General features: G+C 37.1%; 1 protein-coding gene across 4 annotated transcripts; it reads left to right on the top strand.

Annotated features, from left to right (window-relative positions):
* The first annotated feature begins 24,106 nt into the window (after positions 1–24,106).
* On the top strand, positions 24,107–62,731 carry RAP1B (RAP1B, member of RAS oncogene family). Of its 4 annotated transcripts, none has more exons than XM_028531662.2 (8): positions 24,107–24,286; positions 52,575–52,657; positions 53,985–54,053; positions 55,262–55,318; positions 56,010–56,150; positions 57,840–57,983; positions 58,647–58,763; positions 61,417–62,731. In XM_028531662.2, the coding sequence occupies exons 2-7, from the start codon at positions 52,601–52,603 to the stop codon at positions 58,731–58,733; spliced, it is 555 nt and encodes a 184-aa protein (XP_028387463.1). In that variant the 5' UTR covers positions 24,107–24,286; positions 52,575–52,600; the 3' UTR covers positions 58,734–58,763; positions 61,417–62,731. The 4 variants fall into 4 exon arrangements, with proteins under 4 accessions (XP_028387463.1, XP_035874598.1, XP_028387464.1 ...); XM_028531663.2 differs by having other exon boundaries at positions 24,129–24,295; XM_036018704.1 differs by lacking the exon at positions 24,107–24,286 and adding an exon at positions 44,683–44,693.
* The last annotated feature ends 9,358 nt before the right edge of the window (positions 62,732–72,089 follow it).

Genomic DNA, 72,089 nt, shown 5'->3' with positions numbered 1-72,089 from the left:
TGGGTTACTAGGTGGAAGACCTAAGGTCTTCTCAACTCCAATACCCACACCATCCTCCACTTAAAGTTGGACAAGGTTGTTAGGAAGAGCCCTCACTATCTGGGAGCAAATCTCTCTTCCAACTCCAGGGTCAGCTGAGCAAGAACAGGAACAATAAGCTAGCACATTAGAGCTGACAGCATTGCTGATGGTAGCAGGAAAATGGGATTGGAACAATAACAATAAAAATGGTGACTTGAGTGACAAAAGCAACAGCAAGGTGGCTAGGACTGGAACAGTAGCTGTGGGAAAACTACAGTTGTCAGCAGGCCTAGGTAACACAGCTCAGAGAAGGCTCAGAGTACAAAGCTGTAGTGAATGCCAACCCCGGCCCTCCCCATGCCCCAGTTAGATACACACACTGACCTGAATAAAGAATGAACATAAGTGCCAATTAGGCCCAAGTAGCAAGGTGCTGGGGAGATGTCACTGGGTGACAGAGCCAGCTACACAGCACCCAGACAGAGGCAGAATATATCCTCATACTTTTGAAGAAATATGCTCACCCACTGCCCAAAGGTCACCCTGGGCCTGTCCCTGCAAAGATCTTTGTACGAATCATCCCTGAGTGAGCAATTTGTTCCTTCTCACCCCTCACCCCTCCAGGAATGACATATGTCAGAGACTTCAGATTTAAATACCAGTAGGAAGAGATGTGAGGGAAAGAGAGTCTCCAGGAAGATTTTGTAGTGTACATGACATTTGTCTCTAGAATCTCACCTTTTTCTCCATGCATTTGAGCCTCCCTTTCTCTGGGAATATTTTCTCTTTATTTCTGCTATTTGGCTGACCAAAGTTCCCCTCCAGGACCCCCAATAAAGGTTTCTTCTCCCCTAAAACTCCCACGACTCAAAAATGTACTTCTCTATATATCTCTTCCCTCACTTCCCCACTCCCCTTAGAAGTCCCTTTCCCTTCATTAAGCACAGTATTAGAAATGCAATCCGATTAAACTCACCTATTTCAGGTGTACATGAAAGGTATTCATGTACCCTCTAGAGAGATGCCTGACAGAAACCAAGTGAGCACTGTGGAGAAAATATCTTTGAGCCAAGAGCCTTTCCTGCAAGCACATCTTTGAGACTCCAGACAGGTCTCATCCTCTCCTATTGGGAGTAAGAGAAGAAGGAATTGGAAAACCTAGAGTTTCTCTAAGGACTGCAGGAGTAATTATGCAGCCAAGTCTTCTCAGTTGGCTGAGGTGGGAGCATTCCGTGACCCAGGTGTTCTTTGAGTGCAATGACTACAAAGTGTTAAGAATCAGAGCACAGTGATAATAGAAAGCAGATGATAGTTTTGCTAAAAGCAGTGATTCCATCACTGTGCTCTGGATGTTGACTTCAGCATTATCTACTAAGGGTTGGATTCTGGTAGCTAAAACTTCCAGATCCAACCTAGCAGCTGATGCAGAAAAAGAAGGGAAATACTGGTTGGTTCTTCCATCTATAGGAAAGGAAGTGAGCTTTTGTCCCTCCTCCCAAGGAAAGAGGAATTCAGGGGAAATTCTTGTCCCACCTCCTTCCCAAACCACTTCTCAGCCTCCAACCCCTTTCTAGAAAAACGCAGCTTCCAAGGCCCTTGAGTAACAGATTCAAGACCCTTTAAAGAAACCCCTTAAAGAGTTTTCTGCTCTTCTTCATTTTATTTTTCCCTTTTGTGGCTTGGTTGTACAAAATAATTACAATGACCCTTAGTATGTGCTACTTACTATTTATGCCTTGTTATCATGATGCATAATAATAATTATGGCTATCATTAAATATATGTCTAACTTCATTACAGGTGTTATTTGATTGGAATTCTAAACTCTGTTCACACTCATTTCATAATTTATTGCTCAAGTGGTGTAATCATTCACTCGCAACTTTAAAAAAATTAGGGGAACCATTAATTAACAGGCCAGGTTCTAATCCCAACTCTAATCATAATTAGCTGTGTGATTTTGGTCAATTTCCTTTGTCTCTTTGGGCCTCAACTTCCTCAAACATAAAATGAAGTAATTGAACTAAAAAGCTCTCTAATTTACCATTCATCTCTAAAATTCTTCAATGTTGTGATTATACTAATATTGAACATTCTTTAATATTATTAAAGAGACTTACACAACCTCAAAAATCATTCTAAAAACTACCTATGTAATGATAGCCTGCCATTCACTGGGCCTCGTATCTGTCCTAGGTGCTATTTCAGGCATTGCACAAACAAGGTCTCATTTAATCTTCTTAACAAATATACTAATGCTCTCTGATTTTAGAGATAAGAAAATAAGCTCAGGTTCTCAAAGTCAGCAGAGCTGGGATTCAAATAACTGAACTCTGACTCCAAGGGCTGTGTTCTTCAAGTCACATTGTGATATCTCTAAAATAATTTTTGCATAATGTAAATAGGGTAAGAGCGGTTCGAATCTGTCTCAGACTGGAAATACACATTGAGACTTGTGTGTATGTGTTTGTGTGTGTGCATTTTTCCTCATCCCCCTTCTTCTTTCTTTTCCTCATTCTTATTCAGCTAAAATTTCCAATAAATTAACTTTTTTATAAAAAGGTTATTTATTTATATTTTTTTATTTTAATTTTTTTTTTAGAGAGAGGGGAAGGGAGGGAGAAAGAGACAGAAAGAACATTGATCAGTTGCTTCTCACACATTCCCAACTGGGGACTTGGCCTGCAACCCAGGCATATGCCTGACGGGAAATTGAACCTGCAACCTTCTAGTTTGTAGGCCAGAGATCAATCTACTAAGCCACACTAGCTAGGGATAAATTAACTTTTTTATTATCTGTCTCTTTCTCATAAAATAAAAACTTGAGCATCTACAAATATTCCTGTTACTGGAATTGATTGCTTGTTAAATATATGATATATTTAAATTTATTGATTTATCTTAAAAGTCAACAATTATACAGAAAATGTCCTATAAAATTTATATGCAGAGAAAGAAGTCAGTGCAGTGTGATGCATAAGCTTTGGAATTAGAGAGATGAAGCTTAAATACCTGCTCTGCTGGTCAAAAGCACTATGAGTTGGGATGAGTTACTAACTTCACTGGTTATGAGTTTACTCATCTATTAAAAAGATGCAATAATGCCTACCTCATAAAGTAATAATAAGGATTTAAGGTGTCATTAAACTCAGGTCCAGCTGCTTGCCTCTACAAAAGTCAATACTTCAGAGGCAGGTGCTGATGTAAAGGAAAGTGGTTTATTTGAAGGTGCCAGCCATCTAGAAGATGAGGGGCTCACATCTCAAAGTCCCATCTCTACCATCTCAATGAAGGCAGAGGTTTTTATAAGAAGGCAAGGGGAACAGAACAAAGAGATCAAGGAAGGAAGTTGACAAGTTCTCTACGTGTAGATGAGCACAGTCCATTCTGAAAAGGCAAGTGATGGTCTGGTGTGCATCACTGTGGAGAGCAGGACCAATAAAATGGCACTGGTCTGGTCAAGACAGCATAAAGTATATAAAACAAAGTAGAGTCACTCATGTCAACCAAGATGGCTCCCAGGCAGCCATGACACTTTGATTCAAGATGGAAACTACCTAAGTCAAGGTGGACACATCTGGCAAGGAGACGCACCTAAGATATCTGCTGTTCTGGTCACGTGTGGGAGCATCCAGATTTCAATATATCTTCAGGGCCTAGACTCAAAGTAAGTTGCCTGAAATAGAAGAGGAACTTGATAAAGGTATATTTCTTTCACTCCTATAAATATTTAAAGAGCTTTGTAATAAGAAACTGGCCAACACATTATTTGAAAAAATGAACTTAATTTCTAGACTTAAAAGTCCTAGATTTTGTAGAGAATAGTGTATTGGAATGTTGGAAAATATAGAATGACCTACTTTAAGCAAAGAAGCTTTAAATAAGGTCTGTTTTAAATATCACACCCTAGAGTACTCACCACAAAAATTGCCAGCCATTTATCAAGTGAGCTAGCAGTGTGTATGTAAGAAAGAGAGAGTTTGAGAGAGAGAGAAAGGGTATCTCACCCACTGATTTGTTCTTTTGACATTTGGTAAATAGACTTTTGTTACTGCTTTTGTCTTTGATACCAAATAATTTAGTCTGAACTTGACCCTTGAGCTTGAACACAGTATGAATTAAGGTCATATTTTAGTAAATAATATTTAGGCATCTAAGACCCTTATTAAATTTCTAATTTTGTAACTTGATTTTTATCAAGTGATACAATCCCACAAAGGAAAGAAAAGAAGGGAGGGAGAAAGGGAGGGAAGGAGGAAGAGGGCAGAGAAGAAAGGAAGAAGAAAACAAAAGAGCTTAAAACTAAGGCAAAAGAATACAGCCACAAACATCCAAGTTCCAACAGGAGAATATTTCAAAAATAAATTAAACAGATAAATACATAAAGATGTTCATCATATACTTTAAAGATAAAAATAAATGAAATACTTTACTGAGACAAAAACACACAGTTCATATATTCATCCTGTATACTAAAATTCAGGTATATATTCTGCAGGTCTGATGATGAGAGAACAAGTCTAGTCCTGCAAATGAGAACAGGAAGTGATTTCATTTGCAACAAAATGCATCACTTAGTAGGAACTGGGAACAGAGTCTGCAGGCTTATGGATGTGGACAATTAGACAAGCAATGTAATGTGACGTCATATGTAGAAAGTCAGAGGTGTCCCTTCTAGTTAGAAATCACCAGTTCTGGGCTCTGTTTCAGCCCTACTATTTAAGTTCCAATGTGGTTTATAGTAAATTATTTAAAATCTTTTAATGCATCAGAAATGATGATACAACCACAATTAAGCTATATAGTCCATTTGAAACTCAATTTAGAAAAGCAGTTTAAATGAAATAGTGCCATGATTTTCCATTTCATTTGACTAAGTTTGTTTTCAAAGTACTTAAGGTAAGTTGAGGTTGAATATGTATCTTTCAGATATGGTGGCTGGATCCATATTTAAGATGAATAAGAAGAGATGTAGATAGAGAATTCTTGCAAACGGATTCTTCTCTTGGGGTTATTCTTCATATTCTAGGAAAAAACTGTGAGAAAATATGAAGACCACTGGACAGGGTTGGGGGTGTTGATCAAGAACAAAATTATTGGACCTGGCTGGGTAGCTCAGTTGGTTAGAGCGGCATCCAGATACACCAAGGTTGCAGTTTGATCCCAGGTCAGGGCACATACAAGGAGCAACAAATGAAATGCATCAATAAGTGGGACAAGGAATTGATGTTTTTCTCTCTCTCTCTCTTCCTCTCTCTCTCTAAAATCAATAATTTTTTTAATTTAAAAGAATAAAATTAAAGCTCTAAAAAATTGCCTACATCCTTAACTTTGTTTTCTTTTTTAAAATTTATTTTTAGATTTTTTAAAGATTGTATTTATTTTTAGGGAGGGGGAAGGGAGGGAAAAAGAGGGGAAGAGAAACATTTTAATTAAATTCACATCGATGTGCAAGAGATACATTGATTGGTTGCCTCTGACCTATAACCCAGGCATGTGCCCTGACTGAGAATCAAACCAGTGACCTTTTGGTTGGCAGGCTGGCACTCAGTCCACTGAGCCACACCAGCCAGGGCTCAATTTTATTTTCTTGACTGAACTTAGATATTAAAAAATAAAAATACCGATTACTGTAGAACTCAGCAGCCAGAAGGAGAAAGCAACCAAACTGATCGCAATTTTTTTTTTTCATTTAAATCAGTTTGTTGATTGGATTAGAATCCTACTGCTAAAAGGAGAAGATTAGTTTATTTTTAGATAGTTGCTATAAAGTTCTCCTGTGCTTCTTTCAGATTGCAGTCAAAAGAAGAGTAAATGCTTTTTAAAGTAACAAAAGGTTAAAGCTTCTTTCACACTGGCAGCTTTGTTCTAATGAACAGAGAGTTTGATTTGAAGACACCAGGTGTGTTCTCTTCCTTGTTGTACACCCCCAATGAGTTCCCAAGCCCTTTGCTTCTCTCAGAGGAAGTGTTACCTTTCCCAGTGTTAATGTGTTGTGGTCAAACTCTTTACAATTTTAAAACATATACCGCAACCTCACGTGTATTAATTTCAAACTATTTACCAACTCAATATTTTTTCTTTCATGAATAATGCATAAGAGAATAAAACAAATGGTACCAGCTTCTTTTTTCTCCACCACCAAAAACAAAAATGAAAATGAAAAAACCCTATACCAGCCCTTACGGAACACCTTTCCAACGAGAATAAGTCAAATGACTGGGATGTTGCCAGTGGTCTATCCCCCAACATTTCAATTCCTCCATTTCTCTTAAGACCCATCTCTTTGTCTGCCTTGAGTTGTTACTGTTCTACTTGTCTGTGTTCTCCTTTGTTAAGTCTTAAATTCCTTGAGAGCACTGTCTATGCTTACTCCAGCTTTCATTACTGCCCAGGGCCAACCTCAGTGTTCTGCAGACAGTGTACACTCAATACATTTTGCTATCATTTTTCTTTTTACAAAGGAGATTATCCTAATTTATAGATAAGAACACTGAAAAATAACAAGACTTGCCCAAGGTCACACAGCTAGTAAAGGAGAAAGTGACAATTTGCAAGGTTGCTTCATGGTTTTAGTCATTCTATTAAATGGGTCAATAACCCTGGCTGGTATAGCTCAGTGGATTGAGCACCAGACTGTGAACCAAAGGGCCACCTGTTAGATTCCCAGTAAGGACACATGGCTGAGTTGTGGGCCAGGTCCCCAGGAGGAGCGTGTGAGAGGCAACCACACACTGATGTTTCTCTCCTTCTCTCTCTCCCTTCCCCTCTCTCTAAAAATAAATAAAAATAAAGTCTTTAAAAATCCTCATCATCAATTTACTTTATCAGTGAAGTTCCCAGATTTGGCTGCACTTGCATGACTTCAGGTCATTCATTGTAAAGCCACAAACCTCTGAGGTCACAAAAAGCTTTATTTCCAGTTTCACAGGGATGTTGGACTTTATTTATTCAGATTTGCCTCAAAACACGATGTTATCAATTGTCACAGGGTGGATGTGGCTGGGGTGCTCTAACCAGCATTTGGTGAAAGACTTCCCAAAAAGACCAGGTAATGCAGGAAGTAGCAAGTGACTCACTGTTAGTGGCCTTCGTTCTGAGTCATTCCCCACCAAACTCCTCAAGCTGATGCTAAGAAAAACACTAAGCCAGAACATCATGACCCCAGGGAATTTTAAAATAAGCCACTTTGACTTTTCTCTCATTCCCACCCTGTTCTCTGTGCTGCCTCCCTGGCCTGCCTGCTCCTCAGGCTGCCAGGCCTGCTCACTACCATCCTTGTCTTCCTCTTACTCAGACTGTCTCTGCTGAATTCTTTAGGACCAGGTATTAAATTCCTAAGAGAGAAGCTCTTACTCTTGGTCAAGGCAATCACTTCCCAGCCAAGAAACATGTTTCATTTAACTATAGCCTTTTAAAAGTTAATGCCTGTTTTCATTCTCTAATTCAATGGTGACAAGTAGGTTTCATCTCCTGTATTAATTGCAAAAGACTGATAGTGGGGCAGAGGATACTGAGCTGATAGGGATGCTGAGGTCATACCTGGGCTCAGTGGTGAAGAGAGCTTAATAGATAGTTGGTGGTCTGGGCTTGTCTGCCATGTAGTCATCATCCCTGACCTCACAGGAAGTGCTTTCAATGGTAGGAATCTACAGAGAGGCAGGAGGAGAGGAACTGTCATAGCTGTCCGGTATGACTGATGTACGTAAGTAGATCAGACTGTGGCATTCTGCAAATTATGGGTCAGTTTAAGCCAGAAATGCTATCCAGCAGATATAATGTTCTAACGAGGTTTTAACTCACTTACATTGTCTAAAGCACTGGAGGATTTGTGTTCGTTTCATTCATTTATTTTTGTTTCAAGTATTTTTACTGTCTCACTAGAAAGTAAAGTTCGGAACTCTACCTCTTGGTCCTAGTTATAAACTGGCTACTTCTCACTGTCATTTTTTTCTCTGTTGAGTCCCCACTGGACATACGATTTTTAATTTCCCTTTCTAAAGTCAATGTTATCTGATGTCATTGCCCAGCTACCACATACCACTGAACTGAAAATACTGCAAGAGTTGAAATCAGGCAAACTGGATTTACTATGTATTCACAGAAATGTAAAATATTTGAGAAACTAATGAATTTCTCTTCTCTACCTTACAGATCTGATGTGCTTCCAAACAAGTATAGTGGGCACGTTTTCACAAAAAGACTCATAACTTGCATGTTTCTTCTGTGTAATTTGCAGAGGTTGTAGAGGCACCTCTGACAATGGCAGAGCCATAGCTACCACTGCCGAAGTTCTTACGGCCACCTGTAAAAGCTTTGTGCTTGTCATTAAAAAGGAGGCTGTTTTCAAAGTCTGTCCCTTTTGGGAGCTTGCCAAAATGACCATTGCCAATGGATCCAAACCATAACCAGCAGCTGAGAGCCCCTTGCCTCCATTATCGGAGATACCACGTAGTCACCGGGTCACCTGCAATGCCACCAGTGTGGCCTCTAGAAGAGCTCAGAAAACCCTGGAAAGTAGAAAAATGGGTCTTCAGTACTGGCCTTTTGCTATCATCCATAAAAGACTCTAAGCCCTGTGAGGGTGGTGACCACAACTTTCTTGCTCATCTTTGCATCCTCAATATCTAGCAGAGTATATGGTAAATATCTGGTACTCAAGATATCACTGTTGTCCTGGCTGGGTAGCTCAGTTGGTTAGAGTGTCATCCTGATATACCAAGGTTGTAGGTTTGATCCCTGGTCAGGGCACATACAAGAATCAACCAATGAATGCATAAATAAGTAAAGCAACAAATTTCTCTCTCCCCCCACTCTCTAAGTCAATCAATAATTTTTTTAAAAAATGTTAAAGAAATCACCGTTGAATTTGTAGATGATGAATGGATGGGCAGGTGAACAAATGAATTCCCTCCAAGTGCTATATGTTAACATGTAGGCATGTAATGAATAAGAAACGCACAGATAGCTGCAATCAGGCAAAACATTAGATAGTTTGACACAGAAAGTAACTATCAAGCATGTGGTTTTTTGTTTGATTGTTGTTAAAGGAGAAGGCTTTTTGATGTAGCACTTAACCTGAAAGTTGTTTTCTTCCTGTGAAGTTAGGGCAGTATAACACATTGAAGAGAAAGAAGAGAAATTCCTGTGTATCAGCAGGCAGCTATAGAAATCAGCATAGAACTTTCTTTGGAGAATGATTTCTTGTACACCAGTAATGCATGAATCTATACAATAGCAAATAGGCATGGAAATAGCTAGAGCTATATAAATACAGTTCATAAAGACTCCTACTCAGAACCTCAGTGCAGAGTACGCTTATACTCCATTGTCTATACGTAATTTATCAACCCTGAAAATAGAAAGTCTCTACTCTAGGGTGGATCAGTGGGGGAGATAGGGCAGGACTGGGTGTAAAACATTATGAAACAAAAGAGGTTCAGCAAATAGTGTTGGACTGAGAGAAATTTACTCTTAATTATTTTTAGCTATAGTCTTATACTGGTAACTCAGGTGAAATGCATATAGGACAGAAACAGCTCATTGTAGTATAATTTACATACCACAGAATTTACCTGTTAACAAGTATACATTTTAATTTCATAGTAAACTCCTGCAGGTGTACATCCATCACTACAATGTAGTTTGGAACATTTCTATCACTCCCAAGATGTTGTTATTCCCATTTGCAGTCAATCCCCATTCCCATGTCTAGCCCAGACAATTACTGTTCTGTGTTTCTGTTTCTGTAGATTTGTATTTTCAGAAATTTAATATAAATAGGATCATGCCAGGTATAGTCTTTTGTGTCTGTCTTCCTACACATTGCATGATGTTTTTGAGGTTCACTTATGTTGGGCATTTATTAATAATTTGTTTCTTTTTATTTCTGAATGGTATTCCCTTGTGTAATACCCATTTTATTTAACCCATCAATGGCATTTAGACTGTGTCCATTTTTTTAGCTATTGTAAACAAGTCTATGAGCATTTTTATACAAGTCTTTTTGTGAACATCTATTATTTATTTCTCTTCGGTATATACCTAGGAATGGAATTTCTGGGTTATGTGCTAAATTCATGTTTTACTTTTTAAGACATTGCCAAACTATTTGCACAAGTGGATGCACCATTTTACACTCTCACCAGTACTGTGTGTGTTCCAGTTTCCCCACATCTCCGATACTTGACGGAGTCAGTCTTTTGGAGCACAGTAATTTTAGTGAGTTTATAGTGAAATCTCCTTGTGACTTTTAACTTGCATTTCCCAAACCAAGGATGGGTGAGCATCTTTTCTGTGTTTATTAGCCATTCAGATGGCTTTTTGGTAAGCTGTCTTTATATCTTTTGTCCATTTTTAAATTAGGCAGTTTGTCATCTTAATGAATTGTAAGTGATCTTTTTTCCTGCACACAAGTCCTTTGTCAGATACACGATTTATAAATATTTTCCCTAGTCTGTGGTTTGTCTGTTCATTCTCTTAAAGGCACATTTTGAAGAGCAAAAGTTTTTAATTTTGATAAAGTCCAATTTATCATTTATTTTTCTTTTATGAACTGTGCTTCTCTTATTGCATCAATATTTTTTCCTTTTTCAGCTTGATTTTTATTTTCTTTATATTTTACTTTTGCTTCTTTTCTTTATATTTTGTATACATCTATTTTTAAAGTTGTACCCATACTTGTCTAAATTAAACTTAATAGGTATTTCATAACAAAGTATTTATATGATTATGCTCCTCTTTCATAAAATTACATGTTAAAAGAGCCCCACTGGGAATTTTTAAACTGAGGTTAACCCATTTGACAATTTCAATACATATTTTGATGCCTCAAAGGCCAGGTAATAATAGTGCTTTATCAAGGGCTTACTTTGTGCCAGGTACTATTTTAAGCTCTTCGCTGGTATGAACTCATTCAGTCCTAATGCTGTCACGTAGTAAGTACTAGTATTATCACCACTCTGAGGTGAGCAAATAGACACACAGAATATTTCAGTAAGTTGCCCAGAAATTGGCAGAGCTGGGATTCGAGCTCAGGCAATTCAGCTCCTAACCCTGCACTCACTGCCTCTAAACAACTTCCCCTACAGAATATGATTCCCCAGATAAGATCTGCTTCTGTGGGGGTATATGATGGGTGACTAACACAGTGTCACCCCAGCCCCTCTTCTCTGCAAACTACCTGATCTGTCCATGAGGAGGGTTCTGTTTCAGCTGTGTGAACTTCCCATTGCACACATCCCTTCCCCTCCCCACACACAGCCATTGCTGATTAAGCCAACTGTGAACAATAACCTAAGCTGAGCATATCATATTGTCACTCTTGCTTGAGACTTAAGAAATACTGGAATTGGGAGCCAAGTTAAGTCACTGGATTGCTAGATGCTGGGACTTCTACCAACTCCCACTGCAGTCCCAGGACTTTCCTTGGCTTCTCCTTTGCTAAGGCCCAGTTGTCCTGTAATCCCATAGTTCCCTGAGATACCTCTGTATTCTTCTAATATGACCCCAGGTTGGTGTCTGTTATTTTTGGAGTGTATAATACTCCAAACCATCACTACTAAAGGCAGCCATGGCAAGGCTCACTCTGCCTGTCCAGGGTCAGCAGGCTGCCCCATCACAACATGGGTTTCAGAACCCCTCCGCAGACCTGCAGTCCTTACCTCACTGAGCACTGGTGACACTTGCTTGTCAGCTAAGTCTTCACTGAGATGATCTTTCTAGGCTTTCTGGGAGACATAGCTTATCTGATAAACTAAACTGTGCTAATGAGAGAGAGAGAGTTGGAAGAGACCTCAGTCCCTCCTTCCTACTCCCAGCTAGCAGGTGTATACTGTGACAAGAGATTTCTGAAGACAATGACACAATTGTTTTCTAAACCAAGTGGCTTTAACAGCAGCTATTTTAGCTCAGAAAAGAGAGGAATATTTCTGGGCAATAGGGGCTTTCTTGTACCCCTCCACTGGCTTCCTCTGAGCAGCACCTTCTTTCTTTTTAGCCAAAGGTGAGCTGGTAAGCAAAGCGCCATCACTAAGTTCCACCAGTGACAGCCACAGTTCCAGAGAGTGACTTCGGAACCTGCAGCAGCTCCAAAAATGACACTAACAAGTGACAAGAAGTTCTGCTTGGGGCATGTGATTTGAGAGAGTGTAGGCATTGGAGCCAAACCAACCTGTCTTCAAATTCCAGGTCACTGCACACACGGGCAACTTCTGGGCCTATTTTCTCAACTTTAAAATACAGTTGAAGGGTTCAGGATTCATTTGTAAAAAGCCTGGTGCACTGTGTCCTGTAATTATTCAGGCTTACCCCTTCCAAAAGCAGCAACTCCACAGCTCCTTCTATTGTTTCTCTCTCTCACACACACACAAGCACAATTCACAAAAGAATCATAATTCTTAGTGTAAAACTGAGACATTTCATAAGCAGGTTTGTGTAATTATTCAAGTCAGCCAATACATACTCAGTGCCAACTTCCTAAAAAAAACCTAATCTAGGCTAAAGGAAATTTCCCTGTAGTTGCAACCTGGCAAGTATCTGTTGGATTATTCAGCAAATGTTACCAAACATTTGAAAAGCTATCTAAAGTTTCAGAATATTCAAAAATCAGTATTCTTTTACTTGCTACTTATTTTCCAACAGTTACAAGAAAGTGGCTAAAAATTTCACTTTCCAAACATAAAGGGATTTTTAAAAAATTTTTCAATACTTTTGTCTCTCTCTCTCTCTGTATGTGTGTGTGTGTGTGTGTGTGTGTATCCCAAACTTCACAAACTCACCAGAACTTAATGCCATTCACTAGTATTTCTAAATCAGCTACCTTTGTAGCTGATGTGGATACTGAAATCATCTAAAACCACATAATAAATAGATTTAAATATGGAGTGAATGCCTAAAAACCCACAGAAAAATCTACCAATTTAACTTTTAAAAGAGCATCCAGATGTAAATAAATGATAATAAAAGCATAGTGGCTAAGATTTGAGTGCTGACTACATACAAGGCAATATGCAAAGGATTTTAAATGGATTTTTAAATTTAATTATCACAAGTCTATAAGGTACATACTATTTTTATTCTAATTTTTAGGTGAATAAACTCAAATTTAGGATGTGGAAATAATGTGGGTTCTCATAGCTAATAAGTTATGGAGTCAGAATTTGAACTTGGGCTTTCTGACCCAGAACTCAAGTTCTTAATGAACATTATTTTATGTTTTTATTGTATTTTTTCCTTCAACAATTACTCCCATTATGCTTCCCTCCCCACCTCAACCACCACACTGTTGTCCATTGTAATAAAATATACAAAACCTAAAATGTACCAATTTAACCATCTTTAAGTGTACAGTTTTGTGGCATTAAGTACATTTACTTGCTTTATAACCATTCCCATCATCTATCTCTAGAACACTTTCACCTTCCCAAAAGTGAATTTCTGTACCCATTAAACACTAAATCCCCTACTACCCCCAGTCCCTCACAACCACCATTCTCCTTTCTGTCTCCATGAATTTGACTTCTCTAGGTACCTCATATAAGTGAAATGATACAATATTTTTCCTTTCTGTGGCTGCCTCATTTCACTTAGCATAATGACTTCAAGATTCATCCATGTTGTAGCATATATCAGAAAGTCCTTCTTTTCTAAGGTTTATAGTATGTTGTATGTATATACCACATTTTGTTTATCCATTTATTCATAGATGAAGACTTGGGTTGCTTCCACCTTTTGGCTCTTGTGAATACTGGGGCCATGAGCATGAATGTAAAGAATATCTGTTCTAGTCCCTGCTTTCAATTCTTTTGGAAACATACCCATTAACCAAGATATTTTCAATTCATTTCTTCTCTTTGCTATTGGCCAGTTATTCTTTTTGTTTTGTTTGCTTTTTATAAGTGTCTCCATGTGCCCTGGCTGGTAGGGTTCAGTGGACTGAGCACTGGCCTACAAACCAAAGGGTCGCCAGTTCGATTCCCAGTCAGGGCATATGACTGAGTTGCGGGCCAGATCCTGGGGGATGGGGTGTGGCACATGAGAGGCAACCACACATTGCTGTTTCTCTCTCTCACTTTCTCCCTCCCTTACCCTCTCTCTAAAAATAAATAAATATTTTTTAAATGTCTCCATATATGAAGCAATTACAAATGTATAATATCTAGGGAGATTCTAGTGTCCTCTTAAGCCAGTAGCATGGAGAACAGCAGGAGAAGGCTGGGTTGGCTCATAGCTGGGATAAACATAAGCACCTGTAGGCCGCCTGGTGAAGCAGATAGAATTTTCCAGGCCAAATATATTTTAAATATAATTCCTCCCCCTTGGCTAACATGACATTTTAACATGCTTTTTTAGGCATTAAGGACATGACAAGTCACTGAAAAATTTAGATAGAAACAGTGTGAAGGGGAAAGGGATCCTAGTAAAAAAAAAAAAAAAACAGTTGTGGTTCTGAGGTCTACTGCAGAGCAGGAAGGAAATGTATAAGCACATTAGTGGTGTTAAAGGCATCTTTAAAAAAGCAAAAAGATGTAACTTAAAAAGAAAAAAATAGAATCAGCTACAGCAGGGTACTAAGAGATAAATGCCCTTAGGAGGCTGCTTCTGCCACTGTTAAACTTTTATCAAACTTTTACCAGTTTTAATCAGAATCACAATAAGTAATTCTTTTCTCAAATATATCTACTTGAAGCCAAAATAACTTACTGCCCCCGACATACATCTGGGGAGGACTCTTTTCTTTCTTTTTTGTCTGAATCAAGCATATACCAGAAATGTCCTTTGGTAGTTTTTCCCCTATTTAGACAATCCTTCATTACTTCATCACCATTACTACAGCAGCATGTCAGGGTAGACAGACCATGCACCTTTGGAAAAGAGGCATCTGGGCTTCCATCCTGGCCCTGCCTCAGACTGACATTATAGTCTCATATTTTTTACTTAAGACTCCCTTAATCTGTTTCCTAATCTGAAAACTGAAATAAAAATACCCAACTCCAAAAATTTTAAAAAATATCATAAGTGATAAGATCCTACTGCATAACATATGCTTAACAACTGCACTTGCCCTGGCCTAGCTGCTCAGTTGGTTGGAGCATTGTCCCATACAACAAAAGGTTGCCCCAGGTCAGGGTGCATACCTAGATCTCAGGTTCGAATTCTGATTAGATGCATACAGGAGGAAACTGATCGATGTTTGTCTCTCACATCAGTGTTTTTTCTCTCTCTCTCTCCCCCTTTCTCTCTCCCTAAAATCGATAAACATATCCTCAGGTGAGGATTGAGAAAATAGTAACTTCCCTTCTTATCTGAATCTTGGGATGAATTAATAGTTTTCAATCCATCTTCCATATTTTCTTCACATAATGTAAATATCTGAAAGAAAGGTCCTTACTTTCCTAGCCTTGTATTTATACAGACATGCAATGTAAAAACTACAGGATTCTTGCAGCAGAATGCTTATGAAGGCATCGACCAAAAGTGATGTCATTTATACAGAGGCTGAAAGATAAGGAAAGGCACACTGCCAAAGAAAATATACAAATAATCATTCACTCAGCAAAAGGAGGAACTGTTCAAAATTGAAAGAGATTTAAGAGACATAATAGTTAAATATGATTTTGGACTTATTTGAACAATAAATTGAACAAACCAACAGTAAAAAGCCATCTTTGATACAGAAATTTAAAATATGAACTGGGTATTATATTTTGTTAAGTAATCATTTTAAACTTTCTTAGGTATGATAATAGCATTGTGGTTACATTTTTTAAAATGTTCTTATCTGTGGGAGATGTATACTAAAGTAATTATAGGATTTTCCTTAAACTACTCCAACTGGGAGCAGGGGAGTAGAGGGAAGGAAAGACAGATGAAATAAGAGAGGCAAAAGTTAGGAGACATGTTGCAACTGAATTATGGATACATGGGAGCTCATTAAATTCTCCTACATACATTTAAAATTTCCCACCAAAAAAAGTTCTTTCAAAAACAAATTAAGAACAGCATTTAAAGAATGGATGGGAGGAGGGACAAAAGTACAGGTACATAAACCAACCAGACAAAGGAATGAAGAAGTGGTCATATTTTAGTGAATTTGGAAGTAGAATCAATAGGATTTGGTAAAGAATTTGATATGTGGAATAAGGTAAAGGAAAGTGTTAGGTTTCCGTTTTAAAGAGCTGGTACTGTTCATTGAGATGAGAGTTCCTGGAGGAAGAGAAGGTTTGGGGGAGGTCAAACAAGGAAAGTTTTCCAGGAGGCAACTGGCTCTAAACATCTGGAGCTCAGCAAAGAAGTCTAAACTGCAGATAGAGATCTGTGACCCACTGGCATTTAAATGGCACATAAAGGCAAGGGGAGGACTAGAATTGCCCAGAAGAAAGTATACTACAAAGAAAGGGCCCCAACCAAGCCCTGAGGCACTCCATCCCTTAAGGGGTGGCAGGAAGAAGAGATAGCCTCAAGGAGAGTAGGGATAAACAGCCAGAGAGAAAAGAAGAAAACCATAAGAATAAGGTGCTGTGAAACTGAGAGAACAGTTTTATAAATACTGATTAGTAGTAGTTGAAATAATACTTTCTAGTATCAATGAATTAAAATAGGCTTTTTTTAGCATCCCTAGTAATCAAGCCATGTTTTAAGATACCCATGCTATAAACTTTATAGCATTGTTTCCATTGCATAAATATTTTCAAGATACAAGCTTTAGAACACAACCAAACTTTAATTGAAGGCTGCCACAAGCAAAGCAAAAGGAAAGTTTAACAAACATTTGTTTAATGTTTACTATGTTTGCACAAAGTTTTATTGAGCCAGAGGATGTAAAAGAAGCAATATTTATCGAAAACCTTTTAGATGACGACAGCTAACATTTGTAGAGTGCTTACTTTGTGGTGGACACTCTTCTATCCCAATATTTGCATCGTTAACTCTTCTAATCCTCACAATAATCCCATAATGTAGGTTCAATTATTGTACTCATTTTACAAATGAGGAAACAGGGGCCAGAAGTAAATTCCCTAAGATGAATGGAGCCTGTATTTGAACACTTGCAATTTGATTCCAGGGCCAATCCACTTAATAGCTACTCTGATTACTTCCATTTTTATACCTGGTCTCTTATTAAAAAAAAAATTAAAGCCCTATACTATAGATATTGTTATGTTCACTTATTTTAAGTATTAGTAAAAAGAAACTTGGAAAGGTTAAAAAAAACTGCCAAAGGTCACAAATCCACTATAGTCAGCTTGGAGAATATAACTAGTATTAGCAAGACCCTCTAAACTACCTTTACTTCTAATATTCCAGGCAGTATGACAGGTACAAAGAAATATAAGATATGGTTTTTGTTCTCAAGGATCTCAGGATGGAGGGAAGATAAAAATAGTTTACGTAAGACAAGTCTGGTAAGTGCCAAATGTGTAGTACAAACAGTTATTATTAGGGAAATTTTGAGATGCGAGAAACCACTGGGTCTTGAACAATTACTAAGATTTAAATAAATACAAAAGAGACAGGAGAGGTTTTATGGCTACCAGATAGCATTTATAAAGGAATAACAGGGCAGCATGGTACCAAAAGAAGGCAAACAGATTAAAGTACACATTTCAATTCTGCCCACATTTATTGATTTATATATATACATTTATTTATTTATTTATTTATTTATGTATTTATGCATTGCCTTTGTCACTTAGCCTTTCTAAGTTTTAGTGTTCTCCTTGAAACCTACCTCTTGAAAGCTGGTCATTATGATTGAGGTATGTGATTCACACACAGGACTTGGCACAGGTAACTGGAACTACAAGCTAAATACTATCACAATGATAAAGTCTGAGGGGATGCCAAACCTGGAGTAACTCTGGCCTAGTTGTAGTGGCTGCTGATTTAGGGACAGGCCAGATTCCAAAACTATGTTTACGGGGTTTTTGAAGATTCTTCTTAATTTAAATTTCCTTTGACAATTTCATGACAAGGGGTATTTTCATCAGGCTGCTTCTTCCAGAGTTTTTCTGCTTTAACATTCATTTAAGTGATGGCTCTGGGAACATCATTTTCATTTGTATGGTTTTTCTCAGCTACAGCTTAAGAAAGGGGGAATTTTAAGTATAATCTGTTCCTTACATCACAGACATTAGCAATGACAAAATTATAGAACGGCAAGATTTATTTAATGTGATGTAGGCAGGTTTGGTGGTCAAGCCTGCAACTGCTGAAACAGAATTTGACATATATTTTGAGACAAACAAGCAGTTATTACACAGAGTAGAAAACATACCACATTGCCTCATTTTTCTTATATGTAAGTACTTGGTTTCCCCAAGACAGAAATCTTAAAGGAATACAAACTACCCTAGGAGAGTATGAGTTCTGAATTGTTTTCCTATAACAACGATGGTCTAATATGCTCTTACCTAGTCTCTCAAATGATTTAGTGCTAGAATTTATAAAATAACTATATAAAGTTTGAACACAGTCTCTGACCAAGAAAACAGAATGAATCTAACTGGGGATTTAAGCTATGGCTTTTCCTTTTTTTGCATCAACAAGCAGCCTTCTTATCCTTCTCAACTCCCAATTCCAGCTCTGCATGCTGCTGCAAATGAATAGAACTATATTTATATACTATATACTATTTACATACACATGTACATATATTTATCACAATGATAAATGCAGATAATGTATATGCACACATGCATGCACACATATGCACATACACAACAGAAAACCAGTAAGAAAGTGCCTTGAAATGATCAATTTTCAGTATTGTTTTGTGAATGAAATAACATATTTAAGGTTAATGACTATCAATGCTACTAATCACCATGCTCAACTGAAAGCTAAACAGCATGATTTTTGTTAATGCTAACAATCATTCATTGTTAATTAGAAAAATTGTAAATTTGGGGGTTTTAAATCTAATTTTGGATGTGCAATAAGACCTTTACCTACCTGGACTTTTGAAATGATACTAACAAGGTACAGATGTTATTCAAAGTAAAACTCTTAAGGAGGCAAATAACAGTAAAAATCAGAAATACTGTATCAGGTTAAATACTGTACCAGATATGGGTGAACATACTATTAATTTACTTCCTTTATTTTCTAAAGAGAAAAAAATAATGTTGAGCTTCTTCTAGCCCCAGGGGCTAATACATAGCTATTTTCTATATTTTATGTTAAAACAGTTCTGTATGGCAGAGGTTATTATCCCTGTGTTATAGATGAGAAAACTAAGTCTCAACATGGTTAAGGAATTTGATCAAGAGCACTCAGCTAGTAAGTGGTGGAGCTGAACACTGACTCTAGTACTCTCCACAATTTTACAATACCTCAGGAATAGAAAATTCAACAAGCACATTTTGAAGGCCTGTTATGTGAAAAGCACCATGCCGAACATAAAAAATGTACATTTTAACTTTAGAGGTTTCATCTTCTAGTAGATGCAGGCCCAGCTACATAATTTGAGGGATTCAGTGAAAAATGAAAAAGCAGGCCTCTTTTCAAAAATCATTAAAAATTTCAAGATGGTGGTATTAAAGCTAACTGATTATGGGGCCTTTGTAAGCACAGGGCCTTGTCACAAGCCCATGAAGCTAGCCCTGAGCACAGGAGGGCAAACAAGGGCATTGGCCAAAGCCAGCCCACTGCCTCTTTTTGTTCAGCTATAAGATAAGAATATTTTTCACATTTCTAAATAGTTAATAAAAAGAAAAAGAATATTTGTGATGTGAAAATTATACAATATTCACATTTCAGTGTCTATAAATAAAGTTTTATTAAAATAACAGCTATACTCAATTTTTTAAATGTGTCCTATGGCTGTTTTCGCACAAGAAAGGCAGAGTTGAATATTTGCAACAAAGACCATCTTACAGGCCCACAAAGTCTTAAATACTTAGTATCTGGTTCTTCACAGAAAAAGTTTGCAAATCTCTGTTCTAGCAAGAAGGCAGAAAACAAGTCATAAAAGAAAGCACTAGAGTGGTATGCAGATTGAAAAGAGAAGAAACTTCATTAGATTGGAAATATCAAAAAAGATGCTCCTTCTTAGAGCAAGTAAGGTGACTTTGCATAATGGGCAGAGGGGGTGAGAAGAGGCATTAGAGGCAGAGGAATCACCCCTGCATACCAGGGAGCAGGGAAAGCACTACATTTGGGCAGGATGAAAAGTCCACTCTGATTGCAAGATAGTTTCAAGTGAAAGGGAAACAAGTAAGACACAAGAATTTTAACTTTACTTTGGTAGGCTCTTTGAGGAAGAATGTTTCTTGCTCAGAAAGTTTTAAGATAACTCAACTGGCAACAGTGTGTAGAATTGAACCTAGCAGGAACAGACCAGAGATGGCAAAGCAAGGTAGGAAGGTGTGGCTTAAGTCTAATTGGTGAGAAGTAGTGCCATCCTAAACAAGTGTGGTCGTAGTAGAAATGAATTACTATCTAACAGAAGGCCCAACTGACTGATGGTTTGAAAAAAAGGCAGACAACAGCATCAAGCTTGAAGACTAGGTAATTTTAAAAATGGTGATACAATTAACAAAAGAAAGGAGAGGAAACTTGTTTCGTCACAAAGATGATGAATTCAGTTTTAACACATGACCAGTTCAAGTTGCAAGTGGAACATTCTGGTGAAGATTTCAAGAAGATAGGAACAACAGGCTCATCCCCAAAGTGACTAAATGCTAAGTGATGCAGATTCTGGCATTCTCTACAAAGAGATTATAGTTTAATACAAGTGTAATGATTTCCAGTACAACAGAAAGAAACAAATATATTTTAAATTAAACTATTCTACACATTTTCTCAAATTCTAAATAATTTTAGTTCCAATCTTCTAAAACTGACTTTCTGAAAGGAAAAGAAAAACAACAACAAAAAAACTGTTGTCCAAAGGTCATAGAGTTCAAAAAGAAAAGAAAGATAAAACAGTGTACCCAGGTAACATCTGCTTCCATGACCTAAGAGTTTCAAGCTTTCAGACTTCTCAAAGTTTCATGCAAAATTAAAGTCAGTAAGGCTGAATTTATTTGCAATTCATTCATTCAGAATTTATAATAATTCCAACTGGCTGCTCTGTAATTTGCCTTTGAAAGTTCCACTAAAAAACAGTTTTCTAAAGAAACAGAAATTATTGAAATATGTAACATGTTCAATTAACCTAAATTTTAGAACACCTTGAAAGAGCTTACATACAGAAAACTTAGGATAATTATAATTCATTCTTTACTATTCCTTTAACTTAGGTTAGTTTCAATTACTAGTATTCTCAAAAGGAGTAAAATTAGTCATACTTTTTATTAATCTTCCAAATTTATCAAAGTTCATAAAAATTGCTTCAAGAATAGGGACTTCCAGCAAGATGGAAGCATAGGTGGATGCACCGTATCTCCATGCACAACCAAGATTAGAACAACAACAATTTAGAGGCAGAATAACACCCAGAACTGATAGAGAATTTATCTGAATGGAAGTCAGACAGCCAAGAAGTTGAAGTAGACTCGTTCATCCAGACTGGTAGGAGGGGAGGAGAGGAGCAGCCGGTTGTGGGTTGCAGCAAGGGTCGCGGCACGGAGAACAGAGAGCAGTGGGCGCAGAGGGCAACTGGGAGCGCGTGGGGCATCCAGGGTGTACAGGATCGCAGCAGGTGGACCCTGAGTATGCGAGCGGCAGCTGGCGGACCCAGTGAGGTGGCAATTGTGGACCAGGACACAGCACACAGCCCAGGATCCCAGGGAAGGGACTGTGGTCGCAGGAGACCGGAGCTACCACCAGTGTTCCCTCCCACCCCCGCCCCCACATACAACATCACAATCTAGCTACTGGGGTGCCCAGCCCCGGTGAACACCTATGGCTCTGCCCCTCACCATAACAGGAGCAACCAGACCAAAAAAAGAGAGAGAGAGAGAGACATGTCTCAAACAGAAAAACAGATCAATGCCCCAGGGCTCATCCTTTTGAGCGACCAAGAGATAACCAATCTATCAGATGCACAGTTCAAAACACTGGTGATCAGGAAGCTCACAGAATTGGTTGATTTGGGGCACAAATTACATTAAAAAATGCAGGTTACCATAAAAGAGATGAAGGAAGATGCACGGAGAACCAACAGTGATGGGAAGGAAACTGGGACTCAAAACAATAGAGTGGACCAGAAGGAAGAAAAAAACAATCAAACAGGAAAGAATGAAGAAATAAGAATTCAAAAAAACGAGGAGAAGCTTAGGAACCTCCAGGACATCTTTAAACGTTCCAACTTCCAAATTATAGGGGTACCAGGAGGAGAAGAGGAAGAGCAACAGATTGAACGTGTATTTGAACAAATAATAAAGGAGAACTTCCCCATTCTGGCAAAGGAAATAGACTTCCAGGAAATCCAGGAAACTCAGAGAGCACCAAAGAAGTTGCACCCAAGAAGAAACACACCAAGGCACATCATAATTACATTAGCCAAGGTAAAAATGAAGGAGAGAATCCTAGAAGCAGCAAGAGATAAGGGGACAGTAACATACAAAGGAGTTCCCATTAGACTGTCAGCTGATTTCTCAAAAGGGACCTTACAGGCAAGAAGGGGCTGGAAAGAAGTATTCCAAGTCATGAAAGACAAGGACCTATATCCCAGATTACTCTATCCAGCAAAGCTTTCATTTAGAATGGAAGGTCAGATAAAGTGCTTCTCAGATAAGGTCAAGTTAAAGGGGTTCATCATCACCAAGCCCTTATTTTATGAAATGTTAAAGGGACTTATCTAAGAAAAGAAGATAAAGAAAAAAAACATGTATAGTAAAAGGACAGCAAACTCACTATTATTAACAACCACACCTAAAACAAAACCAAAAGAAACTAAGCAAACAACTAGAGCAGGAACAGAGCCACAGAAATGGAGATCACATGGAGGCTTAGCAACAGGGGAGTGGGAGGAGGAGAGAGGGGGAAAAGGTACAGAGAATAAGTAGCACAGAGTGTAGTTTGAAAATAGATAGGGGGAGGGTAAGAATAGTATGGGAAATGTAGAAGCTAAAAAACTTATAAGTATGACCCATGGACATGACTAAAGGGGGAAATGTGGGTGGGAGGGGGTGTACAGGGTGGAGGGAAGGGGGGAAAATGGGGCAACTGTAGTAGCATAATCAATAAAATATATTTTTAAAAATTGCTTCAAGAATAACACAGGGCCCAGTTAAACTATGAACTAATCAAGTTTGTCTTCAATGACACCCCAACCCCTACTTATCCCTGCACTTTGCTCTCTTTGCATCTCTTTGCCCATCAAAACCTTGTTTCATAAAAAAGCCAATGTCTTATATATGACTGGTTGTACTTTTAGGCTTTTCTCTAATAAAGCTTAGGTTCCCTTGCTAAGTTCCCACCCTTTTTGAACAAGGCATTTTTGGAACAGAAAGTGCTTTCTGTTGCCCAGTAGTCACATCATAAATCTTCCTATAGGTAATCCTTTCTAAGTGCCCAAGTAATGCATTTAAATATGCAATTTATTTTATTCATGTAAACAGTGATTTAGGTACAGAGTAGAAAGTTGTTTGGGCTCATCGATTTGTTAACTGAGTTTAGCCAAGCAATTTGGAGAGTTCACCCACGTTAAGACACCAGTGGATAAAATACTTGTCAATTCAAGAAAAAAAAAACATTTCAAAAATGAAAAAGACTACCGTGGCCTAGGCTCCTTCACTGATCGCTAGGTTAGGAAACTGTGCGCTCTCAGTTACTTCTCCAGCCACTTTCCCCAGAATAAAGGAATACGCGAACACCAACTGGTGGCGTTGGTGAATGAACTACAGTTTGCATTAACGACAGCTTTTGAGTTCTGGAGGGCTGCTAAGCCCTTAGCACTCCTGTAAAAGCACCTGGCGTCCCGAAGCCGGGATGCAAACATTCTCCGCCCCAGAGGACAGAAGTAAGGTAAAAGGGGTAATAGCGTCAGTAGAGAAACATCGAGGAGGAAACGGCGCGCGTGTCCCCCCCGCGGTGGGGCCACGCAGAAAGATCCGCCCCCGGCCCTCACGCTCCGCCCCCCGACCCCGCCCCTTCCCTGTCCGCGTACCCGCGCGCCCCGCCTGCGGACGGAAGCGAGAGCGAGGCAGAACGCCTGACGTCAAGGCGACACCGCCAAACCTCGCCCAGAGTCAGGCGTGTAAACCAGCCGGAGCGGCGGCAGCCCAGGACCGCCGTGGCGCCGGGAGCAGCTACCTAGAGGGAGTGCGAGGCGCAGGGCGACGCTGGCTACGGGGACCCGGTGACAGCGTGAGAGGTTCGCAGAGTGCGTTCGTGGACGATGAGGAGGGCGGCGGCAGCAGTAGCCAAACGGGGCGGGGGCCCAGGCGCCGGCTGAGGGGAGCGGGTGGGGTGCGTCGCGGACCGGGCGGGGCACGCGCAGCGGTCAGGGGCCCCGGGGGCGGCGACGATGGCAGGGTCTCGGGGCGCGGCAGGTGGTGCAAAGGCTCGGCGCCCAGCCGGCGAGCGCGCTGCCTCTCAGCCGGCGGGGGCGAGCCGCTGCTGCTGCTGCTACCGCCGCCGCGGGGAAACAGCGCGCTTTGCGGAAGGGGTCAAATGTCTGAAATATGGCGGAGGAAGTGAGAGCCCGAGGACCCCCCCCCCCCCCCCGTGCTCCCTCTCCCTCTTGCCTGCGGCCGCCGGCCGCCGCAGCCTCTTTCCTTGCCCGTCATCCCCCCCGGCTTCCTGCAGGACTCGTCCCCGCCCCAGAGCCCCCTCGCTGTCCGCCTCGGTTCCCTCCCGGGTGTGGGTGGAAGTTAGAACGGAAACCAGAAAGTTGTCTTTTACGAAGACCCAGCTTCCCCCAGCCTTGATCCACGGCGAGGAACCTTTGGGGCAAACCACTCCCCGGCGCCCTGAAGGCTCGAGCCTGACAGGCAAAAAGTTTTTCTGAATCCGGGCTGGTTTGCTCCAGTTGTTGAGGGAAGTGGCTGGAGGACGGCAGCGGAGGGAGCCCCACCTAGTCTGGCAGCAACCACCGCGTAGAGAAAAACTGTTAAAGGGGCCTTTTCCTTCGTCAGCAAGAGGAAATCTCTTTCAGTGAGAGAGTAATCCAGGAAGTTTGTCGTCTTTTTCGCCATCTCGATGTGTCTAATGCTAAAATTGACTGTCAGCGCCTTGAGTTTTATTTAAAACTACCCCCAGTAAATCGGTCCATCCGGATTCTACTTCTGAAAAAAACTGATGGTTTTCGGAGAAAAGGTCATCATTGGTAGCTTAAGCAGATTTACTGTGAGTTTAGAAAAACGTTTTGCCCTGCTTCTCCTGTTTCTTAGGAACATAAGCGGTAACGGGAAATCAGATTTTTAATGGGGTAGAAAGTTTACATGAAGGTTGATTTTAATATTTTAAAATTAATTCAAATTGGGTTTTTGTTTCGCTACTAGCATGTAGTATATACATATCGAGTGTTATAACTGAGAGCTTTTCATAAACTTATTTTTAATCCTCTTATTTTGGTAATTAAAATGCTGTTCGGACTTGCTCAACAGAACTTTTATCTTAGCAAGAAGTAGTAACTTATAAAAGGGAAGCCGTTCATTTAACTTCAAGCTCAGATTACTCCAAAAGCTGACTCTTGAATAGTATTTGAGTCATAACGGAGTCATGGGACTTTTTAAGAGCCGGAAGGGACTATTTAGGTCATCCAGTCCCACCCTCTCATTTTATGGAGGAGGAAACTGAGGCCTAGAAAAGATAACTACTGTAGTTAGTAGTCCTGCTGACTTTTAGGACAGTAATCTATTTATAATACGGAATCTAGAGGAAGAAAGAATGTTGTTGTATACAGGATAGCATTCCCATTATATTCAAGAAAAGGTGTGGATGAACCACTTGGGTAGTTCAATTCCAGGTTTAAGAGAGAACATTGCTACTGGCGACATTAAATAACTTTAAGGACACAGAATTCTGAATGATAGTTTTATTTGAGCCATCTGCACTTCCAGTTTCTGAACTACACAGCGTTTTCACCTGCATTTACTTGTTTGGCATTCATAATGAATTTTTGAGGCTGCCTTATCTGAGGAATCTCCAAAGTAAATCTTTGAAATACATGTAGCACTTTGGTTTTAACATACCAGGTTTAGGATATAACTGAAGAGCCCAATAATAAGTTGGCAGAATTTTAAAATATGGTATGGGGCATGAAAAGGGATGCTGTTGTCTTTTGCTCCCCTCCCCCCCCCATGAAAGTCATCTCTTTTCCTGTCTATGACACATATCACTTCCTGTCTTCTGTTATCTTTATACATATTTTTGTTATGTATTCCACTAACTTGTAAACTCCAAGGACAGGAAGTGTTCTTTGAATGCCCCAAAGCAGTGGCATGGTACCTTGCATATAAACAGTACCAGCTTGTTAAGTGTAAGCACCATGAGGGTAGGGACTTGATTCCTTTCATTCTCCACTGTATTCTTAGTTCTAGAACCTTGCCTGTGCACATAGTAAGTGTTTAGCATTTAGATTTAGAGGTTAACTGTAATGAATATTTAAAAAGAGGACATTTGAAAGAGAAAACTTGTATTCCTTCAAAAAGAAGCATTTCCAATTGGCTTTGGAATCTTTACATTACAAATCGATTTCCATTTTATCTTCAAAACAATCTTTTACTATAGAATTTCAGTGTTTTCTCTTAGTTATATAAAGGGAGGTGAGCCCCTCAGAGTAAGCAGCTATCTTGTAAGGAGGGCCTAGTCAGGTGTAATAAAGAATTGATCATAAAAAACCTTGATCTGTGTACATAAGGATCTAATCAAATGTGTCTTCCAAAATATAACTCAAGATTGGTAGGTCTATGTAGAGACTGATAACATGGCAAATAATTATGCATGTTTTAAATGCAAAGTCTTGGAGGTAGGTTTGGAAGGGGTGGGGAGAAAATATAGACAACTATAATTGAACAACAATAAAATTTAAAAATAAACAAACATAGTCTTAAGAATTGGATGAGAAACTGCTCATGTTTATTTTCCTTTGTCTTTAGTTGTAGGTATTTGATGAATATCTCTAAAGGGAGTGAAATTAATCAGTGGAATTCAATCTGATACAGAGAGAGTTTGGCTGCTTTTACAAAGGTTTCATTTCTCTTTTTTTTTTTTTCCCAAAAAAAGTATAAATAGGCAGTTTTATTATGGAATATCAAAATGTTACTGACATGCATGTATCACTTTCCTAAAGATTTAATGTTTTCCTGTGTGTATTGGTAAGAGGGTGGGTATTGATCTCTAGTGTCTAGATTTGACTGGGGCACCAGGAATAGTTCAGTATTTATGAACTAAGTGTCAAAATCTGTTTTTTCCATTAGGACAATGATGTCACGTGTTCAGTCTTGAAAAACATAATATTGATTGATCTTTCTTAAACTTTTTAAGACTGTACAAGGTTGTGACTAAAACCATGCTTTGATTATCCCCCTCCTATCAGTTTTGAGAACTCTGCGCAGTGTTAGAGATTAAGCTTCAGTTTTACTGCTTACCTTTCCGAATTGAATTTCTTTTAGAAATTAAGAAACAGGCATTGGCTGATGCAATGATTCATTGTATTGTAACATTGGACAAGTTTTCCAGTAAACAAGAGTACTGTCCCATGGCTTACCCTTGTGCTGAAAACCTAATGTTTTCAGTGTCTTAGATATCTGCAATAGAATTGGAAGGTACTAATTACCTTATGAGGACTTAAGTTTTTTAATTTATTAGTTCTTTGGAAATCTCTTGAACCCAATGGAAGCAGTAGCTACATAAAGTGAATTTATGCACTTGCGGTAAAGACTGGCTTGATACATAGGTACAGGGTAAGGCATAAATAGATTTACAGTTGTGAGTATGGGAAACACTGAATTTATTCTTGTATTATTATTTTACTATTTTTCCATTCAAACAACTGTGTGATCTGTTGTACTTCGTTTGAACCTAGTTGGAGCACTGGAATATAAAGCTAATCCCTTTAGTCATACATTTCTATTTTAAAGAAGAAAGGTTATGAAGAATTTTTTTGCACTACCTTTAAAAAAATTGAAATCACTTTTTTAAATGTACCACTAACAAAAACAATACATTCTCACTCTGGTGTGTGTATTACTGATGTTAGTCAAATTCAGGGTACACAGCAACTGATTATTATTTCAGTAGCAATTTAGAAAGAATTATGCTTTGTATCAGTAGAAGATCAAAAAAAGTTTTAGCTCTTTTTCCAGAGAACCTTAAAACTTATAAAAGAAAGAAGTGAAAATGCAGGGACGTGGATGTATATCAGGTTTTTAAATGACTTTTAAATTACTTATCAAAAGAAAATACATGCAACATGAATTGCTGAATTTCCATATCATTTTTGTTATGCAGAATAATATTCTACAGTGTTACTATTCTTAAAATTGATTGTTATATGAGGTGCTTGAGTACTAAAAATATATTCACTTTTATTTTTTATGGTAATGGAAAAGGACAATAAAGAAAGATATTCACCTTTAAGTTAAGAATCTTAGTCTCTGACCATAGAAAGTAATTATCTAATGTTCTGATTTTGAATTTTACCATGAGCTGGTTCCTTAAGGTTACTCTTTTAGTTACTCTGTTTTATGATTTTGTAGTTATGTTACTACATACACATTGTATCAGCAAGACCTTTTAAATTTAAATTGGATTCTGATTTCATGAAATAACTTGCTAAGTAATTTTTTCAGGTGGTTGGGGATTGAAAGTTTTTTAATGTTGTACCACTAGACTGAATAAAGATGTTGAAGCAAGAGAACATCTATTTAAAGCAGTTATAAATAATTTTGATCCCTTAAAGTGACTTAGAATCATCACTTTTACTACATCACAGAGCTGTTGCTAGGATTTCAGTACTTGGTTTGAAAAATTATTTTAGTGAGTATGTTCTTTTAGCATTTCATTAAGTAATTTTATTTTGAAAATATACAGTGAACTGATTGCTTCATTGGTAATCCATTGGTAGATTACCTCTATCTGTTGCTTTCTTTGTCTTGTGGGAAGGGAAAAAAGATGAAAGAAAATCTGTTTTGTCCATTTAATAGCAATTTTTGGCAAAAGCTTCTGGAAAGGAAATGGAAAATGTTACACAAAATAAAATTCTAATTATCTATATCTTCTAAAATTTATCCTCATTGAAATATATTTTTCAAACCACTTTATTTCTTTAAAAAAGGGTGGGTGACTTTGTAAAAGTTCTTAGTTAATGGGACTTGAGAGTATGAATAAAAGCTATTAATATAACTTCTCTTCGTTGATAGTTTTTTAGGTATCAAAGAGAGATACGCACATTGCATCCAACTGTTATCTTGTGTTTTAAGATTGCAGTGAGAGAAAGTATACTATTAAAATGTTTAGAACATGAAAAGTACAAAGAAGAAATCATGTCATTGTACTAATCTTGTCAGGACAGTGAATTTTTAGGCACAATTTGTACTTCCTTTTCTGAATCTTTCCTACTCCTCAGTGGGAAAGATGGACATATATTGTACTACTTAGAGTTGTTGAGGATTAAATGGAGTATATATTCATAAAATGTTTGTAAACAATATGCTAAAGTAGTATTACTGTATTTTGCTGTGTATAATGAGCTCTCATGTATAATGGACACACACTCACATTTTTGGCCACACTTGCAGGGGAAAAATCTTTCATTTTAAATAAAAATCTTCTTAGGGGAGAGAAGAGGGAATTTCAGGGGGAATGGGTAGGTTTACAGGAACAAATTTGGAGGACACATGGACAAAAACTAGGGGTGGGGGGTAATGGGGGGAAGGGGGGAGGGTTGGGTGGGTGGGCTGGAATGGGAGTAGGAGGGAAGAGAAAACTGTACTTGAACAATGATTAAAATTAAAAAAAAATAAAATAAAATTAAAAAAATTTTTTAAAATCTTCTTAAAGATATTTTTAATCTTTAAAAAATCTTTAAAACAGTTTTTTAAATCAAATCTCCACTCTTCTACACATAATTTTAATGTATTGTAACAAAATGGGAAAGAATGTTTTAAAACACTCTTTGCTGCCATGGTTGTCTCTAGGAAAAGCATTTGTGTGATTATTTGAATTGCAAGTTGGACAGCCACTTTTTCATAAACTTCAAACAATCCCTGACAAACTATGTTCTTCAGAATTGGGTATTAGGCTGACATTTTTCTCAAAAATAAGTGAGCCGGTTTGCTTTAAGGAACAGATTAACACTATTCGTAGTCATCGATAAAGCTCTAGTTTTCAAGTGAAAATTAGAATTTTGAAAAACTTGTATCAGCCATTGTACTCTCAACAGCTTCCCAGTATTTATAATACTTTTCTGATGAGATTGGTCTTAAGGAACATTTTTTTTAAATAACATGTAATGAAATGAGTCAGTATTTGAAGATCTGCATAACTGTAAACCAGTATTTTCTAAGTGGCTAATGCATGATGTTACAAAATCATGCATGGGTAAGAAATTTTTCCAAAGTTCTAGTTAGACCAGTGGATTTTAATGTTAAATAGAACATAAAGTTTATGGATAAAGGTTTTTTATTTTGATATATTGCAACCAATTGTCAAGTTTTGTGTGTAGTCGTAAAGGAAAATAACCATACTTATCTGAAAAGGCTATTAAAATATTCCCACTGTCTATCTGGATATTCACTTTTTTATTACTCATTTTCCATGATTGTCCCATGATGTGCTCTGAGTGTTTAATATCACTTTTGACTTTTTTTTTTTTTTTGGTAAGGGGAAGAGAAAAAGATAAATGTGAGGCAGTGTTTCATGTGCTTTAGGTTGAAATCTGTTACTAATATTGAATCATTTTAGGTTTCCCTTTTTTGCAGTCTTTTAGGTGTCTGTTCCATTTTAATCACAGTAATGTATGGGTAATTATTATTTTTTAAGTGTATTTTTTGTTTTGATTCTTGCTTTTATACACCTGGTTACTCAGACTGCATGTGTGTCCAAGTTTGGCATAACTTTAAAAGAGCAGATTTTATGATAATAGTTGATTTTCACAATTTTAGGATATGTGGTAACTTTCTTATAATGAAGCTGAGGATTTTTCCCATTTCAAGTTTAATAGTCTCATGACCTGAAAAGTTGATGTGTTAATGCCTTCAGTAGATACTTTTCCAAAACAAATGATAGTGGATAGTGTTCTCATCTTCCCGGATAAAGCCTGTGTCTTTTTCATGTTTGTTTAAAAAACAGTTGTAGCAATTATTGTTAAACAATTGTTTTATAAACCTTCTGTCATAGGACAGTTCCAAGTTTTAAAGGATTTTTAGGCCAACCTGTATTTGATTAAGTAGTAGTTTCAGATTATGAAAGAAAAAAGGTAAATTATACTCTACTCAACTTCGTGGAAATTTAGTGCCATTTATCTCCCTAGAAGTTATAAAATTGGTGTGTTCTGTGAAGAGAGTATTGAGTCTGGGCATCACTATTTGAAAGAATAGTTGACTTCAGAGGAAGAAAAAAGGGGTTGTGAAGTGTGTGTAAAGAGGGATAACTGCTAATTTTAGGGTCTCTTCAGGGATTAAACATCATAGAACGGCTGCCTACTGGAGCTAATCCCACAATAAGGGAGGGAATTTAATAAGCAGCTTTAATTCTCCCTATATTAAATAATTAACTGGTCAGCTATTCTACCCATTCTGAATTAGGAAACATACTGAGGTCATCATTTATGTCCAGGACATCCAAATTAGTCACCAAGTTACCTGGCTATTGCTTATATAGTTTTAGTTGCTAGGGTTTTTTTTTTTTTTTTAATTATATGACATTTTATCTATTTTTAAGTTTTTTTTACTTAATCATCCTTCAACAAAGAGAAGACAGAATTTGCAAGCTTTCAAGGCAGAAGCAGCATTTATAACATTTTTCTATTGTTTAGGTAAAAGTGATGATGGTGATAAATAGGCAAGGTGGAAGAGGTGGGAGGGCAGTGAGTACAGCAGAAAAGAAAGGGAGGATGGTGAATAAGAGGATCTCATTCTCATGAGCAGGGCAACTGTTACCTGGTTGACAGAAATGATGAACTTGACTTGAAAAGCACTTGTGATGCTTTTGTGATACAGAGCTTGTCCACTAGGGGGTCCTGTGGAGAGGATAAATTGGTATTACTTATCAGTTAGAAATAATGTTCAAGTTTCGTCACCAAGCAGTGAATTGAGAGTATGTTTGTTCTTTTTACTCCCCAGCAGACCCTTAAGCACTTTTCACTGCACAAATTGGACACATTTCATTTTATTCATAAGTTCTAGCTGATTCCTTTGAGCATGAGGGGTAATCTGAAAAGTCATGTGCTAATTTTGATTAGTTGCTAGACCTTTGATTATACCCTGTTGTCTTAAATGTAGCGTGGTTAGTTGTGATAGCTTGACCTGGGTGCCCTAAGCTGCAATTCTCTCTCTGGCATTGGCCATGAAACCTTGAACAACTCCTTTCTTTATGTAGAAAAAGTTTGATTGAATGGCTGTTAAGGCCTTTTGAGCTCTAAAATCCTGTTTCTGTGATACTGCCTTTGTTGAAACCACAATCATCTGGATTCCTACAGGAGCTTTCTTGACTTGTTTCCATTTTTGTCCCCCTTTTACCTCAGTCTTCACCTAGAAGACAGTCATCTTTTAAAAGTGTAAATCAGATCAGGTAACAGTCTCCAGTCCCAATTCTTCACCCAGTGACTTAAAATAAAAACCAGATTTAATTCATACTTACTACTTCACAAGTTTACCTCCTTTCACTAAGCTCTAGCTATATTGGACTTTTATTTTTCATTAAGTATAGTTGACACACAGTACTGGACTTGTCACTTCTTTCTGCTTGACCCAACAAGTTCTTTATCACCTTCTGATTTTTGGTGCTTACAGCTATTGATAATTTCCATCATGATCGTTCCTCAGCTGTCTGCAATTCTGCCTCAGTCTCAACATTGGATCTTACCTCAGATGTCAGTCATATCTACAAGAGTTTTTCCTGACCTTATATAAGGAGCATTCCCTCTTCATTACCTTCATAGTTCTTAATCACAATCAATAATTGTATTTATCAATTTATCCTCTCTTCCTCTTTAAATGATTTGTCTCAAGAGGACAGGAATACTATGTCACTTTCCCACCACAGTCTCAAATGGTTAGCCCAATAACTGGCATATAGTAAATGCTCAAAAATTGTTTTAATTGAAAGAATACATGAAATGTTCAATGATTTGTCCTTATCAGTTCCCATCATAGGTTACCTTTACATAATTTTATTTTATTTTTAAATTTCTTGAAATTTTTTTAAAGACTATTTATTTTCAGAGAGAGGAGAAGGGAGAATGAAAGGGAGAGAAACATTGATGTGTGAGAGATACATCAGTAGGTTGCCTCTTGCACACCCCCAACTGGATACCCAGCCTGCAACCCAGGCATGTGCCCTGACTGGGTATCGAACTGGCGACTTTTCAGCTCACAGGCCAGCACTCAGCCCACTGAACCACACCAGCAAGGACCCTTTACATAGTTTTAAAGTATCGTACCTATTTTCCAACTATAATTCCTCATTTAGGGCATCTGTATCTTGAGGACTTGTTCATCTGACTGCATGTTATTGAGAGCTAATTGTTCTCAGTTACTGTGTTAGGGTTAAATTAAATAACTATGGACAAAAGGCTTTGGCAAGGACATGAAAAATTAGTCAATGTGAAATGTAAGTAACAGTTCAAAATAATAAATACCCAAATGAGTACTATTGGTAAGTGCTTATAGAGTCAGAGTAAGACATTAAAAATTGAAGTGGGATCTCCATGATATTAAAGGGGTATGTAAATTTTAGGTTCATGGGGAATCCCAGAAGTAGGCAGGAATGCAGAAATTGGGAAGTGCAAAGTATGAGTGTACAAGGAAATGTTTTTCTGTATTATATGTCTGTGAATGGATTATACTCATAAGGTCCATAATCCCTCTCCTATAACCAATGGTGCCAGGTATTTTGGAATTCAGAATTTTTTTGAAACGTGTTTTAATTTTAGCAAGATTAATCAAACTTTTTATTTCTAGGGGAAACATGAATAGTCACACTAAATAGGTAAGTAAAAACTATCAATAGCCACATATCAGTTCTTAGGTGAAGTTTTTCTTTGTAAAAAATTCATCAGGTCAGGTTTTGCCACCAAATTAGCTGAGGAACTTCCAGGATTCAAAGATTTTAGTATTTCAGAATTTCTTCGAGGCCTGAAATCATTACTTTGTGTCTTTGCAGGGAGAACATCAAGGCCTGAAAAATGTTACTTTAAAGTAACATAACATTTAGCTTTAGAAACAGTGTCTATCAAGGAATTCCTTTTGACACTGACTCAGGGTAGAATTAGAATGCACTGCTGAGGGCGATGAGTTTTTAAGGGTATGGGAGAATCACCTAATTCCTTATAGTCCAGTTAAATGTCCAAAAATGGTGAAGATTCATCTATACATTTTGGTGCTTTGAAAATACAAAGTGTTTAAAAAAAAAAAGTTCAAAAATTGAGAGCTCATGTTTTAGCCACAGTTTCTTCTTGATGGATTTTTAAAGTCTTACGAGATACTATGCCATTTTTCTCCCAACTGATACGGTTTCAAGAATTATATAATACATTTAATTGTGATGTACAAGTACAATAGGAGATTAGAATAGGAATATTCTAAGACTACCATAATCTCTTTAAAAATCCATGATGGAATCACCTGGTATTGACAGGAAAGAAAGAAATATCTGAAGATGCTGCTCTGAAACTGAGAATGATTACAAGAAGTGCCTGCTCCCGTTTTGTTTTCCCCACATGTTCCGCTGATCCTAATTAACACTCAGAACGTCGGATCCCTTTGCCTTTTTCTGTTTATGTGGTGTATACTAATGTCCAAGAATGCAAATGTGCCTGTGCTGCTGTTCTTACTGACCTAACAATTAATCAAATAAGTGGAATAATGTACGAGAAAGCCAAATAAACGTAAGCATCATTTATGACTTCTAAAGTAAGGCATGATTTTTTTTTTATTTTTTCTAAGTGGTCTTTATTTGCCTGACACTAAGCACATCTTTGAATAAACTGAGGAAAGTACAGTATAAAAGGAAGAACTGTTAAATTAATTAAAACAAATTAGCTGCATAAGCCAGTGTGGGCATTAAGCAGCTAGCATAAACTGCTACTTAAATTGAGATATTAAAAGTGTTTGAGAAAATTGTGGGAAGTACCTGAGCTTCCACGTTTTTTGTTAGTTGGTTAATTTTTCTCCTCTGAACTTTTGACAGGTCTACTAGGGGATTTCCCACTAGGAATGTCCTGGTCTTGAAATTTTATTTAGAGTGTAATGTAATCATGCAAATGATGAACCCACAATCTAAAATCATGGCATTTTTATTATGCTTTCAAGTGCATTTTGGGGGCAGTCATGTAAGCTTTGTCATTTAATCCTGGTTAGGTTAACAGTATAATGAAATAAAATATTTTTTGTAGTCATCTGTTTCTTCTCTCATGGAAGACCCTAATTTCATTTATTTCTGAATTCAGCCTTATGTTGCAAACAGGACTGTATGTTTTAAAAAATGTTCTCCCATCCTTGTGGAGGGAGGTATATTGTAAAATCTGAGAATTTATATTAAAAGAAATATTTGTGGTGTTCTTTCATTCATGAAAACTGTCATGATTTGTTCTGGAATTCTTACCTTAACTTGAATTCTAATTAATCTGTTAGTTCTTAAGTGCTTTAGCCTCTGATTCCTTACTCCTCTGCCCCAACAGCTTCATAAACTATACTTAGTTTAGTACTTGCTTAAAATACAGGGAAAACAGGTATTTCCCCTAACTAATGGGGATATCTTTGTGGTCAGTGTAGTTATCTTATTCTGCTATCTGTTCAGCAAACATTATTGAGCTTATTTGGTGTTTGTGTTGAATTCTGGAATCAAATCAGGAGACTTGGAAAAGATGTGGCTTCAGCTAGGAACATAGAAAACTATCTAGTCTTCTTAAACCTAATAATGGTCATCCCTTTGGAGTGGTGGGATCTCTTTATTTATTTATTTATTTTTTCCTTCTATGATTATAGAAGCTAACACATTAAGAGCAGATTATTTAAATTACTGAAGACTTGATTTCTGCAGACTTGAGGAACAAGGGAACCTCCTTATTAATTCAAGGACACCTAATTTGGAGACAATAAGATGGTCTCTGGTTGAACCTGACCTTTTTTTGCTAGAGATAGAGGTCTTGGGGTCTTTCATAGGAAGGAAGATGTCATGAGAGTCTCCAGAGGTGCTTTTAAAAACTTAAACATATACACACACACACACACTCCCTACTGTAATGAGAAATGTTACTAATGACCGCTACTCTCATCATTTAACTAGGCTTCTGGGTCTTCAGATTTAAATTTGATCTCATCTTGAGATATCTCCTGCCACCATTCCCAGCAGTGACTTTGCTTTGCCACCTCTTAAAGTACCCCATGCATGGGTCCTTCCTGTCATGCCAGGGTGGACCCATATGGGCCAGGCTACATCTTACCGGAAACATAAACATCTGGCTAAAAATGTCTCATTATATAGTGTTCACATTTATCTGTAGAGACTCACAGTGTTTGAAAAGACACAAACTTAAATGAGTCTTGGTGGAACACCTTACTTTGAAGTGCAAATGTTAAGTACTAGCGCTCTCAGTCCTCTCTGCAGCTAGAGTTGCAAGTACTTGACATAGGTCTGACAAACAAACTCTGAAGGGAACTTTGCAGAGCCCCAATGGGTATGAATGCTTAATGTTAGACTGCGTGTTATATTAACTACTTCCAGAGTCAAAGTGGGTATATTTAATAGATCAGATTCAGCTTTATATACAAAAACAAACTTTACCCAAGATGTCCTCCTGTCTGTTTTATCTGTAAAGCTGGCGGGTTTCTGAATATTTGTATGTTGGAGGCTTACCTTCAGAGTTACAACCCTGTTCTCCTTTCCCCAGACCACAGTAGACATTGATAACTGAGAGCTGTATTCTTTCCCTTGAGTCCAGAGTTGGTCTCAGAGTTGTTCTTAACTTTGTAGTCTAGGTAACTTAATGTTTTGAATTTGTGTTTTTGAGCTAACCCCATTTGTGACCAGTGAATTAATGGGCAAGATCTCCTTATCTCTCCCAGGCTGTAGCCCATAGGGCAGAACAGGTATCAGCAAACTCTTCCGGTAAACAGTGAGACAATGAATATTTTAGGCTTTGTGGGCCTCTCTGTCACAACCACTAAACTCTGCTATTTAAAGGTTTTATTTTTATTTTTGGAGAGGGGGGAAGGAGAGAGAGAAACATTAACAGGTTGCCTCTCGTCTGTCATACAGACCCCAACGAGGGGACCTAACTGCAACCCAGTCATGTGCACCAACCAATAATTGAACTGGCAACCATTTTTACTTTGTAGGACAATGCCCAATGAACACCACCAGCAGGGCTAACCTCTGCCATTGTGTTGGGTTGGCCAAAAATCCATATGGTTTTTTTCCATAAAATAAAAGATACATTTTTCATTTCAACAATAACGTTGTTGTTTTGGATATTTTGAGTATGTTGGCTATCTCCCTCATGGCATAATGTTGATTGTTCTCAATTAATGTTTCGATTTGACTGCTATGAACTTTAGCTGCTCTGCCCAACCGTGGAGCATCATCCAGTGAGATATTTCCAGCACAAAACTTCACAAATCACTTTTGACGCGTTCAATCAGTCACAGCACCTTATGAATACATTGCACAAATCTTTTTTTTTTTTTTTTTTTTTTGCATTTCAGTTGCATTTTTACCTTTCTTGAAATAATAAAGCATAATATGCTGGAAATGTGTGTTTTCTTCTATCTTTAGTATTAAATAGAGATACAGAAATTCACCAATTTCAATAAGGTTTTTGAATGCATGCTGATATGACAACTTTCTGAATACAATCTAACAGAACTTTTGAATGACGGTAAAAACTAAACGCTACTAGAGCCAGTTTACAGAAAACAAAAACAAAAGAACCCTGGCTGGTGTGGCTCAGCGGATTGAGCAACCAGGCTGCAAACCAAGGGTTGCCCGTTCAATTCCCATTCTAGAGCACATGCCTGGGGTCGAGAGCCAGGTCCCCAGTCAGTAGGGGGCACACAAGAGGCAACCATGCATTGATATTTCTCTCCCTCTTTCTGTCTCTCTTCCCCTCTAAAGATAAATAAATAAAATCTTTAAAAACATACAAAAGAACTTTTTGACCAACCCAATATTATGAGTAACCATAGGCAATATGCAGTTGAATGGCTGTGTTTGAACAAAACTTTATTTACAAAAATACAGGCAGCACAGGGATTGCCTGAAGTCTAGAGTTTGCCAGCCCCTGCTTTAGGCAAGAAACTGGTTTTGATTCATTCAACAAATAATTGCCTTTTGTATTCCAGGCACTGTGTTAAGTGTTGGTTATGCAGCAGTTACATACATACATCTCTGGCCATGAGGTATTTAAGCCTTAACTGACTATTTGTAATGCACATGTTAGATCCAAAGGAGTTTGCGGGGGAAATGTGGCCATACATCAGCCTCATTTGTGAGCTCTTAGGCAAATACCCTAAGTGCTGTGTCTATGGTACTGATATTAACTAAAAGTAATCTGTTTGTTTTAGATACCAGGTGCTGTGGTATCAGTTAACATCCTGTTGTGAAAATAGGGAACCTAAGTTTCATTTTGTAAAGTCCCTTTACTTTTCTCAATATTGAATGTTTCTCTTCAAAATGTCCAGTACTGTTTCCTAGCCAAATGAGTCAAGGCTCTTAACCAGTACTCAGAGGTCTGTTAACTTTATCTCTCACTATTTCATTTTCCTGTTCTTTGTACACTGAGATGCAGTCAGACCTTGCTTTCTAGGGTAGTCTAACCTTATTTCTACATTTTGCTGCCTTCTGCACCTTCTCTTTCTCTTTTTACTTTCTTTCCAATTCAAATGCTGTAACTTTTATTCATTTGCCTGCCACCTTATTCATAAATCTGTTCCTGATTTCTCCTGAAATTCCAGAGTGTTTTTGTGTCTCATGATATTTTCCATATTTTTATGTCTCATCTTTTCTGCAAAACTCTAAGCTTCTTGACAGCAAGTATGTTTTGTTCAATTTTTAACCTTCTGGTGACTTATCTTATGCATATTCAAATGTTAACTAGATGAAAGGTACACATTTCTAATTAAGTGTTCCTTGATGAACGTCCTTGGACTTGTATCCAAATGAGAAAGCACACGTCAGTATACACCATACATTGTAAAGGCTATAAAAATAATGTCTGTTTCCAAAAACACTCAAACTTGTTCACAATGCTAACTGCTGCACACAATTTGGTTTTTAATTTCCATGTTTTATTTCAGAAAAGAATATCATTCTGTTGTGAAAGAATGATAAGCTATGTGGTACCCCAAAATGATTGCTAGATGATTTTTATGCCTTCACAGTTCCACATCTTTAAGATTATGAAACATGAGAGGAAGCAAATTTCTATCAAGATGTATCTACCCAAGATGACAAACTATTTTGATTTGCTCACAATGAAGGATTTTCTGGGACACAAGACTTTTTAGCACTAAAACAAGGACTGTTATTCACCCTGATTCCACTTAACAATATAGCCGTTTTCTTTGCATATCACTGTACTAGCACAGTTTCATGGAAGTGTAATAAATGCCTGATATCTAGGTGATTGATTTGGTAGGGGAGGATTATTAGGGGCACCTGGGTTTTTATTAAGTTTTTGAATATTGTTTTAGACCCTCTTTAATGTTCAGATGAAATACAAAGGTGTTTGATTAATTCATCTATTTAAGGATATATTTGGTGTATGACATAGCATGGTGGTCTTATCAGAAGGTGGTGCTACTCAGATTTTAATTAAGAATTTCATAATCTCAGATGATTAATACTTTATTTACATGTATTTTATTAGCTATAGCAAAGTCTGAGGTGGCCTGATATTTTCCTTAATTCCCTTTAAAGTGGTTTAAGCTTTAGTCAAGAAATATCAGTAGTCTGTACCTTAACCATTCCTTTGCTGGAATTAGCATTTGTATGTGTTAATGTTATATAAATTGGCAAACTCCATGGCTGAGATCTCTGTAATAGCAAGTATAACGAGGTCCGTCTAGATAAAGTCCAGCAGTTGTTAATATAATAAGAAGGGTGACATCAATGTAACCTGGCAGCCAAGGAGAGTGGACCGGAATGCGCTTGCAGGAACAATGACAACTTCACTAGTTGTCATTGCCGCCCCACTACTACTAGTCAGTGGGGGCAGTAGATGCCATTGAGTGAGCATGTGTACTGTGTGACCATCATATTCAAAATGACTGAGTGAGTAGAGCAATGAATCTACATCAAATTTTGTGTTAAGCTTGAACATTCCTCCACAGAAACTATTGGGATGATTCAGAAGGCTTTCAGGGGCAATGCAGTGAATGCAGTGCAAAAAAAAAAGTGTGGCACGAACACTTCAAAGATGGTCAGGAATTTGTTGAAAGTGATCCATGTACTGCAAGGCCTGCAGCAAGCAGAATACCTGAGAATGTTGAACTCAGCCCCCCTATAACCTAGATTTGGCAGCACCCTGCAACTTCTGGCTTTTCCCAAAACTAAAATCACCTTTAAAAGGGAAGAGATTTCAGACCATCAATGAAATTCAGGAAAATACTATGGGGCAGCTGATGGAGATTCCAACAGAGGATTCTGCAGTGCTTTGAACAGTAGAAGAGATGCTGGGAGAACTGTGTGAGGTCCCAAGGTGCCTACCTTAAAGGATTGAGGTGTCATTGTCCTGTGTACAATGTTTCTTCTGTCTTCTTTAATAAATGTCTCCTCTTTTCATATTACATGGCTGGTGACTTTCTGGACAGACTTCATGTAACTTAAAGTGCCTACTAAAAATCCTTGCAAATTTTATCAGCAGTCAGGCCATGGTGGGACATAAAGTATTCTAGAACATGCACTGTGCTCAATGATATTGTTGAAAAACAGCCATTAAAAAATTGATACTTTGTACCAAAAAAGACATTAAAAACCTGGTTCCTTTTTTCCCCCTCTCCCTCTTTATAGTTTCTTCCATTTTGTAATGATTAAATTTTAACATGCCTGATGGGGCTAAGGTGGAATAATAATTGTATCCTTTAATTTGATTGATCTGTTGACTAAAATAAGCTCTTCAGTGGTGGCTTGTTTGGTGGTTATTCTTTCATTGCTTTTTTGGTTTTAAGAATGTGAATAGTCCTTTTGATGGTATTTGGGCTTTATGGTTCTTTTTGCCACCTTGTGGAACTTGATACCTAATATCCTGGACCACATTGTTGCAGAAAAGTTACTTGTGCCTTTTAAGTATACGTTTCCAACATTATATTCCTGTGTGGAAATGTAAAGATAAGATTTGGGTGATGAAAAGACTTGAGAAGACAAAATGGAAAATTTGAAGTTGAAAAAGAATAGTGTCCTTTTCATAAAAGAAGGAGGAAATCTACTTCTTTGCTTACAATAGTTTTGGTTGACTTTTACTAGATATTTTTTAAAGACTAGACCTTAGAAGAACGTGAAGTAAACACTGACAGTGGTGTCATCATGCCAGTAGTGTCTGGTTATTCCTAGAGAAATAAAAGTATGTAATATGCTACTCCCCTGTTTACAAAGGGCTTCAGATGAGGAAAAGGATTGAGTCCACAGGCACAGTGTGGGCAAGTGATTTTTATGTTTTGGTTTATTGTGCAACACAAGCTAGTCACAGAGCGTTTTACACTGAGAAACTCATTAAGCCTAGAAAGGTTTTTGGTTTTGTATGACATTATCTCTGTTCATGTTTTTATTTCTCATAAACTGGCAAGAGTTCATCAAAATTCTTTTGACGAAGCCTTACAACTAAAACAACAAAACCTTATAATTGGGATTTGTAATCATCTAAATAAATTATATATTTCAAATTGATAAGCCAGAAATACTGAGTAAAACAAATTACACATGGTACATTCATAATCTCACTAAACAAATGAGTGTTCTTTATATGCCTGAAGCCTTTTGACACAGGCAGTGAGCATCTTCCTTCTAATCTCTTTAGGAATAAAAGACGCTACTGCCTTGCCCATATCATTTATCCAAAAGATAAAAGATACCTACTAAACTGAGTCAGTTCCTCTTCGGCAACTTATCTGGTTTAATGGCCTCACTATCCATCTGTTTGATCATGGTGCATCTTACTGTTCTCTTTACACCCATCTAGTCAGTCACCATGTTCTCTTGATTATGACTTACACATTTCTCAAATATACCATCTGGTTATTCCTTCTGTCACTGCCTGACACAGGTCATCAGCTCTCATCTGTGGTAAACTTTTACTGAATTTCCAAAATTCAGAAATCTAATATTTGGTTTCTGTGATCTTACTAAAACAGATGAGCTAAAATCAAGTTCATATTATTTCCAAGCTTGAAAACTCTTTATCTCTCAGTTTCTTTGTAAAATACAGATCAAACTTTTATTTTACTGATTATACTATTACAGTTGTCCCAATTTCCCCCCTTTTGCCCCCATCCACCTGTGATCCCCACTCCCCCAGGCAGTCCCCATACCATTGTTCATGTGCTTAAGTTCTTTGGCGCTCCCACGTCCCATACGGTACTTTACATCCCCATAGATATTCAGTAACTATCAATTTGTACTTCTTAATCCTATCACCTCTTGACCAATTTCCCCACAACCCCTCCCATTTGACATCCATCAGAACTCTCGCTCTATCCATGATTCTGTCTCTGTTCTTGTTTGCTTAGTTTTAGATTCAGTTGTTGATAGATACATATTTATTGCCATTTCATTGTTAATAGTTTTGATCTTTTTCTTAAATAAGTCCCTTTCACATTTCATGTAATGATGGTTTGGTAATGATGAACTCCTCTAGTTTCTTCTCATCTGGGAAGCTCTTTATCTCCCCTTAGATTCTATAAGATAGCTTTGCTGGGTAGAGCAATCTTGGCTGTGGATCCCTGCTTTTCATGATTTTGAATATGTCTTGCCAGTCCTTTCTACACTAAAAGTTTCTTTTGAGAAATCAGCTGAGAGTCTCATGGGAACTCCCCTGTGGGTAACTGCTTTTCTCTTGCTACATTTAAGATTTTCTATTTTTAACCATTGGCATTTTAATTATGACGTGTTTTGGAGTGGACGATTTTGCATCCATCTTGTTTGGGACTCTCTGCTTCCTGGACTTGCATGTCTATTTCTTTCACCAAATTAAGGAAGTTTACTTTCACTGCTTTTTCAAATAGATTTCCATTCTTTTGTCTCTTCTCCTTCTGGTACTCCTGTGATGTGGATGTTAGACCTGTTGTTTGTTTTTTGTTTGTTTGTTTGTTTTGGTTCCTTATGTTCCAAATCATTGATTTCTCAGCTTCATCCACTCTACTGTTGTTTCCCTGGAAATTGTTCTTTATTTCAATTAGTGTATCCTTCTTTTCTGACTGGATTTTTTTTTTATGCTGCTGAGGTCCTCACTAAGTGTTTTGAGCATCCTTATAACCAATGTTTTGAACTCTGCATCTGATAGGTTGCTTATCTCCATTTTGTTTAGCTCTTTTTCTGCAGTTCTGATCTATTCTTTTATTTGGGCCATGTTTCTTTGTCTTGTTTGGCAGCCTTCTGTGTCTGTTTCTGTGTAGTAGAGCTGCTTTGACCCCATGTCTTGGTAGTGTTTCCTAATATAGTAGGTGTTCTGTAGGATCCAGTGGCATAGCCTCCCCTATCACACAAGCTGGATACTCAAGGTACGCCCTTCATGTGGGCTGAGTATACCCTCCTCTTGTAGTTGAACCTTGATTGCTGTTGGCAGATCAGTGGGAGGGATTTATACCCTTTGCAACAGCATGGATAGAACTGGAGAGCTTTATGCTAAGTGAAATAAGCCAGGCAGTGAAAGACAAATACCATATGATCTCACCTTTAATAGGAACCTAATCAACAAAACAAGCAAGCAAGCAAGCAAAAAATATAACCAGAGACATTGAAATTAAGAACAAACAGACAGTAACCAGAGGGGAGATGGGAGGGGATGATGGGGGGGAACTGGTGAAGGGTTTTCAAGGAACAACTAGAAAAGACACATGGACAAAACCAAGGGGGTGCGGAATCAGGGGAGGGAGGTGCGGGAGGGTGGGGTGGGGGGAAAAGTAGAAAACTACTTGAACAACAACTTTTTTTAAATTTCATCCTCACTGAAAAAAATTGGCTTACAATTTTAATTGTCATTGTAATCATGACGACTAGCTCTGAAGAATGGATAAGATTTTGTGATGAAGGTTCACAAGGGCAAAATGACTGAATAATGCACTGAACTAAACTTCAAAATACTTTTATCCCTTCTGTTACTAGTTTGTTCGTAGTAATTTTATTAATTTTCTACTGACAATAAACATTCATATATGTTTAAGTGGGAGGGGATTTATCCAGGCCAGTGAGCTGCAAGGATTGACTGTGACCGCTTACCATTAACCTCTGCCCTCTGTGGAGGATCAGCTGTGCAGGGGCAGGGAGATGGTCCTCCAACGTAGTCTGTAGCTGTCCACTGGGCATGCGGGCTCTGGGGTTTCCCAGGTGGTTCAGGCCAGGGTCAGCCACCACCCTTGTTCTTCCTGAGGCCACCGTGGCTGAGCTATAAAGCAGCCTGAGATGTCTGCTACTTGTGCTGGGCTTGGGGATTCCCAAAGTAAAGCTGTGAATCTAGGCTGGCTGCTGCTGGGGCCACTTAGCAAGAAGTATGGGGACTGGGGCCTCACTCTGAGGCCAAGTGTTGCTTGTTTCATTGAATTTAAGAAGTTGTGAAGCATGAGCCAAGACCAGCTATTCATATGGAAAAGTTTCAGTTAACATTTTGGGTGGGTCCATAAGTTGGGTGTCATGGAGTTTCAGGGGATCTCCTGAGCAGGACAAATTGTGTTAGCCAGTTTCATAGAGTCTCAGATACGACACTGGCTTGCTGGCTCTGTGACTTTGTGTGGGGAGAGCTCAGAAAAGGGATAATGATCTCTGCCCTCCTTCCTATCTAAGAAAAAACTGTCCTCCATCTCCCACCTTGATGCCAGACATTTCATGTGGATGTGGGACCAGCCTATCCCACGTCTCTGCCCCTCCTACCAGTCTGGATGGATATGGTATCTTTAATTCTGTACTTGTCACACTTCCATTCAACTCGATTTCTGATGGTTCTGAGTAATGGTTGTTCTATATCTTAGTTGTAATTTTGATGTGGTTGTGCAAGGAGGTGAGCTGTGTTTATGCCACTGTTGTGACTAGAAATCCTCCTTTTTCTTTTTCCCTTCTTTTTTTTTTTTTTAATCTTCACCTGAGGACATTTTTTTTTCATTGCTTTTAGGAAAAGAGAAGCATCAATTGGTTGCCTCCATTTGCACCCAGACTGGGGATCTGTGCTGGCACAGGGATAGTCTGCATTAGTACTGGGGGTTGCCCATGCCTGTACCCAAGACCAGGGATCAGGGATCGAATCCGCAACCTTTCCCTTACAGGATGACACTTTAGCCAACTGAGCCACACCTGTCAGGGCCAGGTCAAACTCTTAAGCGAAGGCGATCTCTCCTTCCTTTTCTACCTGCCTCTGTGCATTCATGATGTGATGAATTCTCTCATGTTAGTGCTTTTGCCCAGAAAATCTTCATCTCCTAGTGAGAGTTTCTTTTCCTTTAAAATATCCACTGGTCTGGTTTAAGTATTGACTTAGGCAAGCATTGCCTGGCATATCCTTACAGACAGAAAACTCTCTTCTCTGCACCAGTAGGAGTTTTTTCTGTAGACCCTGCTTGATTGTGAACTAACATAAACACTGTGAACATTTAATGTTTTCCCTTCATACTTGTGTCTTGTATCCCCCTTTTCCTGTGTGAGAAATAATGAGGGCCCTTATAAGGTAATGGAATGGAGAGAATGAAATTGATTCCAGAGATACCAAGATAGAATGAATTAGACCTGGTAACAGGGCGAAGAAGAGAGACAAATTGATTACAACTCCCCCAAGTATATAGTTCAGTATAGTGTAGTGTAGTGTAGTATAATGTAGTATAACATGCTTTTGAAGTCCTTTGGGTGCTTCAGATTTTTGGCCCTGTAAAAATAACAAAATAGATGAGTTTTCTTCTTTTTAGTGTCAGTTATAATTCTTCTGGAATTATAATCTACAGAGCAAGTATAAGAACTTTTTTAAATGCCAACATTTATGTAGTTTGTTTTCAGTTAGGATTTGTGACATCTGTCCAATATTTTGTGTGAACTAAATGGCATTTTACCTGTGAAGGGTGACTTGTTCATCATCTTTTAAAAATCTAAATTTATTTTTAAAAAAAGAAAGAGAAAAAAAATAAAATAAAATGATATTTTTCACATGGAAAAAATCTAAATTTATTTTTAAAATAGACTGCTTATATGTTACTGACTGATGTTAAATATTTTGTGTAGGATAAGTTATTTCATTTGAATCTTAAAAACTTTAAGCAGCAGATACTATTCCCATTTTCAGATGAGGTAATAAGGCACACAGAGGTTAAATTAACATGACCAAGGTCACTTAGACAATCTGTGTTAGAACTGGTATTCTAACCTGGGAAATCAGATCTAAAGTTTGTGCTTATAACTTTTATTTTTATTACTTTTTAAATTTAAAATTTAGTTAAAGTGCATGTATACATGCATATCAGATTCTAAGATAGCAAATAATAAGTTATAATGTCTATACTCAGGCTACCTAAATTATGTTTAAAAGATACAGCAGATCTTTGAGTTAGTATGTATGTCTAGAGAATTAACAGTTATATCTGACATGTGGGAAAAACCAACAGGTTAATTTTTAGGTCATGTCCAGAAATATCTTAGGAGCAGGGTAGAGTTCTACACAAATCCAGCCTATTTGGAGGGATCTAGGAACTAATGAGGTGATCTTGATCCCACATTATTTCTTCTTGCCTGCTTTTCAAAGATCGTCGGAATCTTTATTATTTTGGAGGTGGGGGATCACTTAACTACCTTGCTAATCTATTGATTTGCCTGAGAAATCTATTAAGAAAATGCTTCTGCATTTGTCATATTGCTGATAAATTGTTATACTCTAGCTAATACACTCTTTCAGAGATGTGATCAAGTACTGAACTGAAAGGTGTAACAACAGTTATAACTCCGGTGATAAAACTGAAAAACATGAGACAGTGTATATTGGAATAATCTTCAGTTTCATGTGACAGTGTATATTGGAATAATCTTTATTTTACTGGCAATATTAATCCATGGAAAGGACAAGGGAAAAATTGTTTCCTACTTGAGATATTATAACTGATCAAAAATAGAGAAAATGCTATAAACAATTTGATAATCTATGTATTCTATGTTAACTAGACTTAGAAATTTAGTACACAGAAAAGTGTCAGCAGACTATAAGATTGAAACATTTCTCATTTGTCTTTATTATGAAAAAGACAGGCAACTCAGAAAGTAAATATGGTAAGCAATATTCATCTTAGTAGCTTTCTGTTTGTTTTGTAGTTCCCTGTTAGAAGTTTTATTTTTAAAAGAGGCTATGAAAGATAGCATTTAGTTCTCATTTCTTCCTCCAATAATAATTTTTAAATCTGCTCAGAAGTTTTGAATTCTCTTGTTGCATCCAACAGATTAACCAGGTTCTTCTAACATTGAATTAGTTAATTTTATTTGGGACTGAGAAGAGAACACAGTAATTCTCTTTAGCTGCTAAAATGCTACTTTGGAGTTGGAGTCAGAAAGGAGCAACCAAATATCATCTCTTCCTGCAAGTGTTTAGTGGGAGAAGTAATGTCACTTCACTTTGGAAACCAGTAGTAAAATGTTTTTACTTACCTCTTTATTTACAATATCAGATCAAAGAATTTCAATTTGGTTGGTGGGGAGTGTTGTAGTTACACAACTTTGAGAATAGGAGAATTGCTTGGGTTACAGGTGTTTTAGGAAAGTTTTAATTTATCGCTCTTTGGAGACCCCTTGACATAATATCTCAGTGGAAAGGAATTGCACTTTTTAAATTGCACTTTTTAAATGTCACATATCACCTTTAAAGGATTTGAGCCTTGTCAAAACCTACTTTTTCCATTTATTAATGAGATTAATTTAAAAATAGATTGTGATGTTAAGAGCAAGTGTCACTGGAACCCAGGAATTGCTGGTTTTAACACTGTTCTTGCTGTATAGCATTTTCTTTTCTACTGGGATCACAGATCCTACAGGGCAAGTATAAGAACTTTTTTAGAGAGGGAAGGGAGGGAGAAAGAGAGAGAAACATCAATGTGCTGTTGCTGGGGGTCATGGCCTGCAACCTAGGCATGTACCCTGACTGGGAATCGAACCTGTGACTTTGGTTCGCATCCCACACTCAATCCACTGAGCTATGCCAGCCAGGGCTAGAACTTTTTTTTTAATGCCAAGATTTATGTATTTCATTTTCATTTGGGATTTGTGACATCTGTCATTGATTGATGTGAATTTAAATGACAATTTACCTATGAAAGGTAATTTGTTTAGTGGTCTTTTAAATTTTTAAATAATTATTTCCTTTGCTGGAAATTAATTGTTAGTCTTTAGTTAGTCATTCATTTATTCAGCAAACATTTCTAGACCAAATAGAGGACACCAAAATAAATAAGTGCCACTCTGCATGTAGTAAATGATGATAATGCTTACCATGTAGGCTTTTAAAGACAACATTTTGGGTTGGCCAAAAAATCCATTTAGTTTTTTCCGTAGAATAAAAGGCACAATTTTCATTTTCAACCAATAACTTCATTGATTTGGATATTTTGAGTGTGTCAGCTATCTCCCACATGGTATAGCATTGGTTGTTCTCAATGTCTCAATTTAATCGCTATCAACTACCCAACCATGGAGCATCTATCATGCAGTGAGAAATGTCCAGCACAAAACTTCACAAACCACTTTTCACGTGTTCGATTAGTCATAGCGCCCTTACCATACACTGCACAAATCTTTTTTTGCATTTCAATTGTGTTTTTATCATTCTTGAAATAATAAAACATGACATGCCAGAAATGTTACTTATTTTCTTCCACCTTCAGTATTAGAATTGCTATACAAAAACTCACCAGTTTTGATAAGTTTTTTTTTTTTTTAATGCAAGCTGATATGACAGCTGTCACAATACAGTCCAACAAAATTGTGTCCAATGAAGTTAAAGACAACTAAGCACTACTAGAGCCATGTTAGGGAAACACCAAACAAACTTTTTGGCCAACCCAATATTTGTTGCATGTCCTAGGATAACAAAATAAATTTAGCCATGAAAGCTCAAGGAACAGATTGGAACTCCCATCATTGTTGAAAATGACTCATCTAATAGCAAGCTAAAAGCACAAACAGAAGTGGGTCACAAGCAGCCCATTCAGTACACTTGTTTGTCTAAGGGCATCGTTTGGAATGATGCCAATGAAGGTCTTAAGTCAACTGTCAAAGAATAAGAGAGACCATTCATATCTGAAACAAAAAACAAAGCTGATGTTATTGATTACCGTATTTTTGGACTATGAGATGCACTTTTTTTTTTTTTTTACCACATTTTTGCTTCAAAATTTCCCCCCCTATTTTCCTCCTCTAAAACCTAGGTGTGTCTGGGGTCCACAACATAAGACACACCTAGGTTTTAGAGGAGGAAAATGGGGGGGGTCGATTTTGAAGCAAAAAATGTGGTTAAAAAAAATGCATCTTATAGTCCCAAAAATACAGTACTTAAGGAACAGCTATCCTAGTCAGACACTGCCTCCCCTGAGCAGAGCAGACTGCTAGTCTTACATGGTTTTAGGGAATTAGAGTCCAAAGTGCGACACACTTTGAAAGGCAGGAGTGGATTTATGTCAGCTGTAGAAGCACTGCCACTCAAGCAAGACAGTTGTTGATTGGTTGGCATTTTGATGAGTGTTCATTGAAGTGAGGTTTTTTTGTAAGTTGTAGATAAAGAAAAATAGCAAATGAGTCATTAAAAAAATAAAAAGCGACATAGCCCAGGAGGTGAGTCTTATTTATGGTAAAGTAGTTGGTTTACTCTTTGGGATGTTTAGGAAGTTCTTGTCTCAGCATTACCACACTCTATTCTAGTTGGGTTCAGAAACACAATTTGGAGGGATTTTTCATTAGAATCCTAAGTTTTTAAAAAATATTTCTCAAATAGATAATTACAGATCTGTGTGGTTGGGTAATGTTTGCATGGCACTGATAATAGAAATGTTACCTAAGTAATTCTATTTTTAAATAATTTTTTACATGAAATAAACCTGACCTTGGTTAAATTTTTACAAGGAGTAATTTTATTCTCCCAAATTTATGTGCTTTCCTAAAGCTGAAAGTTGATTCATCTTTTATTGCATGTCTTCATTCCTAAAATTATAATCTGGTAAGAACCATGAAAATCTGTGGGAATGATGGGTTCAAGTTTAGAATTAAAATAAAGGAACTAATACATAGGAAAGTTAGCAGCTAACTTTTTGTGGGTCTGGGGGAGGGGCCCCCATTCAGGAAAGGAAAAAATATGTATAGTAGATAGTCCTTCGTGTATTTAAAGGCAGAAGTGAAGGAGAAAGTTTTGTAAGGGAGCCCATGACAATAGACCCAGGCATACTAAGGAGAAATAAAGGAATGTCACAGAGAGATAGGTAAAACAAAGGATATTTTTTCTAAGAGTATGGATTGGAAGGAAAGAACATATAAAGAGATTTAACACAAAATGAGTCCCTTTGTGATTGATTTTCAGAAGCACAGGGTTATCAGTGATTGACTAGTTTGCAGAAACATATTCACTGAAGCAAATGGGTATTGTTTGATTAAATGCGTTTAGCCCGGTCTGGTAGTGTTAGTTGTTATTATGACTAACGAACTGTCATTTCTTGATTAAGAATGTTTAAAGCCTGTTCTGGTGGCTACTTTCACACCTTGGACACTGACCAATAATTTTTTTTTTCCTGGGAGTGTGGGAGCTTTGTGTTCTCATGATATCCCCCACTCTGGAAACTTTTAGGATCTTCTTTCTCTGTCCTTAGTATACTGATATTTTATAACGATAATCCTTGGTATGGTTGGCTTCTTTTTTGTTTTATTATTGATTTCCACTATTTCATTATATTGAACACTGAACACTCAGTAGAATTCTTGAGTCTGGGCATTTATATTCTTCAGTTCTGCCATTGATTCCTGACCATTTTCAGACTCTTTGTACCTCTCCCACATTAATGTGGTCTCCCAGACCACATTAGTAATGGATATTTGGTCTGCTTTCTCTGCTAAATGATTTACCATTCATGTATCTCAGGGGTCAGCAGGGTTTTTTTCTGTAAATGCCAGGGTAAATATTTTAGGCTTTGCAGACCAGATGGTCTGTCCTATAACTTCTTAACTCTGTCATCACAGCAAGATAGCAACCACAGAAGATACCAAATGAATGGGCTGCATTTCAGTAAAACTTTATGTACAAAAACAGGTGATGGGTTAGATTTGTTTATAGACTTCTATCCTCTTCATCTTTCCACAATATTAGCTCAATCGAGGCAGCATTTTTCCCAATTGGGTATATTCTTTTACTTAGTAGGCATTCAGCTATTTGTGACTCAAGGTTACAGATGATTCAGGAAAGGGGAATATATATGTCTGTTGTTGCCATCTTGTAGACAACAGAATACCCCTTCATGCTTTTCTTCAGCATCCCCCCCATTTTTTCTTATTAAATATTTCTAATTGAATTTGGAATTCGCTAAAAGTCGTGTCTGTAAATCTGCAGTTTCTTTCTACATCTAATGTGTTACAAACGAGTCCTGTCAGTAGCATTCTTTAGTAAGTCTGTTTATAGAATGCTTCATTATGTTGGGTTGGCCAAAAGTTTGTTTATTTTTTTTTCTGTAAAATAAGAGGCACATTTTTTCATTTTCATGAATAACTTCATTGATTTGGATATTTTGAGTATATCAGCTATCTACCGCTATTGGTTTCTAGTGGGTAGAGGCCAGGGGTGCTGCTAAACATCTTCTAATGTAAAGGACAGCCAGCCCCACAGCAAAGAATTATTTGACCAAAATGTCCATACTACCAAGAAACTTCACAAACAACTTCTGACACGTTAAATCAGTCATTGCACCTTGTCCGTACACTGCACAAATTTTTTGTGTTTCAGTTGTATTTTTACCTTTCTGAAATAATAAAGCATAATATGCCGAAAATGTTGCGCATCTTTTTCCATTTTCAGTATTAAAATGGCTACACAAAAATTCACCAGCTTTGATAAGTTTTTTCTAAATGCATGCTGACATGACAGCTATTAACAATACAATCTAACAAAATTGTTTTGAATGAATTTAAAGACAACTAAGTGCTGCTAGAGCTATCATATGGAAAAAAACAAACTTTTTGGCCAACCTAATAGTATAGTACTCATTTTTATATAAACCTACTTGTTTGAATGCCTTATATAAGAACCACATGAATGCAAAGATATTCCTAAGATTCCTTTTTTTTTTTTTCTTTAATAGGTACTAGCTTTTGACAAGTTTGCAACATGCGTGAGTATAAGCTAGTCGTTCTTGGTTCAGGAGGTGTTGGAAAATCTGCACTGGTAAGTCATTCTTACTGTACCTAAACTATTCGTTCCAAGACATGTTCTTCCTTTGAGTTTCAGTTTTGATTGTTTTCATTTATTTGTTAAAGTGAAATCTCATAGTGATTTTAGAAGCAATATAATATTTTTCTTGTAATTTTAGTCAACTTTAGAAGTATCTGGGTAGATCATATTCTCTTTGGAACATTGGTTTTAAGCCAACATGAGATATGCCAGAATACAGTTTGAGCTAAGCACAAAGGGTGTAAGAACATATAATAACATGTGTTTGTCTGCATTTCAGAGCCAGATAGGGATTAATCTTGGTCTTTCTCAATGAGAGTTGGCTTATATATTTTTTATGTCAGAAAATATTAAATAAAGCTTATTTAAAAACCTCTTTAAAATAATACATTTGACTATGTTTTCTCAAGGAATATATAGCAAGAAAAAAAGACAGAGCTTAATGGTGGTTGGGGAGAGGAAGAACTTAAGGAAAATAACTTAATGAATAATTGAGAGTTTAGCAAAGCCCCACAGTAAGATAGACTGGCCCCTTCATTCAACTATTTAGAGTGACCACCTAGCTCAGAACTTGATATGCTGGGATCGTGGGCTGCTTTTTCATTTATAATTATATCCAGAGTAATGGGGAGGTATCTTGAGTGTGCACATGTGTGTGTACACAAAACCATTACCATTTTCTAATTAAAATTCAAAATTTAACCCCTTAAGACAAACTGGAAACATTTTTAAAAATTTAAATGTGCAGGGTGGGGCAAAAGGAGGTTTACAGGTGTTCCTATGGGGAAAAATAACAGTAAATAATAATACAAGAATAAACTCTGTGTTTCACATACTCACGACTGTAAACCTACTTTTGCCCCACCCTGTATTACCTCTAAATTTAGAATTATGTAATAAAAAGCATAATGACTGCTTTGTTTAAAGGGGCTTTTTTAAGGTAATCTCACCAAACGCATGCATTCAAATGTAGTGGTTGTGTTTTTTTATCGATGGCATAACTACCTATTTGAAATCAGTACTTAAAAATGTACAGATTTGGCCCTGGCTGGTGTGGCTCAGTGGATCGAGTGCAGGACTGCGAAGCAAAAGGTCTCCAGTCCGATTCCCAGTCAGGGCACATGCCTGGGTTGTGGGCCAGGTCCCCAGTAGGGGGCACATGAGAGGCAACCACATACTGATGTTTTTCTTCCTCTCTTTCTCTCTACCTTCCCACCTCTCTAAAAATAAATAAATAAAATCTTAAAATAATTTTTTTTAATGTACAGATTTGGATTTGTTATTTTCTTTAGAAATTTAATGGTATGTTAATTTTTTTCAGACTGTACAGTTTGTTCAAGGAATTTTTGTTGAAAAATATGATCCTACGATAGAAGATTCTTATAGAAAGGTATATGTTACTTTAAAAGGCCTTTTGCTTTTGACTTTACTATAAATATAAATTATTGTTTTTAGCTTTATAATTATTGAATGTTGTTTACAAAGTAGGACAAAGAAACAGAGTTAATTACTTACAGAATTAATGGGGAAAGTTCACACTTGGTTATTTCTTGGCATTGTATGTTTACGAGAATCTTAAGTACTTGCTCTCACTGTCCGTCTCTGTTACTCTCTTTCTCTCTGAAAATTTTAAGTTTATCCTGACCCCAACATTGTAATTTAGCAAGCAAATTTAAGAACGAGGCCATCCATTCAAAGTGGTAATTCCATGTTCCACTCCACCTCCAACCCCAAGACGATAAATACTCTAAGGCTCCCTTTTAACCTAAAGGTTTAAATGCAGAAGTCTCCCTAACCTTCCTTCTAATAACTCCTTGAGAAAGTGCAACTGCTAATAATAGAAAAGTTTATTTTGATGTTTGCTAACACAACATATGACAATAAAGCTTAATGTGCAAACATGTTTAATGTAACAGGGAGAGAGTTATCTTTCACCTTATGTAATAGTCAGCATGGCCCCTGTTGATATGCAGATACTGTGTTTCATTTGTCCTTCTGTCCACAGTCTACAAAAACAAAACAAAACAGAATTGGAGAGCCCTTCCTGCACCCCAGCTATGTGGCACCATAACTCTTACTTTTCCCTCAGCTAATTTTAAATAACTTCTTTCTTAGAAAATGTTAGGTGAAAGGGGGTAACACATAATATATTGTAGCTATCTTCTACTTTCTTGCTCCCAGAAATTTTGTTCCAGTACAATGAAGGAGATGTGGTTACCTAGAGAATAGAAGATCTTTCTAAAGTAGGGCAGAATTGAGGTAGACAGAATCACTTCTGATATTATTGGAACTATTACTGGTTTTAATTTTTTGATCTATTTTGAAATTTCCTTTCTAGAATTAAATGCTGAGTGATTCATATTGAGCTTATATCTTGTACGTCTGTGTGTTGGGTCAGAATACATGGTTTTTTGCACCTAATACAATTTGGAGTTGGTGGCCCTCAGTTATCTATCTATTTTCTTCTGCTAAAGTGTTGCTTGAGCCTAGAGTTACTGTAATCTGTGTCTCTGATTTAAATATTGTACTAGCTTTTGTGTATATTAAGATAGTGTTGTCTACATTTAAAAAATGGTGTATTTTGATTTTTTCCTCCAGCAAGTTGAAGTAGATGCACAACAGTGTATGCTTGAAATCTTGGATACTGCAGGAACGGTATGTAAGATGAAGTACCAAAGTATATATATATATATATGCACAACTTGTGCGATATTGACCTTGTAAATGCTGGCACTCTATAGACAAACATTAGCTTTATTTAAAAGTGCTACTTGGATTAAATCTTAAAGCTGTTTTTCTTGTTTTCAAATTCTACTTTTGTGTGTATGTCTTTTGTCATTATAGGGGGTCAATTATTTAAAAAATAAGAAAGTTGTTTGGATGAAAATTTTCGGTCTCGCTAATACTTTTACAAGTTAAAATTTATTAAAATTTTTAAATAATCTTGAATGTTAACTATTTTAAATAATGTGGAAAATACTTGGTAATATTTATTTATTTACATAATATTTATTCCTTAGTGACTGGGAAGTATTTTGAATGATACATTCCCTCCTTCAAAGTAATTATGGACCATAAACTGCCTTTAAGTAGCTTTTAGAGGCAGGCTATTCTGTTCCACTTTAGTACATATATTTATTGCACATAAATCTGCTTTGGTGTATCATTTTCAAATTAAAAACTTACTTTTTGAGATACCAACTTTTTTCAAACAGCATCTTGCCACGGACTATAATTGTAAGATATGTTGCGTAATACCACGATATTCTTCATTGAGCTCTAATTATAGACTTTGAAAATTGTCAAATTATGTTACATTGTTCTTTAATAATTCTTTCTGTTGTAGGAACAATTTACAGCAATGAGAGATTTGTACATGAAAAATGGACAAGGCTTTGCATTAGTTTATTCCATCACAGCACAGTCCACATTTAATGATTTACAAGACCTGAGAGAACAGATTCTTCGAGTTAAAGACACTGATGATGTAAGCTGACTTCCTGTTAAAGTTGTATTTTGAGGCTTGTTTTTCAAAAGCTTTTTCCTTGAAAGGCCAAAATATATCTTTAATCCTCATACATATTTCAAATATATATAGTATGTAAAATAAGGAACACTCTTCTTCCCTTAATCTGTATAAAATGAAATTTATACCCTTCCATTTTTAAATCATGTGCTTGATAGGGAGGAAAGAGTGATGTGTGCAATAAATGTTACTACTACAGCAAATGATGTTCTGGTCACATTAGTGGTAGATTCAAGAGCCTTTTTAATGAGAGTCAGTATGATATATGAACCCATCAGAAGCCACTACGACAGAAAAGGGGCATAATAATAATTGTTAAAGGAAACCAACAAATGTATTAGACTGCAGTATTAATTTACTTGCCCCTTCAAAGTAAATCATAATGGAGTTTAATCCCGTTAGGAAACTTCAAATGGATTACTTTTAATTCTTCACCTTACTATATATAGCAATGGTTCTCAAAATTGATCTTGCATCAGAATCACCAGTTAAAAGTGGTTAAAACAGATTGCCAGGCCCCAGTCCCAGAATTTCTGATTCAGTAGGTCTGGGATTGAGCTCAAGAATTTGCATTTCTAACAGGTTTCCAGATGGTGTTGATGCTGTTGGTCTGTCCCCTCACTTTGAAGAACCACTGTATTATCTATGGTTTAATTATAGCAAATATTATGAGACTTCTAAGAAATGCTGTTGTTTCCCAGACTTCTGAAACAAGAACTTTGGGGTACCCTACATATTTATATCAACCTCAATGAGCATTTCTTAATTGGTAAATCTGTTTTGTAGTATCTCTAGTAACAACTGTAGTTTCCTTCTGTGAGTTGCATTAAATAACTGTTTATTAATATAATATTCTATTATATCTGTTCCAAAAAAACCAAAATTCTTGATTTTGGATTTTTTCCAAAAACTTCTTTAGAAAGTCTGTCTCTAAATAATTAATGGGAGTTTTGCAGAGTAAATTCTGTTTTTCTTTTCTTTTTTTTTTTAAGATTTTTATTTATTTATTTTTAGAGAGGGAAGGGAGGGAGAAAGAGAGAGAGAGAGAAACATTAGTGTGCAGTTGCTGGGGGTCATGGCCTGCAACCCAGGCACGTACCCTGACTGGGAATCAAACCTGCGACACTTTGGTTTTCAAGTTCTGTTTTTCCATAGTGTCCCAACATCACATGTATCCAGACACATGATGAACGTGGTCTAGAGCTTTAGTAAATTAAGATGATTTTACCTTCTGGCATTTAAATACAGACTACATGAGAAACTAAATATTCTACTTTAGGGACTCCAAATTTCTCCTTTTTGATAATGTAATGGCTTTTTACAGCAATACCCTTTTGTACTTCTTTTTTGAAAAGGCTTTGTATTTTGTTTGCTATAATCAGTTATAAGTCCATTGTGATACAATTTTAAGGGTTATTTCCCCTTTTATAAATAGATCATAGCTTGTTTTCTAAAAATTTCACGTGAAAGGTTCTTAAATTAACATTAAGTTTTCATATTTAACTAAATTTTATTACACTCTGATAATTTAATATTTTTCTCTGACATAAAATATAATCCTTAGAGTTGATTCTTAGAATTCTTTCAGTTTGAATTTATATCATGTATTTATTTACTTATTTGTTTTTACCCTCACAAATATATTTTTAGGTTCCAATGATTCTGGTTGGTAATAAGTGTGACTTGGAAGATGAAAGAGTTGTAGGAAAGGAACAAGGTCAAAATCTAGCAAGACAGTGGAACAACTGTGCATTCTTAGAATCCTCTGCAAAATCAAAAATAAATGTTAATGAGGTATGGTGAAATATACTTTAAAAACTCTGTTAGGAATTCAGCATTCAGAAATAATGGAAAATAATGTGTGTCTATTAACCCATCTACAGGTTAATGTGAACTTGGGGTGCTTTGTTCATCCTTGTAGGCAGAAATCTTATGTTAAATATATGCATGTTGATAAGCAACAGTGATATTTTAGCTTTTTTATTAAAGTAGAATTACCCATGAAAAGAAGGAAGGCTGGACTCAAAATCATAGGTGTGGGGAGGACAAGTTAAATCTTCAGATGAATGAAGGATGCTGTGTAAAAGAGCAAAGTCAGAAAGGCATGCACGCTTCCTGCCTTAAAGGGGCTTAAAGTCCTGTACAGATACATAGAAAAATTTGAAGAGTAAGGATTGTTTTCATTGTACAATGATAAATGTTCTAACTGAACTAAGGTTAAGATCTCTGTGGGTCCTTCAACTTAGTGCTCATTTTAAGGAGAACAGTTTTGGCCCTCCCAAAAAATAAACAGAAGAGAACTTGGCATTTACTTACTGGTTTTACTTTCATTTAACTGAATAAAATATTTGCTTTCTGGGGTTCATTTATATCCATGGAAAGTTCACATTTGTATTTTACTTTTCTGTGTTTTTTAAATTTTTTCCTTCTGTAAATTAAAAAATAATGTATTTGCAGATCTTTTATGACCTAGTGCGGCAAATCAACAGAAAAACTCCAGTGCCTGGGAAGGCCCGCAAAAAGTCGTCATGTCAGCTGCTTTAATATACTAAATGCATTGTAGCTCTGAGCCAGGTATGTTCACTTTTTACCCCTTTTTTAATCTTTCCCTCTAACTTTTAACCTCAACTTGATTTGGGCACTCTTGTTAAGAAAGCAAGTACAGAATTTTTTGTTGTTCCAAGAAAGAAATGGTTATTTCCCTTTTAAGATAACCAAGAGTTAGTATATCCTAGTGATTAAAATAATTAATTTCAATATCATCACCAGAAGTATTCCACATAAGTGAATATTCTAGTTCATGTAATATATACTTATGCCCCAGTGGGATACTGGTTGGTGCTTACAGTACAGTGATGAACAAAACTGACTTCTTTCCCTCTTCATTGCCTTTGTAAGCTAATTAAGGTCGAGTGCAAGAGTTAGACAAACAATTGCAAAATATGATAAATGCTATTATAGAATAAGTTCAGCATAGTACTGATAATAAGAATTTCTGACACATTTATTCTATGCCAGTCACTGTTAAGTATTGTCTGATATTAATTGAATTCTCACAACAATCCTATGAGGCAGGAACTATTATTATTCCCATACTACAAATGAGTGAACTGAGACACAAAAAGATTGTTACTTTTTCAAGCTCTGCAGTTAGTAAATACAGAGTCAGAATTTGAATCCAGTGATCTTGAGTACATGGCTCCAAATTTAAGCCATGGACTGGCTCCCAAGTTATTATGAATAGTATAGGAGCGCATGTAAATATGACACCAAACTAGGTATGTTACATGTGAACTGTGGATTCAGGAAAAGTCTGTCAGAGTAAGAGACATCTGAGCTGAGTTATTAAGGTTACGTAGAAATTGTGTAGGGGATGAAGAGCTGCAGGCAGAGAGAACCACAAATACAACCCACAGAAGAGACAGCAAAAGAAATTAAGCATGTAACATTTTTATATAGTTCTTGAAAATAGTTATATTAAATGAGTTAATTCTTATAAAGCAATTACATCAGTGCCTGGAACGTGATAAATCCTCAACCATTCACTAGCTACTGCTGTTTGCCAACACCAGTGGTTTCCTGCTCTATTCATTAAATTATATTGCACTGTACTCTTACCTTGGGGCTCTTTTGATGTTCATGGTTCTGCTTCTTCCTATGTTAGATGGCCTTGTTCTACCATAGCACTCTGATCCTTTATCCTTTTGGGGTTTTTTACCCAGCTTTCTGTTTAGAGATATAAGGGGGACCCCCCAAAAACGGAATTTATTTACAAAAAATTGTGTATTCTTACATGTTTATACTTCACCTTCAAAGTACTCTACATTTGATGCAATACACCTGTCAAGACCTTTTTTTCTACTGCTTAAAACAGTTATAGAACTTGTCGATTTTGATGCATTGTAGTGCTTCTGCTGTTTTTTGTTTAACCTTTTCCACATCGGCAAAACATTTCCCTTTGAGGACTTTTTTCATCCAGGAAAACAAAAGTCACTGAGAGTGAGATCAGTTGATTAGGGAGGGTGGGGCACACCGTTTTGGGTCAAAAACTGCTGAACACTCAGTATGATGTGGGCAGGTGGGCTCGTAAATCACCCATCATGAAATGAACAAAAACATTGAAAGAGGCTTCCAAAAAATCACTGAAGCTGAACACAGCAGCTCACAACAGTGCCAGTTGGTACATGGATACAGTGGGTTCCTAGAACACTCACCTAGTGGGAGAAGCCTGTACTACAAGGGCTTCCTGCCCTCCTGAAGATAAGTCCTATTTTTTTCAGATTTCCCCCCTCATATATGCTCTCATTCCTGACCACATACATGCCCGTTTTTAACACACACATGCCTAAATTCACACATTCCCACTTGTCCTTTTCTACATTCCATCTGCTAGGAAAACTTAGCAAACTCAGACTCTGAACGAGGGCTAAAAGTTCAAGACATGTGGAAATCAGCAACCGTATATATTAACAGCATTTTTGGAGCTTGCAACAAGTCTGATCCCCAGAAAAACAGCAGAAAGGGAAACATTTTTTAGCTCAGGCATATATGCAGAAAATCATCCAAAGTAAATAAATACTTGATAGACAGTATGTTCTTATTTTATTTACTTCTTTTATGTACATTGCTCACAATTTTTTAAAGTTTAATTTCATGATTTTAGTGTAATACCAACTTTCTGACTTGCATCTAAAAGTTGATGGAATCTGTTTAAATGTGGAATTTGAAAGTATATAACTGAACTTACAGGCCATCGTGAAGTAAATTGTTTTGTGTACTTATTAACCACTCTCATTGGAAGAGGGAGGAAGAATGGTCTTGATTTTCTAATACTAGAAACCCTAGTGAAATGTAATTCTAGGATTGTAAACACTTATAGCATCACCCATTTTATTAAATATAATGACGTTGACCTGACCTAAAATTTGGATGTGTTTTTTTTTTCCCTCGCTTTTAATCTTTGGAAGGTAATAAACAGAAATTTGCACTAAGGGAACACTCTCTTTTTTGTCTAAAACTTTCATTTGACTGACTTTCAAAAGGGCAGCAGAATAGATGAAGTCATTCCAAAAAGATGAAAATGTCTACCCTTGCTTTACTTTGCTATGAGTTGTGGTACGTTCTATTCATTTGTAACACTTGAACACTGTTATCTTAATGTGTTCCCTTGACTCTCATGTGTGCAGTTTTCTACCCTTGTTTTCAATTTATTTTTTTCTTTTGACAGGTCTGAAGAACTGTTGCCCAATTCAACAGTGCCAGCATTCCAACTTTGTTAAACCTACCAACATCTTAAATGGACTTTCTGTGGTGGTACCCTTTAAGAGGCAGATGAAAGCTACTACATCAGTTTGCACATTCTAATCACTTTCCAGTATCACAAGAGAGATTTTTACTTATATAATAGTCCTAGAGTATGCAACTGGTAAAACCAGAGGCTACAATCCAGTATTACTGCTAAGAGACATTTTCACCCACCAATGTTGTACATGTATGAAAATGGTGTACTGTATACTTTAACAAGCCCCGTACTTTGTATTGGAGAGTACAATAATGTAAATCCTAAAAGCACCACTATTTTAGCATAATAAAAGAAAGTCCAAAGAGCTCCTATATAGACTACTCCAGATAACTTCGCTTCTTTGATACTTGTAGCTTATTGTAATTTTTTTTAAGAAAATCAAGGTCATTATCATTGTATTGTACAAATAAGCGCTTTGATTAACACAGCTATATAGTTTTTTTAATTTTTAAAAAACCTGTGGAGACAGTGATCTTGTCTTTAAAATACAATAGTCCTTTCATTATAATGTCTTAGATTAAAGACATTGCCTTTAATATCTGTTGGGAAGGAAATGTCCAGATTTTTCAAATCTCTTATTATATGTTTCCTTTTTTGTTTACATAGGGAACAGTGTTTATAGTTGTATGTACAGTGGGGGTCTACAACAAGAAGTGTATATTTTCAAACAATTTTTTAATGATTTAACAATTTTTGTAAATCATTTTCAGGCTTCTGCAGCTGTAGATTCTCACTGTGAATCCCTTGCTTGCTCATGCATAAGTGTATTTGCAATACCAAATATACAGGTTTAGTATTTTTGCCTGTTAGTGATTGTTTCACATGTGTAACGTTTTGGTTGAGATGTTAAATGGTGGACGAGTACTGTGGATGTGAATGTGGGAAGTAATTTTAATCATGTGTAATTGGTCACAAGGCCTAAGTTGCAGTAACTATTGCTGTTTTATTTAACAATGCCTTGTTGCTTTGTATGCATTAACGTTTGGGTGTAAAGATTGTGTGTCTATCCAACATGGAGCCACAGTATTTAAATTGACCAACCTAATGTTACAACTACTTAGAGGTGGCCAAATGTAAACTAAAAGCCTTAATTAAAGTGGTGCAATTTTGTATAACTTAGCATCAGTAGTTCAATAAATTTGGATTGCCATGCAAGGGCTTGCATTATAATTACTTGCCACTTGAATGTGTTTCGTGTAATGTTTAACAGTGCTAGTAAATAAATATAGATTTAACTTCTTTTTAAATGTGATAGATGCATTTTACATGGTGTGGTTTCATAATTTAACGTTTGGGCAAGCCAGACTCATTAAGTTCAGAAATGATGAGTGAAAGATGTCAGGTTTTTTTTCCCTAGTATTGTTTGAATAGCCATATAACCACCTTTTGAATTTTTCCTTGGTAAAGAATTTTGTAAATCAAGCAATATTACTTATAAACATATGTTTTCTGCATCATGTTCAGTATCTCTTTGAGGTATAGGAGGAAGAATTGAAAATACTTTGGATAGATGTTATGGCTATGGATTTTTTTAAAATACAGGATGAAGTTATACCTAGACTATTATAGTTATAAAATTTTTTGAATGAAGTGGACTGAGGTACTACTTTCTTTTTAGATAACATCTGTGTTTGTCTTATGTGTACTATAATTCAGTTCTGGGGGGCTTTTGATACTTGTAAACGAATCTTAACTCAAACTTTCTCAAAGTATTTGTCAGTCACTGGAGCACATCATCAACTAATTAGGGATACCATCTAATTTAGGGGTGTCTGCTAATCCCCTAAATACATGCTATCTGAATGGAATAATTTAAAGGCTTTCACATAAGAAAGAAAAGTTCTTATTGCTTACATATTTAACTCGCAGTATTCCATTTATTTAAAGGTTACATGTATCTATTAAAAAAATGTTTGTTGTTGCAGTAGCCCCACTTAACTAAGAGACTTATTTTGGCAGAACTGAACCCAGAAGACATGGGACTGTGGAGCACTGAAGTTACTTCAGCTTACTACATCTTGTTGCATTCATTTGATCCTCTAAGAGTGCCCTCATTAATTCAAATGTTTGTTGCCCACTAACTATGTATCAGGCTGAACTCTAGGCTCTTAAAAACAGACAAATATTCAACAGATAAATATTTCCATGTCAAGCATAGTTCTAGGTCTGAGGATAAAGCAGTGACTGAGATCAACTTAGGACACTCCCCTTCTAGAATTTATACTCCATTGTAGGGTTTCTCAGCCTCAGTACTATAGATGTTTTGTGCTGCCCCGTGCATTATAGGATTTTGCAGCATCCCTGGTTTCCATCCACTATAGGCCAGTAATGCCATCCCCACCCTCAAATTGTGACAACCAAAGTTATCTCCAGGCATTGCCAAGTGTCCTCCAGTTCGATTTAGGGTGGGTTCTGGGGGAGAGCAGATACTGAAGGGCAAAATCACTCTAGGAACCACTGATCAGGTGGGAAATACATTAATTACAGGTGAGTGTTAGGGGTACAGAATGGACGGTTTAGTATAGTGAATGAGAATGTAGGCTCTGGAACCAGATTTTTAGGGTCTGTAATCCCCGCTTTGCCACTTCATAGCTTTTGGCCCTGGTTAGATGCCTCGAGTTCCTTACCTGTAGAATGGGAATGATAATGGCACCTACTTCATAGGAGTTAAAGAGTGAAATAAATGAAGTGCCATCCTGTAGGTCAGTATATTTTTGTTTTAATTTTGTATTTTGCTGATATAAATAGGGCTATAGTTACACAGAAAGCACTATTGTCTCCCATACAAAATAGTTACTGTACCTTAGAAATGCAAGTCATATGTAGAAGGACTTAAGCGCTTAACTGGAAAAGTGCTTAAGTAATTCAATCAGAAAACTCATGAGTTCCTTTTCATGTCCCCTAGGACACTTGGAGAAACTTGAATTTTAGGAGAAAACCAGAAGGATATTTCACTGAATTTTTCTAAAAAGTATAAAAACCCTATTTTGACTTTTATGGTGACTCAACTTTTTTCTTAAATATGTTTACCACGTGTATATTATGCCCAGAAAGTTTTAAAACCTCCATTTATGCATGAAAGTTTTGCTTTGCTTTTTAATCATCTTGACTTTAGATGTTGGGGCAACAAAAAAATCAAAACTCATCGCTGCAATCTGTCTTTAGTTTACCTCAATCTGTCTTCATTGAATTGAATCCCCATCTGTTCTGTCTCCTCTGTATTAAATCTTGAAAATATAGGGAGGAATTACAGTATTTTATAATTAATATTACTACAACCTTACCTTAGAAATCTTAGTGTTTGCAGGCCTATCTCTCTTAACCTCTCATTGAACCTTAACAAATTGTGATTTATAGGACTCTCTTTTAAAAATTAATTTGTTGCAGACCATCAGTACAGCTGGTATTTTACAAATGTATGAGAGAAGTGTATTAGGTTGAGGTAGAAGTAAGGGTCCCTTAACTGACCGTGAAGACAAATATGCAGCATGAGCCTTTGTTGGGATATTGATACTTGTCAAAGTCAGCTACTAAACCTATTGGAAAAACTAAGTTTGTAGGTTTGATATTATCTTTGAAAGGTGGAAATAAAATGCTACTAAATAGCTCCTTTTTTGGAATACTGCAAGTATTTTTCAGATTTCAAAAAATACATATTTCATGTTGTACATACCTTGAACTTGCTTTTTGTAAATCCTCACCCAAGGACATGTTTATTGATTTTAGAGAGAGGACAGGAAAGAAACATCGATTCGAGAGAAAAACATCTACCAGTTGTTTCCTGTAGCCTGCCCTCAGCCAGTGCTGAACTTACCCTCTTAAAACATCATTGTTAGTGGCCTATATATTGCTGACCTTAAAAATTAAAAGATTTTCCCCAATATTAGTGAAAGCTACATGATTTTTGTATCTAAGGATCAACAGATGTATTCAACATTGCATGTCTACCTTGTTTTACCATGTATAGGCAATCAGTAATTTCTGATTTGACCCTGATGGTGTGTCTCTGGGTTGGGCATCGCCCCACAAACCGAAGGGTTGCCAACTGGACTGGGGTCAGGGCACATCCCTGGCTTGCCAGCCAGATGATTGCTTGGGAAGTGTGAGAGGCATGATTGATGTTTCTTTCTCTCCCTTTCTCCCTAGCTTTCCCTCAAATAAAAAAATCTTTAAAAATATGTGGAGACAGTTTTTACTGTTTTATGAATCTAGTTTAACCCAGTTCTCTTTATATAGTGACATAATGAAATAATATGCAGATTCAGCATTTAGGTCAAAGTGCAGGATTTTTTTTTCTGAAAACTAGCACATAGATCTTACAGGATTTTCATGTGAATAATGTTTACCTAAGTCAAAAGGTTTATAGCAGTTTTTTAAATTTAATTTTAATTATTGTTCAAGTACAATTTTCTATCTTTTACTCCCATCCCAGCCCACCCACCCAGCCCTCCCCACCTCCCTCCCATTTCCACCCCCCCCCCTATTTTTGTCCATGTGTCCTTTATACTTGTTCCTGTAAACCCTTCCCCTTTTCCCCTGAAATTCCCTCCCCTCTCCCCTCTGGACACTGTCAGCCTGTTCTCTATTTCAGTGTCTTTGGCTATATTTTGCTTGTTTGTTTGTTTTGTTGTTTAGATTCCTGTTAAAGGTGAGATCACATGGAATTTGTCTTTCACTGCCTGGCTTTTTTCACTTAGCATAACATTTTCCAGCTCCATCCATGCTGTCCCAAAGGCTAGGAGCTCCTTTCTGCTGCATAGAATTCCACTGTGTAAATGTACCATAGTTTTTTGATCCATTCATTTACTGATGGGCACCTAGGTTGCTTCCAAAACTTGGCTATTGTAAATTGTGCTGCTATGAACATCAGGGTGCAAAGGTTCTTTTGTATTGGTGTTTTAGTGTTCTTAGGATATATTCCCAGCAGTGGAATTGCTGGGTCAAAAGGCAGATCCATTTTTAGTTTTCTGAGGAAGTTCCATACTGTTTTCCATAGTGGTTGTACCAGTCTGCAATCCCACCAACAGTGCACTAGGGTCCCTTTTTCTCCACAACCTCTCCAACACTTGTTGTTTGTTGCTTTGTTTATGATGGCCATTCTGACTGGTGTGAAGTGGTATTTCATTGGGGTTTTAATTTGTATCTCTCTGATAGCTAGCAATATTGAGCATCTTTTCATGTGTCTGGATCTTCTGTATGTCCTCCTTGGAGAAGTGTCTGGTCAAGTCCTTTGCCCATTTTTTAATTGGGTTGCTTGTCTTAGAGTGGAGTCATGTAAGTTCTTTATATATTTTGGAGATTAAACCCTTGTCTGAGGTATCATTGGCAAATATGATTTCCCATACAGTTGGTTCTCTTTTTATTTTAATACTGTTTTCTTTAGCTGTGCAGAAACTTTTTATTTTGATGAGATCCCATTTGTTTATGCTTTCCTTTATGTCTTTGCTCTGGGGATATATCAGTAAAAATGTTGCTGTGTGAAATATCAGAGATTTTCCTGCCTATGTTCTCGTCTAGGACTTTAGTGTCACGGCTTATATTTAAATCTTTTATTCACCTTGAATTTATTTTTATGTATGGTGTAAGTTGGTGCCTGGGTTTCCTTTTTTCTTTTTCTTTTTTTCTTTTTTCTTTTTTTTTTTGCACGTAGCTGTCCAGTTCTCCCAACACCATTTGTTGAAGAGGCTATTGTTACCCTATTTTATGTTGCTGTCCCCTTGGTCAAATATTAACTGACTGTAGAGACTTGGGTTTATTTCTGGGCTCTCTGTTCTGTTTCATTGGTCCATGTGCCTGTTTTTATGCCAGTACCAGGCTGTTTTGATTACAGTGGCCTTTGTAATACAGTTTGGTATCAGGTATTGTGATCCCTCCTACTTTGCTTTTCTTTCTCAGAATTGCAGCAGCTATTTGCGGTCATTTATGGTTCCATCTAAATTTTTGAAATGTTTGTTCTATGTCTGTGAAATATGCCATTGGTACTTTAATAGGTATTAAAGTAAATTGCTTTGGGTAGTATGGATGTTTTGATGATGTTAATTCTTCTGATCCATGAACACGGTATATGTTTCCATTTGTGTCTTCCTTGATTTCTTCAGTGTTCTGTAGTTTTCTGCATACAGGTCTTTTACCTCCTTGGTTAGATTTAGTCCTAGGTATTTTATTTTTCTTTTTGTTATATCGAATGGGATTTTTTTCTCTATTTCTTCTTCTGCTGTTTCATGTTGGAATACAAAAATGCCTTTGATTTCTGGATATTGACTTTGTATCCCGCTATTTTGCCAAATTCACTTATTAGGTCGAGCAGTTTTTTGGCAGAGTCTATAGGATTTTTCTACATACACTTTCATGTCATCTGCAAACAATGACAGTTTTGTTTCCTCCTTTCTGATTTGGATGCCTTTTATTTCCTTTTCTTGTCTGATCGCTGTGGCTAAAACTTCCAGTTTATAGCAGTTTTTAAGGAGACAGAAATCAAAGCCTTTAATGTTTTTGTCATCTGCCATTATTACCCATTCAAATTTCTATTTATAGTGTAGTAGTTTATGTCCCCTGTGAGCACTAAGTTCAGGACAGGAAACTCTTACAGTTGAGAGCCACATAGTTTCCATAAATGATGGACCACATATATAGTCTAGGTTTGTGTAAGTGCAACCTGTGATGTTCACATAACAAATCATATAACAACACATTTCTCAGTGTAACCCCATTAAGTTGCTGGTGACTTTACTGTCAAACTTTTTAATGCAACCTGCTGTGTTTGGAGGCAAAGGGAAGTAACAAAGAGTACATGATAAACCCCAGTCCCTGCAGGCAAGGTGCTCAATGTTACCAATGGTGGAAAAGACAAGTCAAAAAGTATCAAGTGAAAATCTAATAGAATATTCTAATAACAGACCATTCTCTGTTGTCCATACTGTGCAAGCAACTAACAGTAAAAATTGTATTTTGCTTTAAAATGTATAGATTGTTGATTTATATTTCTACTAGTTTTTCTCAGGTCAATGTTAGGTCCTTTGAGCAAATCAACCAGTGATGGAGAGCTACATCGCTGGCAGGGAAAAAATGAGTATCTTTCCCTATTGAAAATGAAGTGCGTAATATAATTAAAGTAACACTTTGCCGGCGGTAATAAACAATATCCCAGGAAGGAGTAATGGTAGAACTAGAGTTAACCCAGCCAGCTTGTAAGCTGCTTGGGTCTGGAACCATGAAGTAAATAGGGTTGGACCTGTGATGAGAGGGAGAGCCCAAGAAATTTTTAAAAGAAATAACTGGAAAATTGGTTAATGGCTTAGATGCAGGGGCTGAAGGAGAAGGTGAAATAATCTGATTTTATTAGCAGAACCAGAGAGATTGAGCATCAGCGATGATAAAAAAAAGCCAGGAAGGAATCAGTTTTTACTGCATGATTGAACAAATTTTTTGGTAAGATAAAGTCTATGTTAAGGGAAATATTTCTATGAGTATCTTTCTGGGGAGAGGCTATGTTAACAGTTAGTTGGAACTTGAAGTCACTGATGTACAGGTGGCAACTGAAACCATGAATGTGAGTGAAACTATTTTTATAAGGATTAAGCATGGAGAAAAAAATAGGACAGCCTGGCCTAAGTGGGCTGGGAGTGGGGAGGTAAGGGTTATAGAATGAGGACTGATAGTACAAAGGCAAGGGCAGACAAGGCAGCAGATAGCCTTCTGAAGCCTGAGAATACAGCATCTTTGATAGCAAGGAGCAAGATAGTGTTCCCCTCTTACATGCTATCGGCCAGCAGTAATTTCATTCTCCTGACATGTCATGGTGAATATCTGTCCCTGTATATACTTAGTGGAGAACTGGCTGCTAATCTAAGATGAAAGGATAGCTTTGGAAATACTGTCCTCTAATTAGTACCAAGTCTATGGATATCTGTAGGGACTAGAAAGTCTGTTTCAGTGCCAGTGTTGACAAACTTCAAATTTAGCTGCACCAGGGCCACAAGACATCTTTCAAATACATATCATTGAAACATTTCTCCACATACCTTTCCAATAATACGAATATTTTTGGTCCTCTCATTTTTCTTAAATGGAAGTGTCGGCGAGGCCTTGCTCCCTCCTGCGGCTCTCAGACAATCCATTCCTTGCTGCTGCTTTTCTTGGCATTAGGCCACAGTCACTCCAAGCTCTGCCTCTCTTCCTATCTGTGTGTGTTTTATCTCTCAGGTCTAAGGACATTAGTTATGGCAGGTAGGGCCCCTCAGGGCAATCCAGGGTCTTCTCAAGAACCTTAACCACACCTGCTAAGACCCTTTTTAAGATAAAAGTAACATTCATAGGTTCGGGCACTAGGATGTGGACATACCTTTGGGGGACATCAGCCCACCACATGGTGTTCTACTAATTTTGCAGTAACAAAGACTAATGTCGGTCTACACTAGAATAACCTAAAACATGCTGAATTGAATCAGACCTAGTGGGTTCCCTAAAGAGATTCCACCTAGGTAGGGAACCCTCAGAATTAAGCTACTCTTCAGAGATTCTTCTGAGGGAAGCTAGAATCAGATAAAACTTCAGGAGTCAACAGAGGTCCAGTCTGGGCTAGTTCTGCAATTCCAGAATCAGTATAGTGTCCAAGGAATGCTATGGTAACCATTATCCTACTGAATTACCTTCTATGTGTGTTAGCATACATCCTGTCTACCATGAATATTTTCTATTTTTCAGCGATGACAGAAATTTCCTCCTTCTGCTGAGTGATATAAATAGCAAACTTTATTTGTTTTTCATCTTCAGACAAGTGGGCTTTTCCTCCACTCACCCCCCACCTTTAAACAGACATGTGATTTATATTAAAAGAAAATAAGTGCTGTGAAACCAGTGTCATGATTTAGATTTTACTCAACTTCTGCAGTGAATTGAATGTTTTATTACTCTAGTTTTTATTTTAGAAATAGGAGTAATGGACAGGCACAAGAATTAAAGGATAAAAATGCATTTGGTTAGAATGAAGTACTTTGAACATTCAATCAAATTGGTTAATTCAACACAATGGGTGTGAAGGGTTTTTTTATATTTGTGAGTACACCCCACACCCTAGGAGGTGAGGTTTCTGTCATTGGATCATCTCCAAAGTGGCCTTGATATAAGGAGATGGTGATCACCTGTGTGATTTACAGGTCTAAGACACATGTTCCCAGAAGTCGGTTCAGCCATCCTGTCCTAGAACTATTCTGGAAATAGTTTTCACCTCTTCGCTCATTCATTCCCTTGAGTTTTCTGATTTCAATAAAATATGACTTGGATTGTACAAGACTTAACTGGAGAGTTAAGAGTATTTTTTTTATTAGACTAAAAATAATTCCTGAACTACATCTTGGACTCCTTGTAGAAACTGGATGAGCTGGTAATATTCAATGCCGGACTCTTAATTTTTCAGAAACAGTCGCCACCAAGACACTTCATTCACCAATGCTGTCATAAAGGATGTCCCTAAAGAAGGAAGTGGTACCCACTACACATCCCTTCATCCTTCCACTCCAAATCAATACAGCATAGTCCTGTGGTCAGGGCATTCTCCCCTTGGCAAGACGTAGCGAATACAGAATACAGAATTAACGATTTTGTTACTCTAGGCCTCCTGCCAAGGCTCTCGTTCAGGGACAGTACAGAGGACAGGTCTCAGGATGTCATCCAAACAGGATAGATGTAATTTGCCCTTGAAAGTGAACACAATTTGCAGTGCTCAGAGCTGCATCTCCCCAAGAGTCATCTACCCAAGGCTATTGCAGTGCAAGGAAGGAATTTTTAACTCCCTTGTTCATAAAACTCAGAGGAGCAGTAGAATTAGTCACAATTGACTCAACTTCTTTATATCATTTTGAAGAAAGAAAAATTCTAGCAAGCAAAAGATTTTGACAGGTCTTGATCTGTACAGATGAACCATAAAACACCATATGAATTGGACCAAAATATATTCACTATCTAGCCTTAAACCTGGTTTGACTCTAACTTCTCTTTTCTAAAGCAAACAGTCTGTGGAATACTAGTAATTGTTACATAATTACTAACCTGTTGTTATACAGTAACAATCTGTGGTATCATTTCCATACACAGACTGTTTCTCTGCTCTCTCCTGCTATCCTATCAAGGAAGAGAATCATGAAAGATTAAGAAAGGTGTCACCCAGGTTCCCCAAGACCAATTAAAATAGGGAATGATGAAAGAAGAAAAACCACTAAATGGTAGCTTAATTCTTGGCTCTTCAGCATGATGTATCTATGAAAAAGACATTTCTAGATTGAACAACTCACAGGCTCTGATGGCTAGGAAGTAATAATACTAGTTACCATATCTTGGACCCCCTACTTTATGCCATCCACTGCACTAAGCGCTTAAGTATTTGTCTTAGCCTCCAAAACAATGCTATGAACTAGGGGCTTTTTTAGGACACTGATAGTGTCCTTTAATAGTGCTAATAGGTACATCAAGCAATAGAATGAAATATTCATTATAAACACCGGAAAAGTGAGGTTTGGGGGGGGTTGTTTGTTTTTGGCTGATATAAGTGAATACTTCAAAACCTCAAAAAAATCTAAGAATCATTCAGGAACTTAGAATGT

Source organism: Phyllostomus discolor, chromosome 2 (genome assembly GCF_004126475.2).
Source record: "Phyllostomus discolor isolate MPI-MPIP mPhyDis1 chromosome 2, mPhyDis1.pri.v3, whole genome shotgun sequence".
Taxonomy (NCBI): domain Eukaryota; kingdom Metazoa; phylum Chordata; class Mammalia; order Chiroptera; family Phyllostomidae; genus Phyllostomus; species Phyllostomus discolor.
This window is presented reverse-complemented; position numbering and strand designations above follow the sequence as displayed.

Bases quoted from the DNA above. Each gene is read 5' to 3' on its own strand.
- RAP1B (XM_028531662.2), top strand. From the start codon at position 52,601: ATGCGTGAGTATAAGCTAGTCGTTCTTGGTTCAGGAGGTGTTGGAAAA. The intron at 54,054-55,261 runs GTATATGTTACT...TTTTTCCTCCAG, and splicing joins TAGAAGATTCTTATAGAAAG to CAAGTTGAAGTAGATGCACA. The intron at 57,984-58,646 runs GTATGGTGAAAT...ATGTATTTGCAG, and splicing joins CAAAAATAAATGTTAATGAG to ATCTTTTATGACCTAGTGCG.